This window comes from Tachypleus tridentatus, chromosome 3 (genome assembly GCF_004210375.1).
Source record: "Tachypleus tridentatus isolate NWPU-2018 chromosome 3, ASM421037v1, whole genome shotgun sequence".
Taxonomy (NCBI): domain Eukaryota; kingdom Metazoa; phylum Arthropoda; class Merostomata; order Xiphosura; family Limulidae; genus Tachypleus; species Tachypleus tridentatus.
Window position 1 is genome coordinate 105606982 of NC_134827.1, and position 72089 is coordinate 105679070.

Sequence of the window (72089 nt, forward strand, 5' to 3'; positions counted from 1 at the left end):
AAGTTAATTGAAAATATAAATTTATTATCCAACTTCTCGTTTGTTAAAGATTATAGTAATGTTTCAAGGGTGACATTAGAGTAACAGGTTAATTGAAAATATAAACTTATTTTCAAACTTCTCGTTTCTTAAACATTATATTAATGTTTGAATTTTGACACTAGTGTAATGTTTTAATAAAGACTATGAATTTATTATCAGACTTGTGATTTCTTAAACATTATAATAATGTTTGAATGGTGACATTAGTGTAATATGATAATTAAACGATAAATTTGTTATCCAACTTCTCGTTTCTTAAACATTATAGTAATGTTTGAAATGTGACATTAGTGTAATATATTAGTTATAACTATAAATTTATTATCTAACGTCTCGTTTGTTAAAATTTAAAGTAATTTTTTAGTGGTTATATTAGTGTAATATGTTAATTTCAATTTTAAATTTATAATGAAAATTGTTGCTTGTTAAACATTATAGTAATGTTTGATTGGTGACATTAGTGTAATATGATAATTAGAATTATAAAATTATTATTGAGCTTTTCTTTTGTTATACATTATAGTAATGTTTCAATGGTGATATTAGTGTAGTATGTTAATTAAAAGTATAAATTTATTATCCATCCTATGGTTTGTTGAACATTAGTGCAATATTTTAATTACAATTATAAACATTTATCCAACTTCTCTTTTGTTAAAGATTATAGTATTGTTTCAAGGGTGACATTAGAGTTATAAGTTAATTAAAAAAGAAATTTATTACTAAACTTCTCGTTTCTTAAGGATTATAGTAATGTTTCAAGGGTGACATTAGAGTAATAGGTTAATTGAAAATATATATTTATTATCAAACTTCTCGTTTCTTAGACATTATAGTAATGTTTGAATTTTGACACTAGTGTAATGTGTTAATAAAAACTATGAATTTATTATCAGACTTGTAGTTTCTTAAACATTATAATAATGTTTGAATTGTGACATTAGTGTAATATGATAATTAAACGATAAATTTGTTATCCAACTTCTCGTTTGTTAAACATTATAGTAATGTTTGAATGGTGACATTAGTGTAATATGTTAGTTATAACTATAAATTTATTATCAAACTTGTCGTTTATTAATGATTATAGTAATGTTTCAATGGTGATATTAGTGAAATATGTTAATTAAAACTATAAATTTATTATCCAACTTCTCTTTTGTTAAACATTGTAGTACTGTTTCAATGGTGACATTAGTGTAATATGTCAGTTATAACTATAAATTTATTATCAAACTTGTCGTTTCTTAAACATTATAGTAATGATTGAAATGTGACATTAGTGTAATGTGTTAATTAAAACTATAAATTTATTATCCATCATCTCGTTTGTTAAACATTATAGTAATGTTTGAATGGTGACATTAGTGTAATATGATAATTAAACGATAAATTTGTTACCCAATTTCTCGTTTTTTAAACATTAGAGTAATGTTTTAATGGTGACATTAGTGTAATATTTTAGTTATAATTATAAATTTATTATAAAACTTGTAGTTTCTTAAACATTTTACTAATGTTCAATGGTGACCTTATTGTGAAGGTTAGTTAAAACTTTAAATATATTATCCATCATCTCGTTTAATAAACATTATAGTAATGTTTTAATGGTGACATTAGTGTAATATGTTAATTAGAACTATAAATTTATTATCAAACTTCTCTTTTCTTAAATATTATAGTAATGTTTCAATGGTGACATTAGTGTAAGATGTTAATTAAAACTATAAATTTATTTTCCAACTTCTCGATTGTTAAACAATACAGTAATATTTCAATGGTGACATTAGTGTAATATGTTAATTGAAACTATATATTTATTATCAAACTTGTCGTTTCTTAAACATTATAGTAATGTTTGAATGGCGACATTAGTGTAATGTGTTAATTAAAACTAGATATTTATTATCAAACTTGTCGTTTCTTAAGCATTATAGTAATGTTTGAATGGTGACATTAGTGTAATGTGTTAATTAAAACTATAAATTTATTATCAAACATCTCGTTTGTTAAACATTATAGTAATGTTTCAATGGTAACATTAGCGTAATAAATTAATTAAAACTACAAATTTATGATCCAACTTCTCGTTTGTTAAAGATAAAAGTCATGTTTCAATGGTGACATTAGTGTAATGTGTTAATTAAAACTATAAATTTATTATCCAACATATCGTTTGTTAAACATTATAGTAATGTTTCAGTGGTGATATTAGTGTAATATGTTAATTACAATTATAACTTGCTATCCAACTTCTCGTTTGTTAAACATTATGGTAATGTTTAAATGATGACATTAGTGCAATATGTTAATTACAACTATAAACTTATTATCCAACTTTTCGTTTGTTAAAGAGTATAGTAATGTTTCTAGGGTAACATTAGAGTAATAGGTTAATTAAAACTAGAAATTTATTATGAAAGTTTTCGTTTGTTAAACATTATAGTAATGTTTTAATGGTGACATTAGTGTATTATGATAATTAAACGATAAATTTGTTATCCAACTTCTCGTTTGTTAAACATTATAGTAATATTTTAATGGTGACATTAGTGTAATAAATTAATTAAAACTACAAATTTATGATCCAACTTCTCGTTTGTAAAACATTATAGTAATATTTCAAAGATGACATTAGACCAATATGTTAATTACAACTATAAATTTATTGTTCAACTTCTCTTTTGTTAAAGATTAAAGTAATGTTTCAATGGTGACATTAGTGTAAGATGTTAATTATTACTATAAATTTATTTTCCAACTTCTCATTTGTTAAACAATACAGTAATATTTAAATGGTGACATTAGTGTAATATGTTAATTTCAACTTTAAATTTATAATCAAACTTGTTGTTTCTTAAACATTATAGTAATGTTTGATTGGTGACAGTAGTGTAGTGTGTTAATTAAAATATTAAAATTATTATTGAACTTTCTTTTATTAGACATTATAGTAAAGTTTCAATGGTGATATTAGTGTAATATGTTAATTAAAACAATAAATTTATTATCCACCTTTTCTTTTGTTAAACATTATAGTAATATTTCAATGGTGACATTAGTGTGAAGGTTAATTAATCCTTTAAATATATTATCCATTATATCGTTTGTTAAACATTATATTAATATTTTAATGGTGACATCAGTGTAATATGTTAGTTGTAACTATGACTTTATTACTAAACTTCTCGTTTCTTAAAGATTATAGTAATATTTCAGGGGTGACATTAAAGTAATAGGTTAATTGAAAATATACATTTATTATCAAACTTCTCGTTTCTTAAACATTATAGTAATGTTTGAATGGTGACATTAGTGTGATATGATAATTTAACGATATATTTGTTATCCAACTTCTCGTTTGTTAGACATTATAGTAATGTTTTAATGGTGACATTAGTGTAATATGTTAGTTATAACTATAAATTTATTATCCAATATCTCTTTTGTTAAACATTATAGTAATGTTTCAATGGTGATATTATTGTAATATGTTAATTACAATTATAATCTTACCATCCATGTTTTCGTTTGTTAAACATTATAGTAATATTTCAATGATGACATTAGTGCAATATGTTAATTACAACTATAAATTTATTGTTCAACTTCTCTTTTGTTAAAGATTATAGTAATGTTTCAAGTGTGACATTAAAGTAATAGGTTAATTTAAAATATAAATTTATTATCCAACTTTTCGTTTATTAAAGATTATAGTAATGTTTCAAGGGTGACATTAGAGTAATAGCTTTATTGAAAATATAAATTTATTATCGAACTTTTTGTTTGTTAAAGATTATAGTAATGTTTCAAGGGTGACATTAAAGTAAGAGGTTAATTGAAAATATAAATTTATTATCAAACTTCTCGTTTCTTAAACATTATAGTAATGTATGAATGGTGACATTAATATAGTGTGTTAATTAAAACTAGAAATTTATTATCAAACTTGTTATTTCTTAAACATTATAGTAATGTTTGAATGGTGCCATTAGTGTAATACGATAATTAAATGATAAATTTGTTAACCAACTTCTCGTTTGTTAAACATTATAGTTATGTTCAATGATGACCTTAGTGTGAAGGTTAATTAAAACTTTAAATATATTATACGTCATCTCGTTTGTTAATTTTATGGTAATGTTTGAATTGTGACATTAGTGTAATATGTTAGTTATAACTATAAATATATTTTCAAACTTGTCGTTTCTTAAACATTATAGTAATGTTTTAATGGTGACATTAGTGTAATACGATAATTAAACGATAAATTTGTCATCCAACGTCTTGTTTGTTAAACGTTATAGTAATGTTTCAATGGTGACATTAGTGTAATATGTTAATTACAATTATAAACTTACTATCCAACTATTCGTTTTTTAAATATTATAGTAATGTATCAATGGTGACACTAGTGTAAAAAATTAATTAAAACTACCAATTTATGATCCAACTTCACGTTTGTTAAACATTAAAGTAATGTTTCAATGGTGACATTAGTGTAATAAATTAATTAAAACTAAAAATTTATGATCCAACTTCTCGTTTGTTAAACATTATAGAAATGTTTGAATGGTGTCATTAGTGTGATATGTTAATTGAAACTATAAATTTATTATCTAACTTCTCGCTTATTAAAATTTATAGTAATTTTTTAGTGGTGACTTTGGTGTAATATGTTAATTTCAACCTTAAATTTATAATCAAACTTGTTGTTTTAAAAGATTATAGTAATGTTTGATTGGTGACATTAGTGTAATATGTTAATTACAACTATAAATTTATTGTTCAACTTCTTTTTTGTTAAAGATTATAGTAATGTTTCAAGGGTGACATTAGAGTAATAGGTTGATTGAAAATATAAATTTATTATCCAACTTTTCGTTTGTTAAACATTATATTAATATTTGAATTGTGACATGAGTGAAATATGTTAATTAAAACTATGAATATGTTAATTAAAACTATAAATATGTTATCCAATTTCTAGATTGTTAAACATTATAGTAATGTTTGAATGGTGACACTAGTGTAATATGTAAATTAAAACTCTAAATTTATTATCCATCCTTTGGTTTGTTGAACATCATAGTAATGTTTTAATGGTGACATTACTGTAATATGTTAATTAAAACTATAAATTTCTTATCCAACTTGTAATTTGTTAAACATTATAGTAATATTTCAATGGTGATCCATTAGTGTAATATGTTAATTAAAACTATAAATATCTTATCCAACTTCTAGTTTGTTAAACATTATAGTAATATTTCAATTTTGATCCATTAGTGTAATATGTTAGTTATAACTATAAATTTATTATCAATCATGTCGTTTCTTAATAATTATAGTAATGTTTCAATGGTGATATTAGTGTAATATGTTAATTAAAATTATAAATTTATTATCCAATATCTCTTTTGTTAAACATTATAGTAATGTTTCAATGGTGATATTATTGTAATATGTTAGTTATAACTATAAATTTATTATCAATCATGTCATTTCTTAATAATTATAGTAATGTTTCAATGGTGATATTAGTGTAATATGTTAATTAAAACTATAAATTTCTTATCCAACTTCTCGTTTGTTAAACATTATAGTAATATTTCAATGGTGATATTAGTGTAATATGTTAATTAAAACAATAAATTTATTATCCATCCTCTGGTTTGTTAAACATTATAGTAATGTTTCAATGGTGACATTTCAATTAATTAAAATTACAAATTTATTATCCATCTTCTCGTTTCTTAAAGATTATAGTAATGTTTCAATTGTGACATTAGTGTTATAGGTTAATTAAAAATATAAATTTATTATCCACGTTCTAGTTTGTTAAACATTATAGTAATGTTTCAATGGTGACATTAGTGTAAGATATTAATTAAAACTATAATTTTATTATTCAGGTTCTCGTTTGTTAGATGTTATATAATATTTTAAAAATTGTTTATTCATTTGATGTATGAATTTAAACTACAGATGTCGCCCCTGTTTTTTCGTTTCGTAAATAAATTTATCCATATTTAATGAGTCATTCATTGAATCTGCAGTAAACCCTCGGATTTGCATCTCTAAAATTCGGGGCTCGCTTGAGTAGTAATCTTGTGTTGTTTTATAATAAAAACGCAAATAGAAAATTAAATACAATCTATTTTAAAATTTAAGTGATAGAATCTTTGGATCGACATTCATATAGTTTTGTTTGTTTTTTAATATGGATACCTCCTTATGTTGCAAATAGACCGTTTAAATGTTCATTTAGTTAATTTAGAAAAAATAATCCTTCGCTTGTCTCAACGGTAAGTCTGGGTGTTTATACACCTAAAACACTGTGTGTAAATACTCATGGTGAGCACAGCACAAAAAACAGAAAAAAAAAAACCTGCATGAAAAGTTATTTAAGTCATGTTGAAAACCTTATCATACATAATAACAGTAGGCATGATGGGAGACTAGAGGAAGGAACCAGAATGATGTCATTCTCTTGCTTTCCCAGTAACCAGTTTTTATTATAATGTGCCGTTTTCTTTTTCTCTTTCTTTCTTTACTATTTTCATTGGGAGCAGCGACCTCTTACGACTCGTTACACAGACATTCAAAGTGAGAAGTGAAGAGTTGAATATTCTATTTGTTTGTTTGTTTTTTGGAATTTCGCACAAAGCAACTCGAGGGCTATCCGTGCTAGCCGTCCCTTAATTAGCAGTGTAAGACTAGAGGGAAGGCAGCTAGTCATCACCACCCACCGCAAACTCTTGGGCTACTCTTTTACCAAGTGTGGGATTGACCGCACATTATAACGCCCCTACGGCTGGGAGGGCGAGCATGTTTTGGCGCGACTCGGGCGCGAACCCGCGACCCTCAGCTTACGAAGCGCACGCCTTAACGCGCTAGGCCATGCCAGGCCTAATATTCTATTTAGTCCTAATTTTTTAGTCTCAAGTTCAACTTCTATCTAGGTCCCCTACTAGTGTACACTCCGTGTCTTCTATACTGTAGTTTATATCACGGTTTACGTACATGTTATTTAACTTTAATAGTCTGCCTTTATGTTTGTTTTTGTGATAAGCCCGCCATGGCCAAGTGCTTCAAGAGCGCTCGACTCGCAATCTGAGGGTCGCAGGTTTGAATCCCCGTTACACCAAACATGCTAATACTTTCATACGTGGGGGCGTTATAATGTGCGGTCAATCCCACTGTTCGTTGGTAAACGAGTAGCCCAAGAGTTGGCGGTGGGTGGTGATAACTAGCTGCCTTCCCTCTAGTCTTAGACTACTAAATTAGGGACGGCTAGCGCAGATAGTTCTCGTGTAGCTTTGCGCGAAATTCACAAAACAAACAAACAAACAATTTTTGGTGAATATTTTCTTTGTACACCTACAAAAACATGTAGGTTTATCTAATTATATCTATCTATGTTTCCATATAATAATTAAATTTAAACAAGTTCATTTAACCCTTTTAGTAGCCGCGTTTATGTAATTTTTAATTTCTTTGAAATAGAATAATTAAGCTTAAAATAGAAGCAAACTTTGCTCGTTTTAGGGTCGCAGGTGGGTCACTTGGTAGAGCTCTGGATTTCGGAGTTGGTGAACCTAATTCGAATCTGTGCGATGCCAGAAAAGATATCTACACCCTAGGCTGTAGGTGCGTCATAAAAGTAAAAGTCATTCTCTCAGCGTATTTGGGTGGGAATGGGGGTAGATAGTGCTGCTGAATGAATAATTTATTCCAGTTATTCTGCAGGGGGGGGGTGACGAGGGAGATTCATGTACTCTCACGACCTTCTGGTCTGATGGAATGGATCTCCATGCAGCCACTGGTAAGTTTTGAAAAACATAAGCATGGTGATTCGGTATGGTTTTTAGTTAAGCACAATTCTACACAATGGGCTATTTGTGCTCTGCCCACCAAGGGTATCGAAACCCGGTTTCGAGCGTTGTGAGTCCGCAGACATACCGTTGTGCCACTAATTACATAAACGCGGCTATTAATAGGGTTAAATGAACTTGTTCAATTTTAATTATTATATGGAAACATAGATAGATATAATTATATAAACCTGCATGTTTTTGTACGTGTACAAAGAAAATATTCACCAAAAATGTGTGTTTGTTTTGTGAATTTCGCGCAAAGCTACACGAGAACTATCTGCGCTAGCCGTCCCTAATTTAGTAGTCTAAGACTAGAGGGAAGGCAGCTAGTCATCACCACCCACCGTCAACTCTTGGGCTACTCTTTTTACCAACAAATAGTGGGATTGACTGTCACATTATAACGCCCCCGGCTGAAAGGGCGAGCATGTTTGGTGCCACCGGGATTTGAACCCGCGACCCTCAGATTACGAGTCGAACGCCTTAACACACCTTGCCATGGCGGGCTTATAACCAAAAAAAACAGAACAAACATAAAGGCAGACTATTAAAGTTAAATAACATGTACGTAAACCGTGATATAAACCACAGTATAGAAGACACGGAGTGTACCCTAGTAGGGGGCCTATATAGAAGTTGAACTTAAGACTAAAAAATTAGGAGTAAATAGAATATTCAACTCTTCACTTCTCACTTTGAATGTCTGTGTAACGAGTCGTAAGAGGTCGCTGCTCCCAATGAAAATAGTAAAGAAAGAAAGAGAAAAAGAAAACGGCACATTATAATAAAAACTGGTTACTGGGAAAGCAAGAGAATGACATCATTCTGGTTCCTTCCTCTAGTCTCCCATCATCTCCCTATATGGACTTAAATAAACATCCATACTATTCAATTAGACGGTCTGGGAATCCAAGAACACTGCAATATGTGAGGAACAAGATAGAAATAAAACATCGTGACAAATTTTAACAGTTTTCGATAACGTTATCATTTATGGCCTAAGTAACGTTTTACACTGTTTATTAGTAAATATGTTTCAGCATATCGTGCTGTAGTAAAACCTTTATGGAAATTTTCTAACTTGAAGGTCCGAAACGGTTTGTTTGTTTTGAATTTCGCCGAAAGCTACTCGAGGGCTATCTGCGCTAGCCATCCTTAATTTAGCAGTGTAAGATTAGAGGGAAGGCAGCTAGTCATCACCACCCACCGCCAACTCTTAAGCTACTCTTTTACCAACGAATAGTGGGATTGACCGTCACATTATAACGCTCCCACGGCTGGGAGGGCGAGCACGTTTTGGCGCGACGGGGATGCGAACCCGCGACCCTCAGATTACGAGTCACACGCCTTAACGCGCTTGGCCATGCCGGGCCTGTCCGAAACGGAAAACGACCATTTTAGCTTGTTCTTACGTGTTCTGTAAAATCTAACATAGGATTTATTATTTATTATTACTTTGTTTAAAGATGAGAGGAAATAAAACATTGGAGAAAATAATGTTTTCCACGTTTAATGGCTATTAATACTTTTGTTAATGAAACTCATTAGACCAGTAATACAGCTATTTGTTAACAAGAACCATGATCTATGTACTTCTTTCTCTAAACCACTTTTGTAGAAGAAACACAGTTATAAATTAGCACTATTGATAGATTTAGTAATAAGCTTAATTATAAATATTTTTGTTTGGTTTATTGTTAAGCACAAAGCTACACAACGTGCTCTACCAACCATGGGTACCGAAATGCGGGTCTTAGCGTTGTAAGTCTACAAACGTATCGTACCGTTGAGCCAATTAATACTTTTATACGAGCTCGCAACACACTTGAATTGTATTTGTTTCTTGGTGGACACAGAATTACACAATGCGCTATCTATTCTGTGCCTATTACGAGTGTGAAAATCCAGTTTCAAGCGGTTTGAGCCCTCAGAATTACAGGTGAGCCACTGAGGAGCAAGGGAAAAACCTGAATTTAATGGAACTTTATTCTGAGAATTATTTATAATTACGGTAATTTTGAATACATTAAAGTTTCGGAGTTATTAAGCTGATAGAAGAAAACAAAAACACTAAGTTGAGGAATGGCTCATAAAACTAATGTCACAGCCATGTCGTGCTTTGTGTTACTTTTTTATGCACATCAACTCTACTTACTGTTATCAGGAGTTGACCTACACCAATATCAACGTGACATTCAAATATTTAATATTAGTTTCTTATTTGAATTCTCTCTTTGGTATTTTACCAGCAAGGTCATAACCTCAATACTTGAGGTCACTCAGTGTCCGAGAAGGGTTAGTTGGTTGATTCGACGTTTTATGACGCAAAGCAACTAGGCTATCTGTGCCAAACATCCGGCAGAAAGTTAAAATTAAAAGTGAAATTATTAAAATTCGTAATGACCATAATAGCCAGGTGGGTTAAGGCGTTCGACTCGTAATCCGAGGGTCGCGGGTTCGAATCCCAGTCACATCAGACATGCTCGCCCTTTCAGCTGTGGGGGCGTTATAATGTGACGGCCAATCCAAACTATTTGTTGGTAAAAGAGTAGCCCAAGAGTTGGCAGTGGATGGTGATGACTAGCTGCCTTTCCTCTAGTCTTACACTGCTAAATTAGGGACGGCGAGCGCAGATAGCCCTCGTGTAGCTTTGTGAGTAATCCACAACAAACAATACTAGTGACTCAGAGTCCTACAAATAAGTATTCAGTTTCTTACAAGCACGATGTTACATCATTCCTACGTCTCTTCGATTCATTGGTTTTTTCCTCACTTCTTTCCTTCCTTCTCTCCCTTTAGACAATAAAATTACAGGAAAAAAAATATAAACCCAAGTTTCAACCCTTTATTTCAACCCAAGTTTCTCTCATGAGTAGAACGCTTTTTTTTTCAACCCTCTATCTCAGTTAACACTAGTCTTCACATCACCTTCTTTTTTTCAAACACACACCGAACCGGTTTCCGAGTTCTGGACATTGCACTTGTCTGTCTGATTGATAACATTTTATACCTCAGGGTTTTTATAATATTGTAGTTTCTAGTTCCATCGGCGAATGAACAGAAGCTGTACTTAACTTCAAGCCTTACAGTACATTTCATAACATCTGATCTTTTGTATTTAAATACAAAACTACATAATGGGGGATCTGCGTTTTGCCTTCTAACTCTAAACTGCTGCTACGAAGGGAAAAGGAATCGTTTTAACATTATATTAAGTTTAGTCAAAATAAACTAAAACCCACATATGGGTCTCTACATGTGTCGTAAACTAAAACCTACATATGGGTCTTTACATGTGTTATAAACTAAAACCTACATATGGGTCTCTACATGTGTTATAAACTAAAACCTATGTATGGGTCTCTACATGTGTTATAAATTAAAACCTACATATGGGTCTCTACATGTGTTATAAACTAAAACCTACATATGGGTCTCTACATGTGTTATAAACTAAAACCTACATATGGGTCTCTACATGTGTTATATACTAAAACCTACACCTGATTCTCTTACATGTGTTATAAACTAAAACCCACATATGGGTCTTTACATGTGTCGTAAACTAAAACCTACATATGGGTCTTTACATGTGTTATAAACTAAAACCTACATATGGGTCTCTACATGTGTTATAAACTAAAACCTATATATGGGTCTCTACATGTGTTATAAACTAAAACCTACATATGGGTCTCTACATGTGTTATAAACTAAAACCTACATATGGGTCTCTACATGTGTTATAAACTAAAACCTCTATATGGGTCTCTACATGTGTTATAAACTAAAACCTACATATGGGTCTCTACATGTGTTATAAACTAAAAGCTACATATGGGTCACTTCATGTGTTATAAACTAAAACCTACATATGGGTCTCTACATGTGTTATAAACTAAAACCTACATATGGGTCTCTACATGTGTTATAAACTAAAACCTACATATGGGTCTCTACATGTGTTATAAACTAAAACCTCTATATGGGTCTCTACATGTGTTATAAACTAAAACCTACACCTGATTCTCTTACATGTGTTATAAACTAAAACCTACATATGGGTCTCTACATGTGTTATAAACTAAAAGCTACATATGGGTCACTTCATGTGTTATAAACTAAAACCTACATATGGGTCTCTACATGTGTTATAAACTAAAACCCACATATGGGTCTTTACATGTGTCGTAAACTAAAACCTACATATGGGTCTTTACATGTGTTATAAACTAAAACCTACATATGGGTCTCTACATGTGTTATAAACTAAAACCTACATATGGGTCTTTACATGTGTTATAAACTAAAACCTACATATGGGTCTCTACATGTGTTATAAACTAAAACCTATATATGGGTCTCTACATGTGTTATAAACTAAAACCTATGTATGGGTCTTTACATGTGTTATAAACTAAAACCTATGTATGGGTCTCTACATGTGTTATAAATTAAAACCTACATATGGGTCTCTACATGTGTTATAAACTAAAACCTACATATGGGTCTCTACATGTGTTATAAACTAAAACCTACATATGGGTCTCTACATGTGTTATATACTAAAACCTACACCTGATTCTCTTACATGTGTTATAAACTAAAACCCACATATGGGTCTTTACATGTGTCGTAAACTAAAACCTACATATGGGTCTTTACATGTGTTATAAACTAAAACCTACATATGGGTCTCTACATGTGTTATAAACTAAAACCTATATATGGGTCTCTACATGTGTTATAAACTAAAACCTACATATGGGTCTCTACATGTGTTATAAACTAAAACCTACATATGGGTCTCTACATGTGTTATAAACTAAAACCTCTATATGGGTCTCTACATGTGTTATAAACTAAAACCTACATATGGGTCTCTACATGTGTTATAAACTAAAAGCTACATATGGGTCACTTCATGTGTTATAAACTAAAACCTACATATGGGTCTCTACATGTGTTATAAACTAAAACCTACATATGGGTCTCTACATGTGTTATAAACTAAAACCTACATATGGGTCTCTACATGTGTTATAAACTAAAACCTCTATATGGGTCTCTACATGTGTTATAAACTAAAACCTACACCTGATTCTCTTACATGTGTTATAAACTAAAACCTACATATGGGTCTCTACATGTGTTATAAACTAAAAGCTACATATGGGTCACTTCATGTGTTATAAACTAAAACCTACATATGGGTCTCTACATGTGTTATAAACTAAAACCCACATATGGATCTTTATATGTGTTATAAACTAAAACCTACATATGGATCTCTACATGTGTTATAAACTAAAACCTATACCTGAGTTACCACTTGGTCATAATAAGTAGTAGTAATTGAACAAGATCATTATTCCAGTGTAAATCATATTATAATTATACCTTGAAGTTAACTCTTTTAGAGAAATCTGGTGTACCTTAAAGAAACATAAGTACAGGGTGAAACAAGTGTTAATACCGAATGAAACGTAGATACACCTTTAATTAATTGAAACAAGACGGAAAATTACGATTTTTTCAATTTTTTGCGTTTTGTTTCTGAGAATCCAAAAATTACTCACAAATTAATACATGATATGATCGCCTTTATTTTTCAGAAGATTATTAATCCGCTTTGGCATTGAATCCACGAGTTGACTGTAATCTTTACTAATTTTTGTATCGCAGTACCACACCTCAATTATGGCTTCAATTCGCTTATCTTTCGTATTACAGTGTTTTACCCGAAGTCTTTCTTTACAAATCGCCCAAAGATTTTCAATAGGATTTAAGTTCGGAGAGTTTCCAGGCCAGTCCAGCACCTTTATTCACGTTGTAGTCATAAAATTCTTCACAAGTTTCGATGTGTGGCACGGAGCCAGATCTTGGTGAAAAATGCCAGATCCAACTGGAAATCTTTTTTTCAATTCTGGAACGACTCTTCTCTGCAAAACTATGGCGTCGGAGATTTACATATTGTAGAAGGCGTGATGCGAGGTCCACAGTAGCTGGAAAAGCCCCAAAATATCTTCTTTAATGGATGTTTTACAAACTGATTGATGTGAGATTCTCGAAGTTTCTCACCTGGAGATCTGCGAACATGCAGACGTCTTTGACCCTGTATGGAGAAATGAGTTTCGTCACTGAATAACACCTTCCTCCATTTTTTTTTGTGTCCAGTTCTTGTATTTCAGACCCCATTGATTCCGTTTTTTCTTCATTGAGTTGGTAAGAAGTTGTTTTTTTTACTGGTCTCCTTGCCCTTCTAACGCAATTTTGAATGACGTAATATTCCTCAACATTTCGTCATATATCCCAAAAATAGATCAACCGTACTGCAAAACACAGCTAATGACGCCGTCTGTGTGAAAAAAATGACTATTAAAGGAAATCAGCGGGTCCAGCGAGCCTACACCGGCCGCTATGTTGAAAATATTGTAAAATGACCGTTTGTTTCAATTAATTTGCACAAGGGTGTAGCTGTAACACGTATAATACTCAATGCTTTGTACACTATACAATGAGTGGCATTAGGGAGCCAACCTCAATGCTCTATACGAAATGAAAGAGTAAAAAAAAATATCAGTGCACATAATATTACACTTTATTACACTCATTCATAGAATACACTAACTTTCAGTCACTCAGGGAAAACAAAACGTTGCAAAATAAATATTAAAAACATCGAAAAATTGATGTTATACCGGTAATGATATTAGAGATGTTTGGGAACATTTAAAATAAGATAAATAATAATATTATAAAAAGCATATAATAAAGACTATCCGTACACTATAAGTTTCCATAGAAACCTAAATTCAAAGTTTGATTGTAATAACAAATTTGATAATTTTTTAATTGAAATCACCTTCTTCAACTAAAACACCCCGATAATTAATATTTAGGCTTAGAAATTTTAAGTATAGAAATAGGGCCGCCATCTGGTAGATCTCCAGTGTACTGCAGATAAAAAACAAATTATAATGGTTATTAATAAAATGAAAACACAGTTTTTATTCCTTGTCTTCTCTGTCGTTATAAACCACTCGTTACGAAAATAGACGAGTGAGACCAGAAGCAAATAATCACCATAATTACACAAAAAGACACTAAGAAAGAAGTGAACAGCGCAAAGCACGGAACCTGTCTCACACAAACATCGTACAAAATAAAATGGAAAGTGGATCAGAAGACGCCTGTTGTGTTTTTTGCTTTCTTAGCTTCGTATCTGAGGTCCGAGGGTCGTGGGTTCGGATACCGGTCGCACCAAACATGCTCGCCCTTTCAACCGTGGGGACGTTATAACGCGATGGACAATCCCACTATTCGTTGGTAAAAGAGTAGCCCAAGAGTTTGCGGTTGGCGGTGATGACTAGCTGCCTTACCTCTAGTCTTACACTGCTAAATTAGTGAACGTTTAGTGCGGATAGCTCTCGTGTAGCTTTGCGCGAAATTCCAAAACAAACAAACAAACAAGCAGTAAAGACATCTTTCACACGGAGGTTTGGTACACCACTGGTTCCTGTTAAGATCTTAAAATAATTTCAATGAACTATCTTCCAAGCTCAACTCCAAGTGACCTAAATCACTTTAACGTTCTTCAAGTAACCAGATGATCAGATGCGCGAGGTGGAATGTCCGTGACCTGCTAAGATATTCTACCTGTGATATAAAAAACAAAATCAGTTTCTCTGGGGGCAGAGACAGACGGTTAGTTTTGTGCTTATAAACCAATGATCCAGTTTACTGAAGTGGATCAAAGGAAACTGTGATACCAAAGTAGAGACAAAATTTCTTCGTCTTCTAGTAAATACAGAGGAATTCAGTAAAAATAATGCAAACAAGTTTGACTGGAATAACTTTCCCATCAGTCACCAGTTGCACACGAAGCTAGGAATTTTTGGTTTTTTATTCTTTTTTAATTTCGCGCAAAGCTACACAAGGGCTTTCTGGGATAGACGTCCCTAATTTAGCAATTTAAGACTAGTGGGAAGGCAGCTAGTCATCACTACCCACCGCCAACTCTTGGGTTACTCTTTTACCAACGAATAGTGGGATTGACCGTCACATTATAACACCCCCACGGATGAAAGGGCGAACTTGTTTGGTGTGACGGGGATTTGAACCCACGACTTTCAGATAACGAGTCGAGTACCTTATCCACCTGGCAGGCCTAACTTTATTGCAATATTAACACTAAATGTTCATGTATTGTTGGTTAGTTTTAGAGCAGAACCACAATGGGTTTGGTTCACAAGAAGAGTAGAATCCCTGATTTTTGTCTTTGTAAGTGCTTTAAATTACCGCTGTCCCATCTGAAGAGCGCAGATAGCTCTCGTGTAGCTTTGCGCGAAATTCAAGTAACAGTTTACTTGTCTACTAGGCCACGCTCATTCACAATGACCTAAATCAGTAAATCAAAAATCCACTTTTTTAAAGAACTTTATAATATTTTAATTCACTGCAGAATGCAATTTTTGAGGAATAACAATCAACACAATCTCGATAGTTACAATTTACGAAATACCAGTAGTTTTTCGACTTCTGACGAAACACTGGTTTTGCAATAACTGAATAACCATATTCCAAGGCCATGACCTTGAGCGACACGAAACTCTCGACGAATTAAATGTATCTGAGTAATTTTTTACAATATTCATCAACCAATCAACTGCAAGTCTTACACGCGAGGCGAACACAAGTTTCTCTCAGTTCAACCAACTATAAAAGATAAAACTATAACCCTTGTCATATCAAAGTGAGAGAATGGGTACCTCATACGTTCAACTAACGTATTTAGTTTTTATTTTATTTTCTAACAAGGAGTTAGCGTTAAGCACAGAAGATGACGTGACTCCAACTCAGAAATATATGCCAACATTATCATTCTCTCAGACTGAAACAAAGGAAACTTTCACTCATGTCCCAACTGATACGACTCCAAAAAATCCAATGTTTACTTTTGTACCGATATCTCGCGCGACTGAGAAAAGCGAAACATCTAGTAAATTATTGTCTTCCGTGATCGAAAACGAAGCGATTAATGTCACCGTTTCTTCGACTGAAACTGTAGAAACGTCAACTCCCGTTTCCAAAGCCTTCGAAGAGTGGTATAAAACTGATAAAGTAATTAAACAGCTTGCAGAGAATGCCGTTCGTAGAATTCTACCAATGATAATAAGATCTGGATCGAATGTGAACGTATCTGCAAACTGTCTGGGAAGTGGATTAAAACTGTTGAGAGGGATTCGTAATATAAAGGAATGGGCGATTCGAAGTAAGTTTATGTAATGTTTCATTATGACAGACAAACTTTAGGTCATTAAGAAAATGGTAGAAATGTTGTTAAGTTATTTATTTATTAAGTTATTGTATTTAGTTAAGACAATGTAATACAATAAGTATAGATAACGTGGGTTAAGGACGTTCGACTCGTAATCCGCGGGTTCGAATCCCCGTCGCTCCAAACATCCTCGTCCTTTCAGCCGTAGGGGCGTTGTAATGTTACGGTAAATCCCACTATTCGTTGGTAAAAGGAGTAGCCCAAGAGTTGGCGGTGGGTTGTGATGACTAGCTGCCTTCCCTCTAGTCTTACACTGTACAATTAGGAACTGCTAACGCATATAGCCCTCGTGTAGCTTTGCGCGAAATTCACAAAACACTAAATATATTGTTGTCTATCATTTAAGACAATATAGTACACTAAGCAAACATTTTTTTGCACATCATTTAAGACATTAGAGTTTCTAGTAGAGTGAAAATGTTTTTCAATCGTGAAAGATTATCCCTCAGGACAACAAAGAAATACAAGTGAAATAAAACGCAGGCCAGCTATTATATGACAGAATACGTAAACAGTTAAACCAATTTTGAAAAATATGACTTTGCTCCTTGCGTTATCCATATCCATAACCAACCTATAATTTTTATAGTCATTGATTCCGTTTTTATAGGCCAAACAGATTATTTCGTACAATAAGTGCTTTAAAAACACTAACGTGTTTAGCCTAATCTGCTAATTTATACATCGAAATGATTTTAGACCAGAAACTGGTTTAGAACAACTTAGATTCAGCCATGACACATTAAATAATATTTTTCATTACAATCGTTTTATTTTCCCAGTGCATAATGAACTAGATACAGTAAGTGTTATTTAACTTACGTTTTGTGATTTATTCATAAGATTTATTTGTTTTCATTAGAAACCACCGTCTAAAGCTAGCGTACGATACAAAAACAACTCGGCGCGGATGACACTGAATTTCAAAACACAAAAAGTTAGTTCGCAAATGTCTCGCGAGATTACAATAAAATAAATTTTATTTAATAATTTAGAGAAAAATTCGGGAATTTTACTTTAACTTTCATATACCTTCCCTTTTTTGTATTCTACATCTATATTATTAATTTTAAAATTCTATTAGACTTACATTTATTAGTAATTCTGTGAATAGTATTACTGTGGATATTACTTAAAATAAAAACCTTGTATTTATTAAAATAAAATAATTAACGGAAAATTTATTCATCATTGGTTTTTAATATTAAAGTAATCTCCCTGATATAGACGGTTTACAGGTATCTCATGATGATATGAATCATATCTCTCATAAAGTGCGTAAGAATTATCTATCTATTTTAGTCATTTACGTTATCGACCATGTTAACATTTTCGTTGTCCATAGAGAGAGCAGTTCATTTCAAATCTATTTCCGTTGGCCATAGATGAAATGGTTTATTTTAAGACTACTTTTATTGTCCATAAGGAAGCAGTTTGTTTTTGTTAGGTAAATGGTATATTTTAGAACTGTTTTCGTTGTATATAGAGTGTGTATGCGTGTTTTCTTACAGCAAAGCTACATCGGGCTATCTGCTGACTCCCCCGAGTGAAATCGCACCCCTAATTTGAGGGTTGTTAATCAAACAAAACAAACAAACAAAACTCTCGTTCACACTCTCGTTTCTAAATTTCAAGCAAAGCTACACGAGGGTTATTTACCCTAGCGGTCCCTAACTTAACAGTGTAAGACTAGAGGGAAGGCAACTAAGCATCACCATCCACCGCCAACTCTTTGGCTACTCTTTTACCAACGAATAGTGGGATTGATCGGGACATTATAACGCCCCCACGGCTGAAAGAGCGAACATGTTTGGTGTAACGGGGATTCGAACCCGCGATCCTCAGATAACAAGTCGAGTGCCTTAAAGGCCTGGCCATGCCGGTTTCACGGGTTAAGAACCAGTACGCTGTTTTTTCCAGATAAAGGCCACCTATAAATTGGCGGTGGGTACTGCTAATTTCCTACTCTCTAGTTCATAAGTTAAAAATTAAGGACAACTATTAGCACATAGCCCTGTGTGTAGCTTCACACGAAACATCTGAAACAAAATAAAACAAAATTAAGATTTCTTAACATTTTGTTTATTATTTTTTGAATATTTGTTGTTGTTTTTTTAGTTCTTATTTGATTATATTTTGTTTGAAAATCGTTTCTCTCCCTGAAAACAGTAGCTTTGACTTACGTCTATCGTAACAAATTTCAAATAAGAATTGTTTTTAGCGGTAATTTTTAATAATTTTGATAATTATTGAAATTAAAACGTACTCAACATTTTAAATCGTGTTTTTTTAAATCAACTCTCCCTTCTTTTTGTTGGTTTATTTGTGAAAATTTAGTTCAGTGTTATTCTATTTTCCTTTACGTCTAAATGTTTATATATTCTGTGAATATTTTCTCTCTCCCTCTCCGTTGACGAATTTTGATCAAACATTAATTTAAAAAGTTCTTTTTCAGTGTTAGACGCTACAGGAAAACCACCAGGAGGCATCTTGACTGGGACAATCACAGGCTTTGGTTCTTATGACGAATGTATGAATATTGTTGCAACTCAATCTCAGAAGGAGTTATTCAGAGGAAGTTACTGTACGGTTTCATTTCGTCCACCTTTACCTCCTAAACCCAGATTTTACTCTATAAAAGGAAATCTTAAAGGCTTTGAGGACGTACGAAAAGATAATGCGGTAAAGAACTTTTCTTTCTCACCAACTGAAAGAAAACCTAATTTTGATAATTTGAGTAAAACTTCTCTATTGTTAATTTTGTACGACAGATGGCGTTCTAACTTGACTTGAAACGTAGTCGCTTGTGCATTTCTAATTGTACGCTAATTCATTTCTATCTTTTAAAATAGCATAGAATAATTAACACATCATGTTGGATACGTATTGCCACCCAGGTACTGGTTAAATATTCTATAGAAAGTTATATAAATTAAGGTTTAGGAACAACACTGTTTATATATCACAGTCGCTCAGTCCTAGCGATAAAAGAGTTGACTTATTTATGACTCCAATAACGGAGTTTCGATTATTGCGGCAGGCAGAGCACAGTTGGCCCATTGTGTAACTTTTACGACAAGCATAATTATTGAACCACGTGATAATAGTTTTGTTACGTTAACCTACATTTCTATGAAATTCGGTTGTATACAAGTAATCCGACCCCTGTGTTCCCTGGTGGTGAAGTGACACCTGGTTTAAATACCCGTGGTGCACAGCACAGACAACCCGTTGTGTAGCTTTGTGTTTAACTTCGAAGAAACAAACCGATACCTGTAATTAAGCACGATAGAAAGACACCAAAAACTTAAGAATATGAGTTAAGATTTTTAACAACCAATTTAGCCTAACCAAAAAAACTTCATTCTAATCATATAAAGAACTGAGGAATGGGCTTATACTATTCAGATTCGGTAGTTCGGATGGAGAGAACAAGTGATCAGCAACAAAAGTTCGATAATAATAAATAATTATGGTGTTAGATAGTGATGACGATGGTTTGAATACATCATAATTACATGGTGGTGTTAGATAGTCATGGCGATGGTTTGAATACATCATAATTACATGGTGGTGTTAGATAGTCATGGCGATGGTTTGAATACATCATAATTACATGGTGGTGTTAGATAGTCATGGCGATGGTTTGAATACATCATAATTACATGGTGGTGTTAGATAGTCATGGCGATGGTTTGAATACATCATAATTACATGGTGGTGTTAGATAGTCATGGCGATGGTTTGAATACATCATAATTACATGGTGGTGTTAGATAGTCATGGCGATGGTTTGAATACATCATAATTACATGGTGGTGTTAGATAGTCATGGCGATGGTTTGAATACATCATAATTACATGGTGGTGTTAGATAGTCATGGCGATGGTTTGAATACATCATAATTACATGGTCATGTTAGATAGTCACGGCGATGGTTTGAATACATCATAATTACATGGTGGTGTTAGATAGTAATGGCGATGGTTTGAATACATCATAATTACATGGTGGTGTTAGATAGTCATGGCGATGGTTTGAATACATCATAATTACATGGTGGTGTTAGATAGTAATGGCGATGGTTTGAATACATCATAATTACATGGTGGTGTTAGAGAGTCATGGCGATGGTTTGAATACATCATAATTACATGGTCATGTTAGATAGTCATGGCGATGGTTTGAATACATCATAATTACATGGTGGTGTTAGATAGTGATGACGATGGTTTGAATACATCATAATTACATGGTGGTGTTAGATAGTAATGGCGATGGTTTGAATACATCATAATTACATGGTGGTGTTAGATAGTCATGGCGATGGTTTGAATACATCATAATTACATGGTGGTGTTAGATAGTAATGGCGATGGTTTGAATACATCATAATTACATGGTGGTGTTAGAGAGTCATGGCGATGGTTTGAATACATCATAATTACATGGTGGTGTTAGATAGTGATGACGATGGTTTGAATACATCATAATTACATGGTGGTGTTAGATAGTAATGGCGATGGTTTGAATACATCATAATTACATGGTGGTGTTAGATAGTGATGACGATGGTTTGAATACATCATAATTACATGGTGGTGTTAGATAGTCATGGCGATGGTTTGAATACATCATAATTACATGGTGGTGTTAGATAGTAATGGCGATGGTTTGAATACGTCATAATTACATGGTGGTGTTAGATAGTAATGGCGATGGTTTGAATACATCATAATTACATGGTGGTGTTAGATAGTCATGGCGATGGTTTGAATACATCATAATTACATGGTGGTGTTAGATAGTCATGGCGATGGTTTGAATACATCATAATTACATGGTCATGTTAGATAGTCATGGCGATGGTTTGAATACATCATAATTACATGGTGGTGTTAGATAGTCATGGCGATGGTTTGAATACATCATAATTACATGGTGGTGTTAAATAGTCATGGCGATGGTTTGAATACATCATAATTACATGGTGGTGTTAGATAGTCATGGCGATGGTTTGAATACATCATAATTACATGGTGGTGTTAGAGAGTCATGGCAATGGTTTGAATACATCATAATTACATGGTGGTGTTAGATAGTAATGGCGATGGTTTGAATACATAATAATTACATGGTGGTGTTAGATAGTCATGGCGATGGTTTGAATACATCATAATTACATGGTGGTGTTAGATAGTCATGGCGATGGTTTGAATACATCATAATTACATGGTGGTGTTAGAGAGTCATGGCGATGGTTTGAATACATCATAATTACATGGTGGTGTTAGATAGTAATGGCGATGGTTTGAATACATCATAATTACATGGTGGTGTTAGATAGTCATGGCGATGGTTTGAATACATCATAATTACATGGTGGTGTTAGATAGTCATGGCGATGGTTTGAATACATCATAATTACATGGTGGTGTTAGAGAGTCATGGCGATGGTTTGAATACATCATAATTACATGGTGGTGTTAGATAGTAATGGCGATGGTTTGAATACATCATAATTACATGGTGGTGTTAGATAGTTATGACGATGGTTTGAATACATCATAATTACATGGTGGTGTTAGATAGTCATGGCGATGGTTTGAATACATCATAATTACATGGTGGTGTTAGATAGTCATGGCTATGGTTTGAATACATCATAATTACATGGTGGTGTTAGAGAGTCATGGCGATGGTTTGAATACATCATAATTACATGGTGGTGTTAGATAGTAATGGCGATGGTTTGAATACATAATAATTACATGGTGGTGTTAGATAGTCATGGCGATGGTTTGAATACATCATAATTACATGGTGGTGTTAGATAGTCATGGCGATGGTTTGAATACATCATAATTACATGGTGGTGTTAGAGAGTCATGGCGATGGTTTGAATACATCATAATTACATGGTGGTGTTAGATAGTAATGGCGATGGTTTGAATACATCATAATTACATGGTGGTGTTAGATAGTTATGACGATGGTTTGAATACATCATAATTACATGGTGGTGTTAGATAGTCATGGCGATGGTTTGAATACATCATAATTACATGGTGGTGTTAGATAGTCATGGCGATGGTTTGAATACATCATAATTACATGGTGGTGTTAGAGAGTCATGGCGATGGTTTGAATACATCATAATTACATGGTGGTGTTAGATAGTTATGACGATGGTTTGAATACATCATAATTACATGGTGGTGTTAGATAGTCATGGCGATGGTTTGAATACATCATAATTACATGGTGGTGTTAGATAGTCATGGCGATGGTTTGAATACATCATAATTACATGGTGGTGTTAGATAGTTATGACGATGGTTTGAATACATCATAATTACATGGTGGTGTTAGATAGTCATGGCGATGGTTTGAATACATCATAATTACATGGTGGTGTTAGATAGTCATGGCGATGGTTTGAATACATCATAATTACATGGTGGTGTTAGATAGTCATGGCGATGGTTTGAATACATCATAATTACATGGTGGTGTTAGATAGTCATGGCGATGGTTTGAATACATCATAATTACATGGTGGTGTTAGATAGTCATGACGAGGACCTGAATACATAACAGCTTGCTTCGTAGATAAACTAAGTAATTTGAAACTTTCCAAGCTTGGGTTTTAAGTGTGAATACGACATTCCATAATTTATATTCTTGACTATACTTAAGAATATATCGAATAACTGGCAATTTTAAAATAATTCTGTAAATATTTTTAGTGTTTCTAGTTTGTCTTGTCTGCGAGCATTATTTCTAACAGGCAAATCTCTATAACAAAACAGCTAAACGCTTCCAGTTAAGCCTCGCTTGCGTAAGTTTCTAGTTTGTCTTGTCTGCGAGCATTATTTCTAACAGGCAAATCTCTATAACAAAACTGCTAAACGCTTCCAGTTAAGCCTCGCTTGCGTAAGTTTCTAGTTTGTCTTGTCTGCGAGCATTATTTCTAACAGGCAAATCTCTATAACAAAACTGCTAAACGCTTCCAGTTAAGCCTCGCTTGCGTAAGTTTCTAGTTTGTCTTGTCTGCGAGCATTATTTCTAACAGGCAAATCTCTATAACAAAACTGCTAAACGCTTCCAGTTAAGCCTCGCTTGCGTAAGTTTCTAGTTTGTCTTGTCTGCGAGCATTATTTCTAACAGGCAAATCTCTATAACAAAACTGCTAAACGCTTCCAGTTAAGCCTCGCTTGCGTAAGTTTCTAGTTTGTCTTGTCTGCGAGCATTATTTCTAACAGGCAAATCTCTATAACAAAACTGCTAAACGCTTCCAGTTAAGCCTCGCTTGCGTAAGTTTCTAGTTTGAATGCAACAGGATAATTATAGAATATCAATTATTTCTCGCGTGACTAGTTTGTCAAAATCACATTCGAAACCTGTTTACGTGGCTTATAACAAAAGGTTAGATAGTAAAAAAAAAATGGCTGTAGGCTTATAAGGATGTATATTAAGAGTAAAAGTTGAATAGGTCAATGTCTTGCCTATGGTAACAAAAATGTAGTTGTATGTTTTAAATTAAATGCATCATTACGTATAATTCTTCAAATGAGTATCTTAAATGCACCATATGAGATAAAGTGTTGTTATTGGGTAACTTTAAAGCATCATATGAGATAAAGTGTTGTTATTGGGTAACTTTAAAGCATCATGAGATCAAGTGTTGTTATTGGGTAACTTTAAAGCATCATATGAGATAAAATGTTGTTGTTGGGTAACTTTAAAGCATCATATGAGATAAAGTGTTGTTATTGGGTAACTTTAAAGCATCATTTGAAATAAAGTGTTGTTATTGGGTAACTTTAAAACATCATATGAGATAAAGTGTTGTTATTGGGTAACTTTAAAACACCAAATGAGAAAAAGTGTTGTTATTGGGTAACTTTAAAACACCAAATGAGAAAAAGTGTTTTTATTGGGTAATTGTAAGGCACCATATGAGATAAAGTGTTGATATTGGCTAACTGTAAAATCCCAAATGAGATACAATGTTGTTATTGGGTACCTGGATTTAAATTTGATGACGAAGAACTCATATTTTTTAGAAAATAAACGTTTGAAGACGGTTTGGTTGAGTAGTGAAAAAAACACTTTATAACAAATGTACGACAGTATTATACCATCCTCAAGTAGTGGACATTGTCCGTAGTGTCTGTAACATTTAGACATTTTCTGTTACAGCCATACATTAACCTGTTCAGTGCCGCAGACGAGATAACTCGTCGAAGCCGATCGGTAACACAGTGCCACGGACGAATTAATTCGTTCTTAATAATACCCACCTTCAACGCTAGATGTCAGCACCATACATGCATCTGACCTACTTACAAATTGTTTCTCTATCAATCCAAAATGGCGTCACGAAAAACGTTACAAAATGAGGAAGCATTGGAGTTGTATTGTAGCAGCTGAAATATTTGGCAGTCAACAGATTAAAGGAACAAATGAGTTTAGGTGAAACAATAATAAGAGATAGATAACATTTCAAACTAACAATGCAGTACTTACTTACTGATCTTTGTTCATCTTTTGAACAGCTTACTGATTTTTGTTCATCTATTGAACAACTTACTGATCTTTGTTCATTTATTGAACTACTTACTGATCTTTGTTCATCTATTGAACAGCTCACCAATCTTCGCCCATATATTGAACAACTTACCGACCTTTGTTCATCTATTGAACAACTTACTGATCTTCGTCCAGCTATTGAACAACTTACTGATTCCAATTCACCAACTTAACAATTGACTGATATTTGTTCACCGTTATAATCCACCCATTAGACCATAAACTGACAATACTAATCCACCCAGTAGACCACAAAGTGACAATACTAATCCACCCATTATATCAGAAAGTGACAATACTAATTCACCCATTAGACCACAAAGTGACAATTCTAATCCACCCATTAGACCACAAAGTGACAATTCTAATCCACCCATTAGATCACAAAGTGACAATTCTAATCCACCCATTAGACCACAAAGTGACAATACTAATTCACCCATTAGACCACAAAGTGACAATACTAATTCACCCATTAGACCACAAAGTGGCAGTAGTAATCCACCCATTAGACCACAAAGTGATAGTATACTAATCTACAAAGTGAGTCATAATTCCACCTGTTGCATATAATACCATAATATGAATGTCAAAAAAAAACTTTTGCAATGAAAAACATGATTGCTGCTGAGCCAACAGAGAATCAACCCCAAATTTATATTGTGTATAAAATAAATAAATTATACTTGATTTGTTCATAAGTAAATACTGATGTAAAAACGGGATAATTTCTGAAATACTACCAGTTATAACTTGTGACAAGGAAAAAAAATCGAAGATGTTCTGAAATAGAAAATAAATCAGATTTCTATAATCTATAGATATTAAATTTGATATTTTATTGTTATTAGTTTTGGAGAACAATTGGTGTTGAAAATGCCCGATTTTTCTACTTCTTGTCCTTCCGGTTTGGGGTTTGTGTTCCTTCGACTTGTGGAAGACAGGACATTGAAAACATTGCAAACGCAGGTAAGAGTCTAGCTTTCCATCTATTGAGTGGAAGTAGCCAGGGACATTTTGATGACGTAATATTACTGAAGACTAATAACACAGGCCTGCGAATTTAAATTTCGTAAAAGTTATTTGGTTTTAATTATGGATTTCCCATAATTCAGCTATGTAGATTTTATAAATAATTAAACATATTTTTTTTATATCATGTTTTTACATTTCGGAAAGAAAAAAAGAAACTCTTACTTAAATCAAATTATTGTTTCGGTTACCACAATGAACATTTTTTATTATTTTGTTTGTTATGTTTGAATTATAATACGATCGTTAAGTCTTTCACGTCGCGTTCTGTCTAGAGAATCTATATCCAGTGGTTGTCAACATTTTAAGTTTAACAAAATGTGACCCGATTTCAGTGAAAATGATTTACTTACGTAAAAGTTCAAACGACGTTTTGAGAAGAATCCGCACGTGATGGATAACATTTTCGGGTTTAACGTGCAACGTTGACAACCACTGTCCCACTGAAGTATGTTCACGTACTAACAACACTAAAATCCGCGGTTAGATTATCAGCAGCGGGACACAACAGATAGCTCAATGTGGCTCTGCTCTCAGCGGGACACAACAGATAGCCCAATTCGGCTCTGCTCTCAGCGGGACACAACAGATAGCCCAATGTGGCTCTGCTCTCGACAAATCAATCAACTTAAAAATAAATTATTAAAATAAATAAAATGGAAGCAGAAAGAAAGGTCAAGGTTTCTTTCAGTTTACCGTGTTATCGTCAGACAGCCCTTAAATATCTGATTGTAATATATACCTGAGATAAGTAACTATCCATAGAGCAGTGTACTATAGTCCAATGTTTCATTTCTTGTAGCTGCCAAGTATGTCGGTTTCGTAGCTTCAGTTCCTCGGTGTGAAGTGAAAGAAGCCACTTCGTTTTCAAATGGACAGATTGCTGTAATGTAAGGACTTTTTGAAACTAAACTTTACTTCTTGAATAAAGCGAAACTAATACTACGAAACTCGTATTTAAGAAAAAATGGTAGAACAGGTAAAAGTCAACTTTTATATCTTCAGAATTCCTAACTCAAATTTTATATCTTCAGAATTCCTACTAACTCAACTTTTATATCTTCAGAATTCCTACTAACTCAACTTTCATATCTTCAGAATTCCTACTAACTCAACTTTTATATCTTCAGAATTCCTACTAACTCAACTTTTATATCTTCAGAATTCCTACTAACTCAACTTTTATATCTTCAGAATTCCTAATAACTCAACTTTTATATCTTCAGAATTCCTACTAACTCAACTTTTATATCTTCAGAATTCCTACTAACTCAACTTTTATATCTTCAGAATTCCTACTAACTCAACTTCTATTTCTTCAGAATTCCTACTAACTCAACTTTTATATCTTCAGAATTCCTACTAACACAACTTTTATATCTTCAGAATTCCTACTAACTCAACTTTTATATCTTCAGAATTCCTACTAACTCAACTTTTATATCTTCAGAATTCCTACTAACTCAACTTTTATATCTTCAGAATTCCTACTAACTCAACTTTTATATCTTCAGAATTCCTACTAACTCAACTTTTATATCTTCAGAATTCCTACTAACTCAACTTTTATATCTTCAGAATTCCTACTAACTCAACTTTTATATCTTCAGAATTCCTACTAACTCAACTTTTATATCTTCAGAATTCCTACTAACTCAACTTTTATATCTTCAGAATTCCTACTAACTCAACTTTTATATCTTCAGAATTCTTACTAACTCAACTTTTATATCTTCAGAATTCCTACTAACTCAACTTTTATATCTTCAGAATTCCTACTAACTCAACTTTTATATCTTCAGAATTCCTAGTAACTCAACTTTTATATCTTCAGAATTCCTACTAACTCAACTTTTATATCTTCAGAATTCCTACTAACTCAACTTTTATATCTTCAGAATTCCTACTAACTCAACTTTTATACCTTCAGAATTCCTACTAACTCAACTTTTATACCTTCAGAATTCCTACTAACTCAACTTTTATATCTTCAGAATTCCTACTAACTCAACTTTTATATCTTCAGAATTCCTACTAACTCAACTTTTATATCTTCAGAATTCCTACTAACTCAACTTTTATATCTTCAGAATTCCTAGTAACTCAACTTCTATATCTTCAGAATTCCTACTAACTCAACTTTTATATCTTCAGAATTCCTACTAACTCAACTTTTATATCTTCAGAATTCCTACTAACTCAACTTTTATATCTTCAGAATTCCTACTAACTCAACTTTTATATCTTCAGAATTCCTACTAACTCAACTTTATATCTTCAGAATTCCTACTAACTCAACTTTTATATCTTCAGAATTCCTACTAACTCAGCTTTTATATCTTCAGAATTCTACTAACTCAACTTTTATATCTTCAGATTCCTACTAACTCAACTTTTATATCTTCAGAATTCCTACTAACTCAACTTTTATATCTTCAGAATTCCTACTAACTCAACTTTTATATCTTCCTACCAACTCAACTTCTATATCTTCAGAATTCCTACTAACTCAACTTTTATATCTTCAGATTCCTACTAACTCAACTTTTATATCTTCAGAATTCCTACTAACTCAACTTTTATATTTTCAGAATTCTAGTAACTCAACTTTTATATCTTCAGAATTCCTACTAACTCAACTTTTATATCTTCAGAATTCTTACTAACTCAACTTTTATATCTTCAGAATTCCTACTAACTCAACTTTTATATCTTCAGAATTCCTACTAACTCAACTTTTATATCTTCAGAATTCTTACTAACTCAACTTTTATATCTTCAGATTCCTACTAACTCAACTTTTATATTTTCAGAATTCCTACTAACTCAACTTTATATCTTCAGATTCCTAGTAACTCAACTTTTATATCTTCAGAATTCCTACTAACTCAACTTTTATATCTTCAGAATTCCTACTAACTCAACTTTTATATCTTCAGATTCTAACTCAACTTTTATATCTTCAGAATTCCTACTAACTCAACTTTTATATCTTCAGAATTCCTACTAACTCAACTTTTATATCTTCAGAATTCCTACTAACTCAACTTTTGTATCTTCAGAATTCCTACTAACTCAACTTTTATATCTTCAGAATTCCTACTAACTCAACTTTTATATCTTCAGAATTCTTACTAACTCAACTTTTATATCTTCATAATTCCTACTAACTCAACTTTTATATCTTCAGAATTCCTACTAACTCAACTTTTATATCTTCAGAATTCCTACTAACTCAACTTTTATATCTTCAGAATTCCTACTAACTCAACTTCTATATCTTCAGAATTCCTACTAACTCAACTTTTATATCTTCAGAATTCCTACTAACTCAACTTTTATATCTTCAGAATTCCTAATAACTCAACTTTTATATCTTTAGAATTCCTAATAACTCAACTTTTATATCTTCAGAATTTCTACTAACTCAACTTTTATATCTTCAGAATTCCTACTAACTCAACTTTTATATCTTCAGAATTCCTACTAACTCAACTTTTATATCTTCAGAATTCCTACTAACTCAACTTTTATATCTTCAGAATTCCTAGTAACTCAACTTTTATATCTTCAGAATTCCTACTAACTCAACTTTTATATCTTCAGAATTCCTACTAACTCAACTTTTATATCTTCAGAATTCCTACTAACTCAACTTTTATATCTTCAGAATTCCTACTAACTCAACTTTTATATCTTCAGAATTCCTACTAACTCAACTTTATATCTTCAGAATTCCTACTAACTCAGCTTTATATCTTCAGAATTCCTACTAACTCAACTTTTATATCTTCAGAATTCCTACTAACTCAACTTTTATACCTTCAGAATTCCTACTAACTCAACTTTTATATCTTCAGAATTCCTACTAACTCAACTTTTATATCTTCAGAATTCCTACTAACTCAACTTTTATATCTTCAGAATTCCTAGTAACTCAACTTTTATATCTTCAGAATTCCTAACTCAACTTTTTATATCTTCAGAATTCCTACTAACTCAACTTTATATCTTCAGAATTCCTACTAACTCAACTTTTATATCTTCAGAATTCCTACTAACTCAACTTTATATCTTCAGAATTCCTACTAACTCAGCTTTTATATCTTCAGAATTCCTACTAACTCAGCTTTTATATCTTCAGAATTCCTACTAACTCAACTTTTATACCTTCAGAATTCCTACTAACTCAGCTTTTATACCTTCAGAATTCCTACTAACTCAACTTTATACCTTCAGAATTCCTACTAACTCAACTTTTATACCTTCAGAATTCCTACTAACTCAACTTTTATACCTTCAGAATTCCTACTAACTCAACTTTTATACCTTCAGAATTCCTACTAACTCAACTTTTATATCTTCAGAATTCCTACTAACTCAACTTTTATATCTTCAGAATTCCTACTAACTCAACTTCTATTTCTTCAGAATTCCTACTAACACAACTTTTATATCTTCAGAATTCCTACTAACACAACTTTTATATCTTCAGAATTCCTACTAACTCAACTTTTATATCTTCAGAATTCCTACTAACTCAACTTTTATATCTTCAGAATTCCTACTAACTCAACTTTTATATCTTCAGAATTCCTACTAACTCAACTTTTATATCTTCAGAATTCTACTAACTCAGCTTTTATGCCTTCAGAATTCTACTAACTCAACTTTATACCTTCAGAATTCCTACTAACTCAACTTTTTTATATCTTCAGAATTCCTACTAACTCAACTTTTATATCTTCAGAATTCTACTAACTCAACTTTTATATCTTCAGAATTCCTACTAACTCAACTTCTATTTCTTCAGAATTCCTACTAACACAACTTTTATATCTTCAGAATTCCTACTAACACAACTTTTATATCTTCAGAATTCCTACTAACTCAACTTCTATTTCTTCAGAATTCCTACTAACTCAACTTTTATATCTTCAGAATTCCTAGTAACTCAACTTTTATATCTTCAGAATTCCTAGTAACTCAACTTTTATATCTTCAGAATTCCTAGTAACTCAACTTTTATATCTTCAGAATTCCTACTAACTCAACTTTTATATCTTCAGAATTCCTACTAACTCAACTTTTATATCTTCAGAATTCCTACTAACTCAACTTTTATATCTTCAGAATTCCTACTAACTCAACTTTTATATCTTCAGAATTCCTACTAACTCAACTTTTATATCTTCAGAATTCCTACTAACTCAACTTTTATATCTTCAGAATTCCTACTAACTCAACTTTTATATCTTCAGAATTCCTACTAACTCAACTTTTATATCTTCAGAATTCCTACTAACTCAACTTTTATATCTTCAGAATTCCTACTAACTCAACTTTTGTATCTTCAGAATTCCTACTAACTCAACTTTTATATCTTCAGAATTCCTACTTACTTATTATTAACAGCCACAGTAAAATCTGAGTTCCACCAATTTTTTTTTTATTATAACACTTATCCCACTAGCCTCGTGTTATACGGGTTCTGCTACACAATTCAGATATAAATAAGAGAATTCTGGTGGTTGATTTCATGTCATATTTCCCCATTCATGTAAATCTTACCGTTTCCTCACGATTATGAGAAAAATAAAGTTTCAGGCTGTACTGGGTATGTTGTGAAACGTCTTTCTTCTCTTTCAGTTAAAAATATATACGGACGTTTCGTTTTTAGTTAACTTTAACTTATTACATATCCAGAGCAGTTCTTAGCGGTTTCGTGGCCTTAATGACGACCGGCACAGTAATCGAGCTGTTCTATATCAAGTGGAAGGATCAACCAATAGAAAAACAAGGTAAGAAAGAAACGCTTTTATGTATTCAAATAACCACTGATTAAGACTAATCTAATGTAGATGATGTTTTTTAGGTAGTCAAAATTTGAGCCTTATGGTTGATTTTCATTCTACGTACCGAAACGTCGTGAAACGTTCTTTAAACTGTACTGAGTTACTTAATATAAAAGGTGTAAAACACCACAGTACAACCGTCAGTAGCTTTAATCACTTTTATCTTAACGTGCCCACTACGGGTTTCGGTAATAGCTGTCACTAATTTTTTCCCTTCGAAACTACATGTTAACAGATTAGTAGCATTACAGAATAAGAAAAAAATATTATGACTTACATTTTATGAAACCTTAAGTCTAACGGTGAACAAAGCCTTAACTTGTGAGTTACGAGAACTTAATTAATAGACAAAAATAGCTCTGATGTTACATCATAGTAAAACTATCTGTAATCTTTATCGTAGTATTCTTAACTAACCCACTTTGTGTTTAAGTAAGAACAGCTCATTATAATATAACTTAAACTGATCCAATAGTTGCCAAAGAGGAGTTTCGTTCAATGCTATAGCGCTACCTTACGTCGACAGGGTTAAAATACACCAAGTTCCAATGAAAGTGAAGTCTCAAGATACGTCACACTTATGATTTCTCAGATAACCTTCTACCAGATTAAGGGATAAAAAATGTTTTATCATGTAAAGAATAAAATAAATATATTTAGGCAGATTAAAAGATAAACTATAAGTTTTATCAGATTAAGGTATAAAACGTCATCCTATGCCAGATAATTTAATTAAATATTATGTCTCACTACATTAGACGCTAGGCTCCTTTAATGTTATCGTCTTCTGAAAAATTGGGACAAAACATTAATAAAAGAACATCCCCTTGACCTATTTAATTTCAAAAGTTATTAAATTAGCTTTTCTCGTTTTATTCTGTTTTACTGTTTTATTCTTTTCTTTACTGTTTCACTGTATTATTCGTTTCTTGTTTGTTTCACTGTATTATTCGTTTCTCTACTGTATCACTGTATTATTCGTTTCTTTACTGTATCACTGTATTATTCACTGTGTTTGAGTAAAGTTACATTTCATAGTTTAATATTGGTTTTCTACAGTGTATACCAATTGTTAACATTTCATAGTTTAATATTGGTTTTCTACAGTGTATACCAATTGTTAACATTTCATAGTTTAATATTGGTTTTCTACAGTGTATACCAATTGTTAACATTTCATAGTTTAATATTGGTTTTCTGCAGTGTATACCAATTGTTAACATTTCATAGTTTAATATTGGTTTTCTACAGTGTATACCAATTGTTAACATTTCATAGTTTAATATTGGTTTTCTACAGTGTATACCAATTGTTAACATTTCATAGTTTAATATTGGTTTCTACAGTGTATACCAATTGTTAACATTTCATAGTTTAATATTGATTTTCTACAGTGTATACCAATTGTTAACATTTCATAGTTTAATATTGGTTTTCTACAGTGTATACCAATTGTTAACATTTCATAGTTTAATATTAGTTTTCTACAGTGTATACCAATTGTTAACATTTCATAGTTTAATATTGATTTTCTACAGTGTATACCAATTGTTAACATTTCATAGTTTAATATTGGTTTTCTACAGTGTATACCAATTGTTAACATTTCATAGTTTAATATTGGTTTTCTACAGTGTATACCAATTGTTAACATTTCATAGTTTAATATTGATTTTCTACAGTGTATACCAATTGTTAACATTTCATAGTTTAATATTGGTTTTCTACAGTGTATACCAGTTGTTAACATTTCATAGTTTAATATTGGTTTTCTACAGTGTATACCAATTGTTAACATTTCATAGTTTAATATTGGTTTTCTACAGTGTATACCAATTGTTAACATTTCATAGTTTAATATTGGTTTTCTACAGTGTATACCAATTGTTAACATTTCATAGTTTAATATTGGTTTTCTACAGTGTATACCAATTGTTAACATTTCATAGTTTAATATTGGTTTTCTACAGTGTATACCAATTGTTAACATTTCATAGTTTAATATTGGTTTTCTACAGTGTATACCAATTGTTAACATTTCATAGTTTAATATTGGTTTTCTACAGTGTATACCAATTGTTAACATTTCATAGTTTAATATTGGTTTTCTACAGTGTATACCAATTGTTAACATTTCAAACACTCTTTTCGTTATTTCTATTCAGTATTTAGTTACTATGTATATTGTATAATCCCTACAATTCCAGGACTCGCTGTGCAGTTGGTGTGCTCTTTGTATATTGTATAATTCCTACAATTCCAGGACTCGCTGCGCAGTTGGTGTGCTCTTTCTCTGTTTATTCCAACCTTCAGAACCTCTTTAATACGAGTTCTGCGGTCGATAATTTACGAGCTCTACACGGTTTGAAAGTCATTTCCATAAACTGGATCGTCTTATGCCACACGTATCTCTTTGTCAACTTCCACGTATTTCGTGAGTCTTTTTTTACGTTTTATTCCGAAATACAGTATTAGTTTTGCGAGGTAATTTAAAATAACTAAATAAAGCTTGTATCTAGCAACATAACCCAGCCTGTATACCACGTGTGTGTATCTGAAACCTATAGTTTCTTTGTTTTAAAATTCGCGCAGATCTACACGAAGGCTACTTGCGCTAACCGTCTCTCATTTATCAGTGATAGAGAAGAGGGAAGGCGGTTAGTCATCACCTCCCATCGCCAGCTATTGGAATACTCTTTTATTAACAAATTATGGGGTGGACCGTTACAGCTGAAAGATGTTCTACTTTGCGACCCTCTGATTACGAGTCGAGTACCCGAACTATCTGGCAATGTTCAGTCACCAAATACATAATGTATTCTTTAGTAATACACTAATAATACGAGTATAATTAACCACCTGGTCCGGCATGGCCAGGCGTGTTAAGGCGTGCGACTCGTAATCTGAGGGTCGCGGGTTCGCATCCCGGTCGCGCTAAATATGCTCGCCCTCCCAGCCGTGGGGGCGTTACAATGTTACGGTCAATCCCACTATTCGTTGGTAAAAGAGTAGCCCAAGAGTTGGCGGTGGGTGGTGATGACTAGCTGCACTTCCCTCTAGTCTTACACTGCTAAATTAGGGACGGCTAACACAGATAGCCCTCGAGTAGCTGTGTGCGAAATTCCAAAACAAACAAACAAAGAAACAATTAACCACCATTGACACTAGTTTCTCTTCCAAACTATAAGTTTATCTGTTTTTCAGGTAACTTAAAGAGAAGCACTGTTTTCCCAACTGAATTTGGCTTTCAAGCAATATCGAATGGTTTCGTCTCGGTAGATACGTTTTTCTTTGTGAGGTAATACCAACAGCTTTTATTTACCCAATAACGTAATTAATATAGTCTTCATGATTTTGTGTGCATCCTGGAGAGAGCTGGAAATTTTGGCAACAAAGTTTGACCAAGAATATGACTTTTGTTCTCTAGTTAATAACGAAAAGACGTAAGTTTTCACATCAAACAATCTTTGTCTTTATTAAACTGCAAAGGCTAATAAACGTTGATTGAAATAAATATTTTTGTTGTTTAAAAAATAGAGGTCGCTTTCTCCTAAAAACACTTCATCTAATTAATATTCCTGCGTAGTACATTTAATTAAAAATAGTCGATATACTGGGACCTTTTGTGTTTAATAGTGCCATCAAATTATTAGTTTTTTTTTAAATGTTTTTGTCTTAACTTTCCAAAAGTGAATTCAAGCCATATTTTGGTATTTATTCATCTGTTAAATGGATCGTTTACCTACTGATCCATTTCCAAGAAAGATGACGAACAAATGACTTTTTTTTTTTCAATAACCTAACTCTTTCGACGAACTTAAATCTCTGTAGGGATCAAACCTTCAAACGTACGTTTAAAACCTATTGGTTTTTAGGCTAATTTACCTTATTTGGTGTTTATATTTATGAAACAGAACTCCAGTTCAAAGTTCAAATATTTACATGTCTTTCACTTTTTTTTTAAACCAAATGTTTCTCTGGAATAACAACTTTGTCTCAGTAATTCATAAAATTGTATGCTTATTACTTGAGATAAGCCGGTACATAATTGTTTTGTTTTTTTTCATAGTAAAGAAAAACAGAGTTATATTTTTTCCCTTTCTGTCAGTGAATCTGAAAGCTCATTAACAACGTTAAGCCATTAACTTTAACCTTTCAATTTCGCATGATAATTTACAGTGGAAATAGTAAATAAGTTTCCATATCTTGCTTGCTTTCTGTTTCTCTCATTTTTCAGTGGTTTTCTGGTTGTTTACACTACCCTTAAGAGCGTCAAGGAAGTCAACGGAAGATTCAGCATTCCCGTCTTTCTCATGCACCGTTATATCCGGTAGGTACCTGCCCTCTAGCTTCAAAGTTTTAATTAACAGATACGAGGTAATGACTTACCGAAATAGACAGAACAGCCAGTGTGAACATTTACAAGTACTCGATCGTTTTGAAAATTCAAACCAATTCATTTTTTTTAAATCTTGAAAGAAAGTTTGTTTGTTTGTTTTTGGAATTTCGCGCAAAGTTACGCGAGGGCTCTTTGCGCTAGCCGTCCCTAATTTAGCAGTGTAAGACTAGGCAGCTAGTTATCACCACCCATCGCCAACTCTTGGGATACTCTTTTACCAAAGAATAGTTAGATTGACATTAACTATATAACGCCCCCCACGGCTGAAAGGGCGAGCATGTTTGGTGTAACAAGGATTCGGACCCGCCACCCTCGAATTACGAGTCGAATGCCTTAACCCACCTGGCCATGCCGGGGCCTGAAACAAAGCTACATCAATGTTCAATCCTTACTTAAGCATAATGAAGTGAAAAATCATGTGAGTGTCTAAACTAAACTGAGGATGTACAACATAAGAATGACATTTTATAAAGTTGTGATGAAGTATGTGCTATTTCCAGAGTGCATCTTTAACAGACACTACTTAAGTAAAGGAATATATAGTGTTCAAGTATCTTATCTGGTGCCTTAACTTGGAGAAATTAAAGGATTAATTTATTGTAAGATAGTCATGAGTTAAAAACCTTTATTATAGTTGTAAAAGTTATTATTATTGTGTTAGGCCCGGCATGGCCAGGTAGTTAGGGGGCGCTCGACACGTACTCCGTGGGTCGCGGGTTCGAATCCCCGTCACACCAAACATGCTCGCCCTTTCATCCGTAAGGGCGTTATTATGTGACGGTTAATCCCACTATCCGTTGGTAAAAGAGATGTCCAAGAGTTGGCGGTGACTGGTGATAACTAGCTGCCTTCCCTCGAGTCTTGCAATGCTAAATTAAGGACGACTAGCGCAGATAACCCTCTAGTAGCTTTTCGCGAAATTAAAAAACAAACAAACGAATTATTATTGTATAAACCATTATTATAATCCTTTTTTTATGACAAATAATTTAAAAATAAATTAAAAATAATAGTAAGATACATTTAATTAACTGTATGTAAATTACTTACAAACTAAATATAGGCTTTTATTAAATTTGTTTTAGAAACAGCATATTAACATTGTTTTATTTTTTCTCACCAATGTTAATTATACCGAACCTTCCTATTAGCAGTAAATATTTATTTTACGATTTATTACTGCGTTTATAATAATTTCGTTAACCTATACTGTGTTGTTTTCGCTTCATCCAGATTGGCACCTACACTTCTGATGGTTTCGGCTATTGTAATCATTATTCCATTGCTCGGTTCTGGACCTCTCTGGAACGAAACATTGGAGTTCGAAGTGGAAGGTTGTAAAAACTGGTGGTGGTCCAATGCTATTTTCTTGAACAATTTTATAGGAAATGAAAAACAAAGAGTTAGTGTTTGTTGGTAAATTCTGAACTAATTGTTATGTGTTGAATTTACGTATGTTATTGTATTATTTAATTTAAAACGGCGTTTAGTGGTTACTCAAACATCAAATACCAAAACATCTGGATGTGTGTGTTTTTTATCTTTGTCGTACGAAACCGTTTTAGTTATTATTTCACCTAAGCCTAAAACTAAATTTCTGCTTCTGATAGGCCTAGTAGTTAATGAGTTGATGATAAAATGATAACGGACGGTGAGTCTGGTTCTCTATGAGTAACGAGTTCCCGCTGGAACAGCGGTGAGTCTAGGGATTTACAAAGTTAGAATCAGAGGTTCGATTCCTTTCGGTAGACACAGAAGATAGCCCGATATGGCTTTGCTATAAGAAAAACACATACACGCCCATGATTGATGCTAAGTTGACGTGAAAACACCCACAAAAAATCGTAACCACCATTTTGTAGCCGTGGTAATAAACCGTGCATTTTTTTTACAATATTCGCACTACTTGTAAAATATAAATAATATTTAAAAATTACAGGTGGCGTTCACGCGCTTATTAGTGTACTCCACCTTGTAGATATGTTCTGATTATTGACAGGTCATTCCATGGTTCCATCCATTTATTAAAAATACGCTGTCATATAAACCTATGCAGTGTTGACTATCTTTGATTCTTATATTTGGACTGGGCCCAGCATGGCCAGGTGGTTAAAGCACTCGAATTTTTTATCCAAGGGTCGCGGGTTCGAATCCATGTTACACCGATCATGCTAGCTCTTTCGGCCCTGAGGTCGTTATAATGTGACGTCCAATCCCACTGTTCGTTGGTAAAAGATTTGGCGGTGGGTGGTGATGACTAGCTGTCTTCTTTCTAGTCTTATACTGCTAAATTATGGATGGCTAGCACAGATATCCTTCGTGTAGCTATGCGCGAAATCCAAACAAACCAAATATTTGGGCTGGGCGTGGCCCAGCGGTTAGCGTGTCTTAACTACATCTTTGAGGTACTATGTCTTTGAGGTATAAATGCGTTATAAAAGTAACAGTTAAGTTCGATATTCGGCATATGTTAAACCGTATCTGAAACGGTGTTTGCCGTCTAGTTAAACCACATCTGATCAGCAGGCCTAAAATGGGAATAATTCCTGATTTAGCTGTTCAGCTAATGGGTCGCATGAGGGCGCTGTTTAAGTTCAAAATAATACTCCAGTTTTCTACCAGCTTGCTTGTTCTGCTGAAGAAATGCCGTAATCTTGATTTCGGTGTATAAATTTAAAGGATGATGGATTGTTTGAAGCTAAGCATGAAGTAATTCTGTGTGTGCCATGTTGCCATCCCGCTGTCTACCACTAGGGGTTTACAAAGTGGAAGGAACAAAACATTAACTAATTTATTTGTTGTTGTTTTTTAAGAGACATCCACTTAACTTACGATGAACACGAAACTGATGCTTGTTGCATAACATACTCTTCAAAAAAAGAAACGCAAAAGGCAAAATTTGAGACATATTGTTAACAAGTTTACTCCGGGTAGTTCTGTATGACATGTGTGAAACTTTGCACATTCACTGCTGAACATCCAAAGTCTGCAAAGGCGAAGTCCACGCTCACTAGTTGAAGTTTAACGTCACTCAACGTCAATAACGAGTATGCCCCCCGTGAGCATCAATAACTGCTTGGCATCTCCTGCCCATGGAAGCGATGAGATGACGAATCACATCCTTTGGAATGGTTGTCCATTCAGCTTGCAAAGCTGCTGCAAGCTGAGGTAGAGTCTGTGGTTGCGGTTGTCGCCGTCGCAGACGTCGGTCCAACTCGTCCCAAAGATGTTCGATGGGGTTTAAATCTGGTGATCTGGAGAGCCAGGGAAGAACGTTGATGTAGTGGTGTCTCAAGAAGACAGTGGTGAGTCGGGCTGTGTGAGGACGGGCGTTGTCATGTTGAAAAACGTCGTTGACGTTCACCAAGATGGGTTGCACATGGGGCCTAAGAATCTCGTCGACGGTTGCGTACGGTCTGATCGGAAATCCTACGCAGCCCTGGTATGGTTGAAGCAGTAGACGTCACAGTGGTGGTCCTACCCCGAAGGTGACGTAACCGGAAGTAGCGATCTTGTGCGGGCGTGGTCACACGAGGTCTGCTAGATCGAGGACGGTCACGAGTTGATCCATGTTGTTGGTGACGATTCCATTACCTTGTGATGGTGCTTGGGTGGACATTCACAGCTCTGGCAACATCTGATCGAGATTCGCCTGCTTCCAAGCGACCAATGGCGTTGTTGCGTTGTGCTTCAGTCAGTCTTGGCGTAACTGTATTGCGTGTCGGTGGCTTAACACTGAGCTATGGAAACCGAGAACCCGTCACTTTTATACGGATTTTGCACATGTTGCACTTGCAGAACATGCAGATTTTTCAAACAAATTTGTTGGACACGAATGCGTTTTGGCGAAAAATCCGATGTTTTCCTCCTTTTTCAAAGTTCACAACTTTTATTGTCATTTTGGTCTGACAATCAGTGCCTTAACACGTGTAACATCACATACTCTGAGCTTGTAACGTTATTACATATATTTCTCTTTAAAATAACAAAAATATCCCTTTTGCGTTTCTTGTTTTGAAGAGTATATACTGAATTTTGTATAACGTTTCGTATCTTGGTACATAATCGTGTCTTACTGTTAGAGACGAAACGTCGTTCAGACATAAGCCTAATTATCCCACATATAGCTGTAACAAGAACTACGTCGTAATAATGGAGATACGATGAGGATACAACTTGTTAAGAGCAATTGATTTGATGGAAAAAATGAATTTTTAAATATTTTTTTTGTATTTATTAAATCCCGTAATCACAAATGAAGTTACGACTGGTAAATTTTAAAACTTATAAACAACAACCAGTGATTGTTTATACGGAATTTAAGGCTATAAGTGCTTATTTTGCATGTCATTGCTGTCAAGACACTCGGCCCAGCATGGCCAAGCGTGTTAAGGCGTGCAACTCGTAATGTGAGGGTCGCGCGTTCGCATCCCCGTCGCGCCAAACATGCTCGCTCTCCCAGCCGTGTGGGCGTTATAATGGTACGGTCAATCCCACTATTCGTTGGTAAAAGAGTAGCCCAAGAGCTGGCGGTGGGTGGTGATGACTAGCTGCCTTCCCTCTAGTCTTACACTACTAAATTAGGGACGGCTAGCACAGATAGCCCTCGAGTAGCTTTGTGCGAAATTCAAAAAACAAACAAACAAAACATGTTGTTAACATGTTTTTTCCATGTTAGTCTTGAGTCGAAAGTGATACCAAGGAATGTAATGTGTTTGCTCGAGTAGCTTTGCCCGAAATTCAAAAAAACAAACAAACAAAACACTCTGACAGAATGTAAAAGAAAAAAAATATCTCAACATATTCGAAGGGGTCCACAGTTGTTTTTTCCCCTCTTTTTTATATCTATATTTTTTATACCAAACAATCGTAACCAGAGATTCTTTGCACTCAAGCGGAAAACGAGACGATAGGCTAATCTGTGCTTTGGTCACAACGTGCCTTCTGACTTACTGCTGCGCCACTGAGGGAAGAAGTTTGTTTGAAAGTTAAGCACAAAGCAACACAACAGGTTATATGTGCTCTGCTCATCACGGGTATCCAAGCTCAGATTCTAGCCTTGTAAGCTCACAGAGATGTCGCTGTGCAACTGGATGGGGGCGTAACCGAATATATCATCCCCCTTATAAAAATAGGGTGTAATAAACAAGAAATAGGGTGTAATAAAGAAGAAATAGAGAAAAAACAAGTACCAGCGAACTGATCTTATGAAATTTAAATTCTAGCTTTAAATTTTTTAAATGTTCTTCGATTTTAGTGCACATCACTTAAAATGTTGAAAACTTAATGTTATTTCATTGATAATTTAATCTGAAGAATTTCAACGGTTAATTTGTATCAGCGTACAGTCCTTTGCTTGTATTTTTGATACGACATGTTCCAATACCAATTTACAAAATGAGATAACAACTTTACCTCTGTTTAGTCAACAATGTTATTTTGTAGTGTTTGTTGAATTACTGGTACCTAGAATAAGATAACAACTTTACCTCTGTTCAGTCAACAATATTACTTTGCAGTGTTTGTTGAATTACTGGTACCTAGAATAAGATAACAACTTTACCTCTGTTCAGTCAACAATGTTACTTTGCAGTGTTTGTTTAATTACTCGTACCTAGAATAAGATAACAACTTTACCTCTGTTCAGTCAACAATGTTACTTTGCAGTGTTTGTTGAATTACTGGTATCTAGAATAAGATAACAACTTTACCTCTGTTCAGTCAACAATGTTACTTTGCAGTGTTTGTTGAATTACTGGTATCTAGAATAAGATAACAACTTTACCTCTGTTCAGTCAACAATGTTACTTTGCAGTGTTTGTTGAATTACTGGTATCTAGAATAAGATAACAACTTTACCTCTGTTCAATCAACAATGTTATTTTGCAGTGTTTGTTTCATGCGTGGTACCTCTCCTGTGAAATGCAGATGTTTATTCTGTCTCTGTGTGTGATCTTTCCTATAATCAAGTAAGTACCTCATTTTATTTATAAAAAACAGGGCTGTAGGAAGCGATAAGACCAGTCAGTGCATGGCGTGTAAAGCTATAATTTATGTATTAATATTTGCTTATGTTAGTTCAATACATTACGTTCTGTGTATGCAGTTTTATAGTTAAAATTGTTTAAGATTCAGTCATAGTAATTTAAAACATTTCTGGGGGCCTGCTCCCAGAATCCTCCTTTAGAAATGAAAATGTAGTAATGGCCTGACGATTCCAAAACTGCTTCCTACAGCAACGTGAAACGATTCGACGCTTACATTTTATACATGTGCATGACGTAAGTGCAACATTTATTGTGTAAAATGTGTTGGTGCATGTTACTGATGTGCAGTTGTACTATTCCTTAGTTTCGATATCGACAAAGTTAAATACGACATATTGGATCGTATAAAATCACGTGACATTTCATGAAAATCGCAGACAGTACAACCTTCGTGCGAGTTATATAATGAAATTCCAACTTTCTTAACATTCAACGCATTCTTTTAGTTTAACTATTTGACACGACAGAAATAAAAAAGACAAACAGTATATCAGTTTTCTAAATTACATAAAACGATTTAGACGTTAGTAAAGCTGTTAAAAATACCTAATAATATTCATTAAATAACACCAAAAATGTCATCTTGACGAAATGGATTGCAAGATTTGGACGGTCTAAGCATATTTTTGGTTAAGTATACATAGAATTAGGCCTATTGCACGAGGCCTAACGTGTAATGTATATATACATATATACACGTCATTTGAAAAACATTTATTTATTGTAAAAAGTTCACTTTATTCTCCTAAATAATTTAAACGAAGGATTAATAATACTGTTGTTGTTTTTTGTTTTAAACACTGAAGTGTCACATCATATTTTTAGCTTTAAATGAATTTAGGGTCTTTAATAGGTTCAATATTATCAAGTGTGAAATAGGCTTAACTCACTTTAATTTCCCCTAGCACTAAGTAAAATGGCGCTATCCCTCTGTTGAGCATTACCAAGACCTATATGATGGGATATAAATAACCTTATTTTTTATTAAGTGTTTTGACATGCCATCAGTAAATGATTAATACATGAGATTTACCCAATATTTTAACTTCTGGTATGGATGTATAATAGGTAGCTCCATTAAACCCGTTATTGCCATCTGTTGTTTCTATTTTGTATGAAATAAAAAGGTTCAGTATATATTTGTTTTGATTACAAAGAAATATATTCTTTTGACATAGCTATATATTAAATAAAAATTTAGGTTTGGTATTATCACTGTTCAACCAATTAGGTAAGTGTATAGAAATAAACGTCAGCTCAACCTTGAGATACAGGTTTCTCTTCTATTTGCTTAAGTGTAAAAAGATCACGTTTTTTTGGCTGGTAATTTATCATTAGGCCTATCGGTTACGTATTAAATAAAACTTAGTAGGCGAATTTTTCCTGTTGTTGTGTTTATAGATTAAATTTCTATGGTTCTTTTTCAATCACCATTCACAGAAACAAAGGGACCGTTAGCGTGTGCGTAAACATCGCCTTCGTATTAATCTCCATAGTAACTATAGCCTTGATCACATACTACAGAGATTTTCCACCGGTCCAACTGTTCGCCAATCCTGATATAAAGTAAGTTCACATAAGAAAAATATTTTTAAATGTAGCTCACGCACGTTAAGAAAATACGAACAGTCTTATCTGAATCACTGATTATAAATTCTTTATTAATGCAGGCCATGTGCAAGCGCAGAACACTAAAGGCATATTAACGAACTCAACTGGATTGAATTTTTTTTAATGTCTTTCAGGCAACAATTTGTGTTTTCTCTGGAGCTCTACACTAAACCATATACACACCTTGGTCCATATGCTGTTGGTTTACTACTTGGACACATGTACGTGAGAAAACCTCTCTTGACAATTCCAAAGGTACTTTATCTGTCGTGACACCTTAAACACTTCAACCCTTATTATACGAGAAAATACTAAGCCTTTAATAGTCTCTGACTATTTTAATAGCATCATAAAATTAAATAGAATATTGTGTAGTTAGCCCTAACTTTGGTAATCTATGGAAATAATTGTAACAAGGATAGCGGTAAAAACAAAAAGGCAGGTTGAAAGATTATAGCACTTTTGGTTCGTTTATGACGTACTACCTACTTGTTACGTCATAATAATGTCGTGTTCAATTTTTCCTGGGCGGCGTCACAAAGATAACAATAAATTATATGTTCAGTCTTGTTTCATTAAAAAAAATACCACACTACACATCAGTGGCTTTCTTTTTTTGTGTGTTGGTCGTTGGTGTTACATTATTATCTGGACCTTATCATGTCGGTGTTGAATGGTGTAACCCAATGCTGCATAAGAAACATACAAATAGACAATAATTCATAAAAGGTAAAATAACAAATACGAAGAACAGCATTTTGGTTCTTTTCATGTGGTTCTCTATTTTATGGAAATGTCATCCATTTATTTAACTGTGGTTCTCTATTTTTCAAGATATCATACATCATTTTAACTGTGGTTCTCTATTTTGCAAGATATCATACATCATTTTAACTGTGGTTCTCTATTTTTCAAGATATCATACATCATTTTAAGCGTGGTTCTTTATTTTTCAAAATGTCATTCATCATTTTAACTGTGGTTCTCTATTTTTCAAGATATCATACATCATTTTAACTGTGGTTCTTTATTTTTCAAGATATCATACATCATTTTAACTGTGGTTCTCTATTATTCAAGATATCATACATCATTTTAACTGTGGTTCTCTATTTTTCAAAATGTCATACATCATTTTAACTGTGGTTCTCTATTTTTCAAGAAATCATACATCATTTTAACTGTGGTTCTCTATTTTTCAAGATATCATACATCATTTTAACTGTGGTTCTATATTTTTCAAGATATAATACATCATTTTAACTGTGGTTCTCTATTTTTCAAGATATCATACATCATTTTAACTGTGGTTCTCTATTTTTCAAAATGTCATACATCATTTTAACTGTGGTTCTCTATTTTTCAAAATGTCATACATCATTTTAACTGTGGTTCTCTATTTTTCAAGATATCATACATCATTTTAACTGTGGTTCTCTATTTTTCAAAATGTCATACATCATTTTAACTGTGGTTCTCTATTTTTCAAAATGCCATACATCATTTTAACTGTGGTTCTCTATTTTTCAAAATGTCATACATCATTTTAACTGTGGTTCTCTATTTTTCAAGATATCATACATCATTTTAACTGTGGTTCTTTATTTTTCAAGATGTCATACATCATTTTAACTGTGGTTCTCTATTTTTCAAAATGTCATACATCATTTTAACTGTGGTTCTCTATTTTTCAAGATATCATACATTGTTTTAAGAATACACTTATTTTTAAAATTTCCAAAAATTAAATCAGTCGTAACTTGACTCTGATCTCAACTAGCAAAAGAATGTAGTTCTCTCAGTGTTCTGTCTTTATTAAATGGAACAAAATCCAATTAAGAAGGGATATTTTTGTAGCTGAGTCTTTTAAAATCCTCTATTTGAAGAACAAAACTGGAAGTAAAACAGAAATCCGTGTTTGTGCAGCATGGCACAATACTTCAATAAAATATGATCGAAGCACCTAGCAGACTGGCAGAACCACGACGTCGAATCTCATTCGTTTTCGATTTCTATTTCTTCAGGGAAAATATAATATATCTTATGTATATAACAAGCTATTAATATCTAGTTCCTAGACTGATAGTTACATGCGTGTCAGTTACACAGTATCATCTATTATCCATCATCTGCACATGTCAGAGAAAAAAATCCTATTTGTGGGTGGGTGTGTTTTTTTAATTTGCTAAAACGAAAGACATCTTCATTAATATCCACTAAAACGTTTTTTAACTAGTGTGGTATATCTCTGTGTTTCTGTTTTGTTTTTTACAGAATGTTAAAATTTTAGGGTGGCTTCTGGCAATTAGCTGCAGTCTGGCCGTTGTATACGGGGTATACCCTTGGAACAACGGAGTAGTTCCTAGTCGGTCTACAACTATTTTATACGCTGCAACACACCGCCTTGTTTGGACTTTAGGTGTTGCCTGGATAACGCTTCTCTGCATTACTGGGCAAGGAGGTGGGTAGTGTCAGAGATGAATAAAAATAATTATTTTATCTAAGTTAAAAACAAATGTGAAACAATATTTTTATGTGTCTGAACGCCATATCAATTCCTACTGATTATTTTTGGAAAAAAAAAATTTGTTGGAACATCACGGGGAATATTGATTCAGTTAGCTAAGTCCATTTCGATTTAAATGAAAAATAAAAGGTTACAAATTTTATTTTTTTATGGGTCGAGGTTTGGAAGGAAGGGTCCATGGTTCGAGACGTAAAATCGCTCAAAAACGAGCGTCTGCTGATTGGCTGCCCTCAGTCCGTTCCGTAGTTCTAAATTAAGGATGACGATGTCTTAACCCTGAATGATCTCTGGCACGTGCGTCATCAGGGTCGAAACATTTAAGTCCACTTCTTCGTTAATGATAAAGTTTATTGCAGTAAGTGTTATATATTCGTGCAACTTACAAACAGTAATTCACAATGTACAGTTATTGGATCAGTTTCTAAGATGTAAGATAATAACATGTACTGTCTCCAAAGGTGCTGTTATCTATCTAGCTTATACCTGTCACATATTCGTTTTAACCCTTTTTTAGTTGAACAGTTCAGTAAATGTTCATATATCAAAGTCTGAACTAAGTACGTTCTATTTATGATTCAGCGTTGTCTTGAGTGAAGAATGAATCTTGGAATGGTTGAATGACTTTCGAAGTTTATAAACTGACCAAAAGTAGCCATCAAATAACAATAATTTTAGTGATGTACACGAGAAAAAGAAAATAGATTTTGGAAACTAATCACCACACTATAGTAGAACTCGTCTTATATGATACTGGAAAAACCTTTTTATTGTGCAATGCGCAACCCCCAACTTTGCATAATTTTTATCCTGCGTGGACGTAGACTTGCAATAGGAATCACGATTTACCCATTTCTCTTCTGTTTTTCATCACGAAGAACTTTATTTTTTTCCATTCTCAAGATGCAAATATGACGTGATGAATACGTCACACGCGGATCGAATGCACTGGCGCTACGAGAAATTGGCAAGTAATAATTAATTTCAAGGACAACAAAATTTTTAACAAACACGCCACACAGACATGCTTGGGGCACGGGCGGAACACAGCACACCCACTCAAGTATTCAGGCTGATCTAGTTAATTTCTTTACGTCGAAAAACTTCCCTCCAAGGGTTATACACCTTTCGTTCATCCATCGTAACACCTATCCCCCTCTAAAAAAAAAAAAAACCATCCGTGGCTATGCGGCTAATACGATCACAGAATAAAAGCTCTTCGTAGATCGTTCTGAATGGGATTTATTTCAGTTCACGTTAAAAGTATCTTAGAAATTCTTAAAATAAAACTACAATCTTACAATGGTACGATATCTTTGTAAACAAATACAAATGTATTATACGATTGTTTAAGCACGTTAATGTTTTATTTGATCAGGTATTGTCAACAAGATCCTGTCCAACAAATATTTCATTCCATTCAGTAGGATTACCTTGGAAGTCTACCTTCTTCATCCATTAGTACAGCGGATTTACTTAGCTTCTGCTCACGAAAGGATCTATGCGAGTCATTACATTGCTGTAAGTACAACACTGGTCACTGATAAAGTTGTCAGCTTTTATATTCGATGTCAAATAAAAATCTGTCTTTCTTTTCTTGCTGGATAAAGGTGTGTAATCGTATCATTAGCCTGCCTTACAAGAATCCCATTATAATAATCTGTGCTAGCTGTCCCATATTTAGTAGTTTAAGACTAGAGGGAAAGCAGCTAGCCATCACCATCTATTTCCAACTCTTTAGACTACTCTTTTACCAACGAATAGTAGGATTGATGGTCACGTTTTGACGCCCTCACGGCTTAAATGGCGAGCATATTTGACGTGACAGGGATTCGAACCCACAATTCTCGGATTACGAGTCGAGCGCCTTAACCACCTGGCCATTTCGGGCCATCTGATGAGTTATCACGAGATAACGAAACCAAATCTGGTAATATTAATTATTGTATGCATTTACAAAAACAGTTGCACAACAAACAACCAGTGTGAGATACCCTAAAGTTATACATGAATATTAGCGAGTTAATCGTGAACACTGGTGTTATAAGCTTGTGCTTTGCTCCGGCGTTACACTAGTACGTTTGTTATATCCGTACAGATATATATCAGTACAGATCGGTATTGATGAGTTAGTGGATTATCTGTGAGAGCTAACACTGTTTTATTTCTCATAACCACGAGAGGGATATTTGTGAACACAGCTACTTGATAACGAATGAGCAATATTTGACCGTTACTGATGTAGCAGATATTGCGACTACGTTTCTTTGAAATGCTGACGTGTGATACTGACATCAGCTGCTTAACTGGGAGCGGTGACACTTGTCCTCATAGGACTAATTTACAAAATTAACTCAGATAGAGAGAACATTTGGAAATATCGTCCTTTCTACTTGATTGACCAAACGTGGCCAGGTGAATAGAGCACTGGACTCGTTATCTGTGGGTCGCGGGTTCGAATTCCCGTCACACATGTTTATCCTTTCAGGGTTGGGGGAGTTACGATCAATCCCACTATTCGTTGGTGAAAGAGTAGCTTTAGAGTTGGCGGTGGGTGGTGATGACCAGCTGCCTTCCCTCTAGTCTTACACTGCTAAATTAAGGACGGCTAGCGCAGATAGCCCTCGTGTAGCTATGTTTGAAATTCAGAACAAACCAGTCAACTTTAACTAGTTGCTGCTCGTTTCTCCTTTGTCTGTTTATCATTAACTCCCTGTCCACATCGTCTATAAAACAACGTGTTACCATTCTTAGTCATATAAATTGAATAGAAATATCACGGCTCAATTTCCCGAAAAAAATAAGATATAAACAACATAATAATTTTCACTGCTACACCCAGTTTTCTTCAGTATGCCGCTGTTTAAAAGACGTTGTTTTTTTAACTTTATACTGTATAACTTCTGTAATTCATATTCAATCTATTTTAGTTTCATTTGCTAATTAGTATTCGAAGTATCAACATATATTGATTAATTAATTAATTACACAAGAACTTCCCATTGCTTGATGAGATCCATGATGCGTTTGTTTCTTATTAATAAACCGACTTCAGGCTAACTCTTTGTTAATCTGAAGATGACCTAAGAAGGTCGAAACGTTGTTCTGTACTTTACTTTAATTAAAGTTTTAATACCCATACCAGGTATCTTGAGAATATATTTTGTTGTTACTGTTTCAGGCCTACACTTACATCGGCCACATGGTGATTGTGTACATTATCAGTTTCGTCTGTTGTCTGGCTTTCGATACGCCATTTTATCGTCTCCAAAAACTCCTTCTGATTCGAAAGCTCAAGAAAAGTGACGAAAGTAATTGATTTGGAGAGAGTTTACCACTGGAAATGACTGAAAACCTGCGCATACTCATTTGATTAATCATTCTTACAAATGTTCAGTAAAAACTTGTAGATGAAAATTTGTCATTAATCTACAAAAATATAAGATTATTTTGGTAAATATATTTGTTGTCCTTGTTGTTTTAGTTGAGGTTTTTCTTTGTTTTTCTAGACTAACTGTTGTAAACACAAATAATGGGTTTAGTAGTAGTTTATTACATGTTGTTGTTAAATAAGTGTTTCACCTATTTATATTTACTAATTTCAAATTATGTGTTCGCTCCATTCATCAAGTTAACCTGAAGATGACCTAAGAAGGTCGAAACGTTCTTCTGTACTTTACTTTAATTAAAGTTTTAGTACCCATACTAGCTGTCGTGAAAGTACATTTTTATTTCAAGTGGTTTTCTCGTCATCATGATTCATCCAGCGTTTACATTTTTTGTTTATCAAGTAGAAGGTGACGTCCTACAATATACATTACTTGTTCATCGTCTCAAAAAGGCTTAGCAACAAACCAGTTTAGTAGACCTCAAGAATATAATTTTCCCACAAAAGTTACACAGAGAAGATTCTAGATAAATTTAAAGCTACACAGAAAAAATTCTAGATAAATGTAATGCTTCACAGAGAAAATTCTAGATAAATTTAAAGCTACACAGAGAAAATTCTAGATAAATTTAAAGCTACACAGAGAGGATTCTAGATAAATTTAAAGCTACACGGAGAAAATTCTAGATAAATTTAAAGCTTCACAGAGAAAATTCTAGATAAATTTAAAGCTACACAGAGAGGATTCTAGATAAATTTAAAGCTACACAAAGAGGATTCTAGATAAATTTAAAGCCACAGAGAGAAAATTCTAGATAAATTTAAAGCTACACAGAGAGGATTCTAGATAAATTTAAAGCTACACAGAGAAAATTCTAGACAAATTTAAAGCTACACAGAGAGGATTCTAGATAAATTTAAAGCTACACAGAGAAAATTCTAGATAAATTTAAAGCTTCACAGAGAAAATTCTAGATAAATTTAAAGCTACACAGAGAAAATTCTAGATAAATTTAAAGCTACACAGAGAGATTCTAGATAAATTTAAAGCTACACAGAGAAGATTCTAGATAAATTTAAAGCTACACAGAGAAAATTCTAGATAAATTTAAAGCTTCACAGAGAAAATTCTAGATAAATTTAAAGCTACACAGAGAGGATTCTAGATAAATTTAAAGCTACACAGAGAGGATTCTAGATAAATTTAAAGCTACACAGAGAAAATTCTAGATAAATTTAAAGCTTCACAGAGAAAATTCTAGATAAATTTAAAGCTACACAGAGAAAATTCTAGATAAATTTAAAGCTACACAGAGAAAGTTCTAGATAAATTTAAAGCTACACAGAGAAAATTCTAGATAAATTTAAAGCTACACCGAGAAAGTTCTAGATAAATTTAAAGCTACACAGAGAAAATTCTAGATAAATTTAAAGCTACACAGAGAAAATTCTAGATAAATTTAAAGCCACACAGAGAAAATTCTAGGTAAATTTAAATCTACACAGAGAAAATTCTAGATAAATTTAAAGCTAGAGAGAAAGGATTCTAGATAAATTTAAATCTACACAGAGAAGATTATAGATAAATTTAAAACTAGACAGAGAGGATTCTAGATAAATTTAAAGCTACACAGAGAAAATTCTAGATAAATTTAAAGCCACACAGAGAAAATTCTAGATAAATTTAAAGCTACACAGAGAAGATTATAGATAAATATAAAGCTACACAGATTATAGATAAATTTAAAACTAGACGGAGAGTATTCTAGATAAATTTAAAGCTACATAGAGAAGATTCTAGATAAATTTAAAGCTAGACAGAGAAGATCCTAGACAAATTTAAAGCTAGACGGAGAGGATTCTAGATAAATTTAAAGCTACACAGAGAAGATTAAAGATAAATTTAAAACTAGACGGAGAGGATTCTAGATAAATTTAAAGCTACACAAAGAGTATTCTAGATAAATTTAAAGCTACATAGAGAAGATTCTAGATACATTTAAAGCTACACAGAGAAAATTCTAGATAAATTTAAAGCTACACAGAGAAGATTCTAGATAAATTTAAAGCTACACAGAGAAAATTCTAGATAAATTTAAAGCTTCACAGAGAAAGTTCTAGATAAATTTAAAGCTACAGAGAGAAAATTCTAGATAAATTTAAAGCTACACAGAGAAAATTCTAGATAAATTTAAAGCCACACAGAGAAAATTCTAGGTAAATTTAAATCTACACAGAGAAAATTCTAGATAAATTTAAAGCTAGAGAGAAAGGATTCTAGATAAATTTAAATCTACACAGAGAAGATTATAGATAAATTTAAAACTAGACAGAGAGGATTCTAGATAAATTTAAAGCTACACAGAGAAAATTCTAGATAAATTTAAAGCCACACAGAGAAAATTCTAGATAAATTTAAAGCTACACAGAGAAAATTCTAGATAAATTTAAAGCTGGACAGAGAGGATTCTAGATAAATTTAAAGCTACACAGAGAAGATTATAGATAAATTTAAAACTAGACGGAGAGTATTCTAGATAAATTTAAAGCTACACAGAGAAGATTATAGATAAATTTAAAGCTACACAGATTATAGATAAATTTAAAACTAGACGGAGAGTATTCTAGATAAATTTAAAGCTACATAGAGAAGATTCTAGATAAATTTAAAGCTAGACAGAGAAGATCCTAGACAAATTTAAAGCTAGACGGAGAGGATTCTAGATAAATTTAAAGCTACACAGAGAAGATTAAAGATAAATTTAAAACTAGACGGAGAGGATTCTAGATAAATTTAAAGCTACACAGAGAGTATTCTAGATAAATTTAAAGCTACAGAGAAGATTCTAGATACATTTAAAGCTACACAGAGAGGATTCTAGATAAATTTAAAGCTACACAGAGAGGATTCCGGGTACATTCAGTGATAAAACCTGACATTAAAAAGAAGGCTGGTGCTGCAGTCGAGTCCAATGTAACTACCAAAAGCTGTTACAGTTGCCACTATAACACTTGTTGAAATCAAAATAATCTGATTTGTCGCCAGGGAACGTGAATAATTAAATAACTTGTTGAGAACAGTGGACAACTATTTATGAATTCCAAACGTATATATTGTCCCCAGTGGCTCAGCGATATGTCTGCGGACTTATAACGCTAAAACCGAGTTTCGATACCCGTGGAGGGCAGAGCAGATAGCCCATTGTGTAGATTTGTGCTTAATTCAAAACAACGACCAAACGTATATATATCTGTAAATTACTTTATAAGCGGCGTTATTTTTATCGTTTCGTGTAATGAAAAACTGGATTCAGTGCACTGTCTTAAGTACTTTCCTTCCACTCGTTTATAAGGTCCCACCCTTTCCATTGATATATTGCTAGAAAGTTCCCCAGGGGAATTTCAACCTCTTATTTTTATAAACAGGGAATTGAACAGCCCTAGAAGCAAGAACCCTGGCGGTTAATGAACAACGTAATTCGTATTGACTTTTACATGTTTTTTCAGGTTGTAATAAAGCTTTTCTTATAAGGGCAGGTGCATCGCGGACTCCAGTTTTATTGTTATGGGCCCTCTGGCTTATCTTTGAAACACAGAAAATCGTTGTAATAGTGAAAAAGGCCTTGGGTGTTCGATGATTCAGGCCACATTTCAAACATTGTGATATTTATATCAGATACTACAGTTTTGGACGATGACAGAAACATAAATTGGGGTTCAATACCATTGACGATGCAGACAGACAGATATACACCAGCGTTAACGTGAAATTTTCATTACGTTTCGTTTTAAATTTTCTAACAAGGCGTTGTATTTGATTATAAATTAGGTTTTGCATAAGAAAAAAAATATTGGTAAGGGAGACGTTTTTTTATCTGTTTTCGAAATTTGCGCAAAGTTACACGAGAGCTATCTGCGCTAGCCGTCCCTAATTTAGCAGTGTAAGCCTAAAAGGAAGGCAGTTGGTCATCACCACCCACAGCCAGCTCTTGAGCTATTCTTTTACCAACGAATAGTGGGATTGACCGTCACATTATAATCTCTCCACGGCTGAAAGGACGGGCATGTTTGGTGTGACGGGGAATCGAACCCGCGACCCTCATAACCCACCTGACCAAGAACAAAAGAAAAACAGGTTTCCACAAAAATCGAGTAATTCGTTTTTAAATATTTTTCTTCGATGTTTAATATTGATTTCAGACAAAATGGTGAGCATTTGGTTATATCGAAAGACTTATTTGTTTGCGAACTTTAATTTTAAAAAATCTCTGTACACAAAAGGCTTACCTTATTATAACTCTCATTGTGTCAGCGAACAAATTATTGAAGTAAATGTAATCGATTTGCTGGTTTTAGACCAAAACCACATTAATCTATCTGCCGTATCTACTACAGGGAATCGAACCCCAAATTTAGTCTTATAAGTTCGTAAACATCTCGCTATCCCATCGGAGGTACAATGGAGGAAACTGGGTAATTCAAAGCTAGAGTACAAAGTACAACAGATAGCACAGATAGCCCTCGTCTAGCTTTGCGCGAAATTTGAAAACAAAACAAACAATAATATTTACATCTTTAAAATAATGACTTCCGTATCTTTTATATATGTCTTTTAACACTTGCCCATAACTCCAATATCTGCTTTAGGTTAGCTCAGATTAACGCCATTATTGTTGTTACAAACAATGTCCACACTCACCACCAAACCACTGATGAAAATGTTAATGAAATTGCGAAAAACTTAAATCGGTCTCATGCGTTTTTCAGTTATAATTTGGGTTTATTAACGGTTTTAGTTATCCCTGAAGAGAAAATGTCCACCTTTTGAAAACGCTTGGGTTACGAGACATTGTATCTCTGTGTTAAACTGGGTTCTTGAACTGACATGTTTTTATGACATTTGCATTATAATACCTTGATTGGTATATCAAAAATAGTGCTTCATTACAATAATACGGTGTTAAGTACGTATGAAGGAATTTTTTATTTGTTTGTTTTGAATTAAGCACAAAATTGCATGATGGGCTATCTGTGCTAGCGGGGTGAGTCCGCTGACTCAAAGAGTAATGGGATTGATTAAAAGTTAATAACTCCTTTACTACTGAAATGGTGAACATATAAGGAACCCTCAGGATTCAATTTGATCGCTTTACCTTGCCGGGCCGAACGGTCTGGTATCCCATTATATTTTTGTAGAAACTAAACAAATCCATAAATTAACATCCGAAACCCAAGTTTGGGATAATCAATTATAGAAAAATTGTCAAAATTTTTTTTTGTTTTTAGGCCCGGCATGGCCAAGTGTATTAAGGCGTTCGACTTATAATCCGAGGGTCGCGGGTTCGAATCCCGCTCGTACCAAACATGCTCGCCTTTTCAGCCGTTGGGAGCGTTATAGTCAATCTCACTATTCGTTGGTAAAAGAGTAGCCCAAGAGTTGGCGGTGGGTGGTGATGACTAGCTGCCTTCCCTCTAGTCTTCCACTGCTAAATTAGGGACGGCTAGCGCAGATAGCCCTCGAGTAGCTTTGTTTGTTTTTTGAATTTCGCACAAAGTTACACGAGGGCTGTCTGCGCTAGCCGTCCCTAATTTAACAGTGAAAGGCTAGAGGGAAGGCAATTGGTCAACATCAGCCAGCGCCAACTCTTGGGCTACTCTTTTTTTACCAAGGAACAGTGGGATCGGCAGTAACATTATAACGTTTCCATGGCTGAAATGGCGAACGTATTTGGTGGAACGGGGATTCAAACGCAAGATCCTCAACCTGCGAGTCGTTCATCCTAATTACTTAACCATTCCGGGCCGTTGTCTGGTACCAGAGCGTTAGGAGATGACGTTTGGATACGGCTTGAACAAGTAGTGAAATGAACTTTGTAACAAACATTTTGTTCTAATTAAAAGAAAAGGATCTCTCGTTAGTAAATCTTAATACCTCAGAGAATTAGGAGGAAAAAATCGTGTATTTTTCTTATAGCAAAGATACACATCGGGTTATTCTGCTCAGCCCACCGAGGGAATCGAACCGCGGATTTTAGCCTTGTAAATGCATAGACGTACCGCTATATTAATGGTAGACGAGAAAAAACGTCACAACGAACCATTTTATTATTATTGATTAGCGCGCGCATTATGCTCGAGTCAGATTTTTAGATTTTTTACTATTTGCTTCATTTTTGTTTCCCACCAAACAAGACCCACCTTTAACCACAGTTTTATTTTAGGTTTTTCTAAGTGTTGTTTTATGAATTCAAGACGCTCTAATTGTTTATAAGTTTGGGATTCAATTCGTGAAAGCGATTGTGTTTTCTTACTGCAAAGCCACATTGGGCCATCTGCTGAGCCCACTGAGGGAAATCAAACCCCTGATTTTAGCGTTGTGAATCCGTAGACTTACTGCTGTACTAGCGGGGTATACATGAAATGTATTGAAATTATATAACGAACGAGACCGCTAATGCTCGCAAAAACTTAGGTCAGCAAACTAGGGAAAATTATAAACAAACAAATGAACAAATAAATATGAAACCTGAGATGATAAAACTAGGAAAACAACTATATAAAACTACGCCAACGTTAGTTTACTTTAAAAACATCTCAAGGTCCCTAAGGTGTGTCTTTATTTATTTCACATCTAAAACTGGTTTAGGAAGTATGCGACCTTAAATTTATTAAACAGAAACAAGACGCTCAAAACCATCTAGCCCTAATCTTACCCTCAGCCTCTTTCTTTTTACCCAGAAAAGGAATAGAACGTATTATCATATAATTTGTGTTAGGGGAAAGTTATATGGTTAATTCTTAATTAATTTGTCCTTGACCTATAACCTGCATTCACCAAAATTAAGTAAAATAGTCCTTTGGGGTCACTCGAGTTTTGTAACAAATTTGATCGAAGTTTTTTAAGCACAAAGCTACACAATGAGCTATCTGAGTTCTACCCACTACGGGTATTGAAACCCGAGTTTTACAGATGCAAGTCCGCAGACAAACCGTTGTGATCACCTTGTTCACAGAGACGCGGCCCGCACGGCCAGATGGTTAAGACACTCGATTCGTAATTCGAGGATCGAGGGTTCGAATCCTCGTAGAACCAAACATGCTCGCTTTTTCAGCCATGGGGGCGTTATGACGTGATAATCAATCCCGCTATTTGTTGTTTAAAGAGTAGCCCAAGAGTTGATAGTGGGTAGTGATGATTAGCTGCCTTCCCTCTAGTCTTACACTGCTAAATTAAGAATGGCTAGCGTAGATAGCCCTCAAGTATCTCTGGGTGAAATTAAAAAAACAAACAAACAAAACATGTTGTTAACATGTTTTTTCCATGTTAGTCTTGAGTCGAAAGTGATACCAAGAAATGTGATGTATTTGCTCATGTCAATGGGAGTGTTTCCGAGTAAGAATTTTGCTTTTCTAGAGTTTTTCTTTGTCTTCTTAATTTCCTATAAAAGGTGATTGCTTGTGTTTTAGTTGGATTTAAAACCACTCTTCACTTGTTGCTCCAGTTCGAGACATTGTTAAGTGTTTTTTGAACACGAGACATGGCCATTACTGGGTTTCTGGAGGTTCTTCAGATTGCATTGTTGTCTGCGTACTGCGAATTGTGAGTGTACGTTAAACTGGGAAAAGGTATATCGCTAACAAAAATAATATACAGTCGTGTAGAAAGGACTGATCCTTGGGGCATTCCAACAGTTATTTTATCCAGATTTGGATATAGTTTTATTGACTTTTACTTGTGCTGTTCTATCTGTTAGGAAGTTTGATATCCATTTAATAATAGTGGGATTTATTTTCAGATGTGTTAATTTGTACTTGATGGCGTGGTGCCAAACATTGTCAAATGCTTTTGTAACATCTAAAGATACATCTATGGTGACCTGTTTCTTATTAACGGCTTTGTAGACTAATTCGGTGAGTCGTGTGAGGTGATATATTGTTTGTCTGTTTTCCTGGAGGCATTTTGAGATTCTGGAAGGATATTATTTATTTCACAGAAGTGAAGAAGACGACTTGAGATAATTTTCTCCATCAGTTTGCCAAGGCAACTTAACATACTGATGGGACGGAAATTATCCGGATTTGCCCTGTTTGTTTGTTTCTTTGGTATCGTGGTGATGATGGCATGTGATTTTTCCATGTGTCAGGGTAGTAACCAGTTGTTAATGAGATGCTCATGATGTTTGTGAGGTGTTGTAATAGGAGAGTAAAGTCTTTTTCTGAGAATAATGTTTGGTATTTGGTCGTGTCCGGGGGAAGTGTTTTTCAAGTTTTTTAATGTTAATTTTGAGTTCTGTGATGGTAATTTTTCTGTTGATTTAACTTGAGTAGCTTTCTAATGTCTCGCCAGATAATTGTTGTGTGAATGAAGATTGATTTATGTTTATGTAGTTGTTGACATGTTGTTGGTGTTGTGTGTTAAAGTCGACTGAATTCAGGTCGCTGAAGGAGGATTCGTAGTAGTCTACTAACAGGTCCGCTTTCTCCGAGTACGTCCTTACGATTATATTGTTGTGTGTGATATGTTGTAGCATGTGATTTACCTTTTTGTTAGAAGAAACACTCTTGAATTTCTTCCAAATTCTTTTGGATTTTTTTGGGGTTTTTTTTTCCAGGTTTTTACAAAAGTTTATTTCTTTTGCTATTATAATCTGTTGTTTAATTTTTGCATTTGTTCTGTTGATCAGTCTTTTGATAGTCGGATCGCGTGTTATGAAGTTTGTTCGTCTTAACTGCCTGCGTTTGATTATTAGTGCATGAATTTCCGGTGTTAGAGTCCATTGATTACGTGAGTGTTTTTTCTTTGTTTTAGGGATTGTTTTTGATGGCTTTATGCATGGCTTCTGTAACTTGATTAACATAGTTGTGTAATTCTGTTTTGTTGTTAGCATGTTCAATTGAGTGCGGTAGATAGGAATCTAGTGAAGCATTAAAAGTGAGCCAATCTGTTTTGGTGTACGTGTATACTGAGGGAGTCACGTACCTCGCGGCAGGAAGGAAGTGGTCTGATTTCATCATGCACACTAAGGTCAGAGATTCCGTTTACTGTGTCCTTGGGAGCTATGATGAAATCGAGTGCGTCGTATGAGCCGTTAGCGGCCAAAAGGTATGTAGGTGTTTGGTCGTTTATTAGGTATATGTTGCTTATAAAAAGAATGGCCTGGCATGGCCAATCGCGTAAGGCGTGCGACTCGTAATCCGCGGGTTCGCGCCCGCGTCGCGCTAAACATGCTCGCCCTCCCAGCCGTGGTGGCGTTATTATGTGACGGTCAATCCTACTATTCGTTGGTAAAAGAGTAGCCCAAGAGTTGGCGGTGGGTGGTGATAACTAGCTGCCTTCCCTCTAGTCTTACACTGCTAAATTAGGGACGGCTAGCACAGATAGCCCTCGAGTAGCTTTGTGCGCAATTCCAAAACAAACAAACTTATAAAAAGAAAGTTTCTTTTATAATTGACCCTCTGTGTGTGTTTTTGTTTCCTCTTAAATCTGTGTGTGGGGAATTAAAATCCCCGATGATAATTGGTTTTAGATTACGGTTAACACGTTTCTGTAAGTTAATGTTGATGTCTTTTGTAGGTGAACAATATATAGCTAGGATTGAGATTGTTAGCTGGTTGTTAAAATGGATGTTACAAAAAATAGTTTCATTTATGGTTGATTTAATGGAATCTTCTATAGAGATTAGATGTAATACTTCTATATTGAAATAAGCTATTACGCCTCTACTGTTTTCTGAGTAAGGTATACTGTATGTAATGAATCCGGGGGTTGTGGTGTTTTGTTTCTCCGTGCAAAGTGTTTCCCAGATTATGATGATGTTGGTGTTGTGTGTTTTGTAAATATCCATCTTTTTATCTTTAAGGTTTCCTTGGTGGTTGATGTATAGAATTTTAATGTGTTAGATCATTGTGTTGTGCTACTTTCCTTGCATAAATTTTAAGTGACAAGTGATGTGGTTTGAGATTGGGAAGGTTAGAGTAGTGTCTGCAGAGAGCCTTGAGAGACTCGTGTCTTGAATCAAAAGTGAGGAATTCACCTTATTCGATTAGCATTGTTAATAAGTTTGCAGTGAATTCCGTGGGGTTGAAAATTGTGTGTTGTTTTCGTGCGTGTAACTTCTGCGTATTTACGTGTTGATTGTGGTTGAGTGGTACTGTTGGTGATCTGCAAATCTGTTGGAGTTTCGAGTAATGGTTGTAATGGTTGTACTGGTTGTTTTTTGATATAAATGTTGAGAGGTTGTGTGAGGTGTTCGTGGTTTTGAAGAGGATTCTATCACGTATTGGTGTGTATTTAGGGCAGCCTTTGTAACTGGCTGCATGTGGGCCTTGACAGTTGGCGCATTTCACTTGGTTCCGCTCACTTATAACATTTATAACATTGTCAAATTGGTTTCTGGTGTGGTTTCTCAGGTTCAGTCGTGTGTTGTTTTTTTTAAATATAAAAAACAACCGTCTTTTAGTAGTTTGCTCTGGTCGTTTTTAGTGTTCACGGTTACAATGACGAGTGGAGTTTTTTGTTTTTTTTCTAAAAGAAATCATACGTTCTGTTTTTGTCATAACCTAATGTTTTGAGTTCTTCAGTGATTTCATTATCTTCGATGTCGAAATCAACACTTCTGATAAATACTGTTGATTGAGGAGTGTTGTGTTTGGGTGTGTTGATCATGGATTTAACTCCAAAGGCATTCTTGAACCAGTGGACCAAAATGTGTGCAAATTCGTCTGGTTCTGTACATTTGATCATGATTCTTCCGTTGAGAAGTCGTTTAATGTCTTTAAATTGGATGCTCGGGAAATAAACCCTTGGTTATTTATCACAATCTGAAGGATGCGTGTTGTGTTGTTTCACAATCGGAGTTATCAGTACTAGAGTTAGTAGAGTTATTAGTATAAGACTTAGCAATTATTAGTATTAGAGTTAGTTGAGTTATTAGTATTAGAGTTAGTTGAGTTATTACTATTAGAGTTAGTAGAGTTATTAGTATTAGAGTTAGTAGAGTTATTAGTATCAGACTTAGTAGAGATATTAGTATCAGAGTTACTAGAGTTATTAGAGTTAGTTGAGTTATTAGTAGTAGAGTTAGTTGAGTTATTAGAGTTAGTTGAGTTATTAGAGTTAGTTGAGTTATTAGAAGTAGAGTTAGTTGAGTTATTAGTAGTAGAGTTAGTTGAGTTATTAGTAGTAGAGTTAGTAGAGTTAGTTGAGTTATTAGTAGTAAAGTTAGTAGAGTTATTAGTATTACAGTTATTAGAGTTATTGGTATTAGAGTTAGTTGAGTTATTAGTATTAGAGTTAGTAGAGTTATAAGAGTTAGTTGAGTTATTAGTTTTAGAGGTAGTTGAGTTATTAGTTTTAGAGTTAGTTGAGTTATTACTATTAGAGTTAGTAGAGTTATTAGTATTAGAGTTAGTAGAGTTATTAGTATCAGACTTCGTAGAGATATTAGTATCAGAGTTAGTAGAGTTATTACTATTAGAGTTAGTAGAGTTATTAGTATTAGAGTTAGTAGAGTTATTAGTATCAGACTTCGTAGAGATATTAGTATCAGAGTTAGTAGAGTTATTAGAGTTAGTTGAGTTATTACTATTAGAGTTAGTTGAGTTATTACTATTAGAGTTAGTTGAGTTATTACTATTGGAGTTGTAGAGTTATTAGAGTTATTAGTATCAGACTTAGTAGAGTTATTAGTAGTAGAGTTAGTAGAGTTATTAGAGTTAGTTGAGTTATTAGTAGTAGAGTTAGTAGAGTTATTAGAGTTAGTTGAGTTATTAGTAGTAGATTTAGTAGAATTATTAGTATTAGAGTTAGAAGAGTTATAGTTATTAGAGTTAGTAGAGTTATTAGTATTAGAGTTAGTAGAGTTATTAGTATTACAGTTATTAGAGTTATTGGTATTAGAGTTAGTTGAGTTATTAGTATTAGAGTAAGTAGAGTTATAAGAGTTAGTTGAGTTATTAGTATTAGAGTTACTTGTGTTATTAATAGTAGAGTTAGTAGAGTTATTAGTATTAAAGTTAGTAGAGTTATTAATCTTAGAGTTAGTTGAGTTATTAGTATTAGAGTTAGTAAAGTTATTGATATTAGAGTTAGTTGTTATTAGTATTAGAGTTAGTTGCGTTATTAGTATTACAGTTAGTAGAGTTATTAGTATTAGAGTTAGTAGTTATTAGTATTAAAGTTAGTTGCGTTATTAGTATTAGAGTTAGTTGAGTTATTAGTATTAGAGTTAGTAGAGTTATTAGTATTAGAGTTAGTAGAGTTATTAGTATTAGAGTTAGTAGAGTTATTAGTATTAGAGTTAGTTGAGTTATTAGTGTTAGAGTTAGTAGAGTTATTAATGTTAGAGTTAGTAGAGTTATTAGTATTAGAGTTAGTAGAGTTATTAGTATTAGAGTTAGTAGGGTTATTAGTATTAGAGTTGACAGTTATTAGTATTAGTTTTTAGTATTAGAGTTAGTAGAGTTATTATTATTAGAGTTAGTAGAGTTATTATTATTAGAGTTAGTTGTTATTAGTATTAGAGTTAGTTGCGTTATTAGTATTACAGTTAGTAGAGTTATTAGTATTAGAATTAGTAGAGCTATTAGTATCAGAATTAGTAGAATTATTAGTATTACAGTTAGTAGAGTTATTAGTATTATATTTAGTAGAGTTATTAGAGTTAGTAGAATTATTAGTATTACAGTTAGTAGAGTTATTAGTATTATATTTAGTAGAGTTATTAGAGTTAGTTGAGTTATTAGTAGTAGAGTTAGTTGAGTTATTAGTAGTAGAGGTAGTAGAGTTATTAGTATTAGAGTTAGTAGAGTTATTAGTATTACAGTTAGTTGAGTTATTAGTATTAGAGTTAGTAGAGTTATTAGTATTAGAGTTAGTAGAGTTATTAGAGATAGTTGAGTTATTAGTAGTAGAGTTAGTAGAGTTATTAGTATTAAAGTTAGTAGAGTTATTAATCTTAGAGTTAGTTGAGTTATTAGTATTAGAGTTAGTAAAGTTATTGATATTAGAGTTAGTTGTTATTAGTATTAGAGTTAGTTGCGTTATTAGTATTACAGTTAGTAGAGTTATTAGTATTAGAGTTAGTAGTTATTAGTATTAAAGTTAGTTGCGTTATTAGTATTAGAGTTAGTTGAGTTATTAGTATTAGAGTTAGTAGAGTTATTAGTATTAGAGTTAGTAGAGTTATTAGTATTAGAGTTGACAGTTATTAGTATTAGTTTTTAGTATTAGAGTTAGTAGAGTTATTATTATTAGAGTTAGTTGTTATTAGTATTAGAGTTAGTTGCGTTATTAGTATTAGAGTTAGTTGCGTTATTAGTATTACAGTTAGTAGAGTTATTAGTATTAGAATTAGTAGAGCTATTAGTATTAGAATTAGTAGAATTATTAGTATTACAGTTAGTAGAGTTATTAGTATTATATTTAGTAGAGTTATTAGAGTTAGTTGAGTTATTAGTAGTAGAGTTAGTTGAGTTATTAGTAGTAGAGTTAGTAGAGTTATTAGTATTAGAGTTAGTAGAGTTATTAGTATTAGAGTTAGTTGAGTTATTAGTATTAGAGTTAGTAGAGTTATTAGTATTAGAGTTAGTAGAGTTATTAGTATTAGAGTTAGTAGAGTTATTAGAGATAGTTGAGTTATTAGTAGTAGAGTTAGTAGAGTTATTAGTATTAGAGTTAGTAGAGTTATTAGTATTAGAGTTAGTAGAGTTATTAGTATTAGAGTTAGTAGAGTTATTAGTATTAGAGTTAGTAGAGTTATTAGTATTAGAGTTGGCAGTTATTAGTATTAGAGTTAGTAGAGTTATTATTATTAGAGTTAGTAGAGTTATTAGTATTATATTTAGTAGAGTTATTAGAGTTAGTTCAGTTATTAGTAGTAGAGTTAGTTGAGTTATTAGTATTAGAGTTAGTAGAGTTATTAGTATTAGAGTTAGTAGAGTTATTAGTATCAGAGTTAGTAGAGTTATTAGTATTAGAGTTGGCAGTTATTATAATTAGTTATTAGTATTAGAGTTAGTAGAGTTATTAGTATCAGAGTTAGTAGAGTTATTAGTATTAGAGTTGGCAGTTATTAGAATTAGTTATTAGTATTAGAGTTAGTAGAGTTATTAGTATTAGTGTTAGTAGAGTTATTAGTATTAGAGTTGGCAGTTATTAGTATTAGAGTTAGTAGAGTTATTAGTGTTAGAGTTAGTAGAGTTATTAGTATTAGAGTTGGCAGTTATTAGTATTAGAGTTGGCAGTTATTAGTATTAGAGTTAGTTGCGTTATTAGTATTACAGTTAGTAGAGTTATTAGTATTAGAGTTAGTAGTTATTAGTATTAAAGTTAGTTGCGTTATTAGTATTAGAGTTAGTTGAGTTATTAGTATTAGAGTTAGTAGAGTTATTAGTATTAGAGTTAGTAGAGTTATTATTATTAGAGTTAGTGGAGTTATTAGTATTAGAGTTAGTTGAGTTATTAGTAATAGAGTTAGTAGAGTTATTGGTATTAGAGTTATTAGAGTTAGTTGAGTTATTAGTAGTAGAGTTAGTAGAGTTATTAGTGGTAGAGTTAGTTGAGTTATTAGTGTTAGGGTTAGTAGAGTTATTAGTATTAGAGTCAGTTGAGTTATTAGTATTAGAGTTATTAGAGTTATTAGTATTAGAGTTATTAGAGTCATTAGAGTTAGTTGAGTTATTAGTAGTAGAGTTAATAGTATTAGAGTTAGTTGAGTTATTGGTATTATAGTTATTAGAGTTAGTTGAGTTATTAGTAGTAGAGTTAGTAGAGTTATTAGTATTAGAGTTAGTTGAGTTATTAGTGTTAGGGTTAGTAGAGTTATTAGTATTAGAGTCAGTTGAGTTATTAGTATTAGAGTTATTAGAGTTATTAGTATTAGAGTTATTAGAGTCATTAGAGTTAGTTGAGTTATTAGTAGTAGAGCTATTAGTATCAAAATTAGTAGAATTATTAGTATTACAGTTAGTAGAGTTATTAGTATTATATTTAGTAGAGTTATTAGAGTTAGTTGAGTTATTAGTAGTAGAGTTAGTTGAGTTATTAGTAGTAGAGTTAGTAGAGTTATTAGTATTAGAGTTAGTAGAGTTATTAGTATTACAGTTAGTTGAGTTATTAGTATTAGAGTTAGTAGAGTTATTAGTATTAGAGTTAGTAGAGTTAGTAGTATTAGAGTTAGTAGAGTTATTAGAATTATAGTTGTAGAGTTATTAGTATTAGAGTTAGTAGAGTTATTAGTATTAGAGTTAGTAGAGTTATTAGTATTAGAGTTAGTAAAGTTATTAGTAGTAGAGTTAGTAGAGTTATTAGTATTAGAGTTAGTAGAGTTATTAGTATTAGAGTTGGCAGTTATTAGTATTAGAGTTAGTAGAGTTATTATTATTAGAGTTAGTGGAGTTATTAGTATTATATTTAGTAGAGTTATTAGAGTTAGTGGAGTTATTAGTATTATATTTAGTAGAGTTATTAGAGTTAGTTCAGTTATTAGTAGTAGAGTTAGTTGAGTTATTAGTATTAGAGTTAGTAGAGTTATTAGTATTAGAGTTAGTAGAGTTATTAGTATCAGAGTTAGTAGAGTTATTAGTATTAGAGTTGGCAGTTATTAGAATTAGTTATTAGTATTAGAGTTAGTAGAGTTATTAGTATCAGAGTTAGTAGAGTTATTAGTATTAGAGTTGGCAGTTATTAGAATTAGTTATTAGTATTAGAGTTAGTAGAGTTATTAGTATTAGTGTTAGTAGAGTTATTAGTATTAGAGTTGGCAGTTATTAGTATTAGAGTTAGCAGAGTTATTAGTGTTAGAGTTAGTAGAGTTATTAGTATTAGAGTTGGCAGTTATTAGTATTAGAGTTAGTTGCGTTATTAGTATTAGAGTTAGTAGAGTTATTAGTATTAGAGTTAGTAGAGTTATTATTATTAGAGTTAGTGGAGTTATTAGTATTAGAGTTAGTAGAGTTATTAGTATTAGAGTTAGTAGAGTTATTAGTATTAGAGTTGGCAGTTATTAGAATTGGAGTTAGTAGAGTTATTATTATTAGAGTTAGTGGAGTTATTAGTATTATATTTAGTAGAGTTATTAGAGTTAGTTCAGTTATTAGTAGTAGAGTTAGTAGAGTTAGTTGAGTTATTAGTATTAGAGTTAGTAGAGTTATTAGTATTAAAGTTAGTAGAGTTATTAGTATTAGAGTTAGTAGAGTTATTAGTATCAGAGTTAGTAGAGTTATTAGTATTAGAGTTGGCAGTTATTAGTATTAGAGTTAGTAGAGTTAGTAGTATTAGTGTTAGTAGAGTTATTAGTATTAGAGTTGGCAGTTATTAGTATTAGAGTTGGTAGAGTTATTAGTATTAGAGTTAGTAGAGTTATTAGTATTAGAGTTGGCAGTTATTAGTATTAGTTATTAGTATTAGAGTTAGTAGAGTTATTATTATTAGAGTTAGTAGAGTTATTAGTATTAGAGTTAGTAGAGTTATTAGTATTAGAGTTAGTAGAGTTATTAGTATTAGAGTTCGCATTATTAGTATTAGAGTTAGTAGAGTTATTAGTATTAGAGTTAGTAGAGTTATTAGTATTACAGTTAGTTGAGTTATTATTATTAGAGTTAGTATAGTTATTAGTAGTAGAGTTAGTAGAGTTATTAATGTTAGAGTTAGTAGAGTTATTAGTATTAGAGTTAGGAGAGTTATTAGTATTAGAGTTCGCAGTTATTAGTATTAGAGTTAGTAGAGTTATTAGTATTAGAGTTAGTAGAGTTATTAATATTAGAGTTGGGAGTTATTAGTATTAGAGTTAGTAGAGTTATTATTATTAGAGTTAGTGGAGTTATTAGTATTATATTTAGTAGAGTTATTAGAGTTAGTTCAGTTATTAGTAGTAGAGTTAGTAGAGTTTGTAGTATTAGAGTTAGTAGAGTTATTAGAGTTATTAGAGTTAGTTGAGTTATTAGTAGTAGAGTTAGTAGAGTTATTAGTATTAGAGTTAGTTGAGTTATTAGTGTTAGAGTTAGTAGAGTTATTAGTATTAGAGTTAGTAGAGTTATTAGTATTAGAGTTAGTAGAGTTAGTTGAGTTATAAGTAGTAGAGTTATTAGTATCAGAGCTAGTAGAGTTATTAGTATTAGAGTTGGCAGTTATTGGTATGAGTTATTAGTATTATAGTTAGTAGAGTTATTAGTATTAGTGTTAGTAGAGTAATTAGTATTAGAGTTGGCAGTTATTAGTATTAGTTATTAGTATTAGAGTTAGTAGAGTTATTATTATTAGAGTTAGTGGAGTTATTAGTATTAGAGTTAGTAGAATTATTAGAATTAGAGTTAGTAGAGTTATTAGTATTAGAGTTCGCATTATTAGTATTAGAGTTAGTAGAGTTATTAGTATTAGAGTTGGCAGTTATTAGTATTAGAGTTAGTGGAGTTATTAGTATTATATTTAGTAGAGTTATTAGAGTTAGTTCAGTTATTAGTAGTAGAGTTAGTTGAGTTATTAGTATTAGAGTTAGTAGAGTTATTAGTATTAGAGTTAGTAGAGTTATTAGTATTAGAGTTAGTAGAGTTATTAGTATCAGAGTTAGTAGAATTATTAGTATTAGAGTTAGTTGAGTTATTAGTATTAGAGTTAGTAGAGTTATTAGTATCAGAGTTAGTAGAGTTATTAATATTAGAGTTGGCAGTTATTAGTATTAGTTATTAGTATTAGTGTTAGTAGAGTTATTAGTATTAGAGTTAGTAGAGTTATTAGTATCAGAGTTAGTAGAGTTATTAGTATTAGAGTTAGTTGAGTTATTAGTATTAGAGTTAGTAGAGTTATTAGTATTAGAGTTAGTAGAGTTATTAGTATTAGAGTTGGCAGTTATTAGTATTAGTTATTAGTATTAGAGTTAGTAGAGTTATTAGTATTAGAGTTAGGAGTTATTAGTATTAGAGTTAGTAGAGTTATTAGTATTAGAGTTAGTAGAGTTATTAGTATTAGAGTTAGTAGAGTTATTAGTATTAGAGTTGGCAGTTATTAGTATTAGAGTTAGTTGAGTTATTAGTATTAGAGTTAGTTGAGTTATTAGTATTAGAGTTAGTAGAGTATTAGTATTAGAGTTAGTTGAGTTATTAGTATTAGAGTTAGTAGAGTTAGTAGAGTTATTAGTATTAGAGTTAGTAGAGTTATTAGTAGTAGAGTTAGTAGAGTTATTAGTGTTAGAGTTAGTAGAGTTATTAGTATTAGAGTCAGTTGAGTTATTAGTATTAGAGTTAGTAGAGTTATTAGAGTTAGTTGAGTTATTAGTAGTAGAGTTAATAGTATTAGAGTTAGTTGAGTTATTAGTATTAGAGTTAGTTGAGTTATTAGTATTAGAGTTAGTAAAGTTATTGATATTAGAGTTAGTTGTTATTAGTATTAGAGTTAGTTGCGTTATTAGTATTAGAGTTAGTTGAGTTATTAGTATTACAGTTAGTAGAGTTATTAGTATTAGAATTAGTAGAGCTATTAGTATCAGAATTAGTAGAATTATTAGTATTACAGTTAGTAGAGTTATTAGTATTATATTTAGTAGAGTTATTAGAGTTAGTTGCGTTATTAGTATTAGAGTTAGTTGCGTTATTAGTATTACAGTTAGTAGAGTTATTAGTATTAGAATTAGTAGAGCTATTAGTATTAGAGTTAGTAGAGTTATTAGTATTAGAGTTAGTAGAGTTATTAGAGATAGTTGAGTTATTAGTAGTAGAGTTAGTAGAGTTATTAGTATTAAAGTTAGTAGAGTTATTAGAATTAGAGTTAGTAGAGTTATTAGTATTAGAGTTCGCATTATTAGTATTAGAGTTAGTAGAGTTATTAGTATTAGAGTTGGCAGTTATTAGTATTAGAGTTAGTAGAGTTATTATTATTAGAGTTAGTGGAGTTATTAGTATTATATTTAGTAGAGTTATTAGAGTTAGTTCAGTTATTAGTAGTAGAGTTAGTAGAGTTAGTTGAGTTATTAGTATTAGAGTTAGTAGAGTTATTAGTATTAGAGTTAGTAGAGTTATTAGTATTAGAGTTAGTAGAGTTATTAGTATCAGAGTTAGTAGAGTTATTAGTATTAGAGTTAGTTGAGTTATTAGTATTAGAGTTAGTAGAGTTATTAGTATTAGAATTAGTAGAGCTATTAGTATCAGAATTAGTAGAATTATTAGTATTACAGTTAGTAGAGTTATTAGTATTATATTTAGTAGAGTTATTAGAGTTAGTTGCGTTATTAGTATTAGAGTTAGTTGCGTTATTAGTATTACAGTTAGTAGAGTTATTAGTATTAGAATTAGTAGAGCTATTAGTATTAGAGTTAGTAGAGTTATTAGAGTTAGTTGCGTTATTAGTATTAGAGTTAGTTGCGTTATTAGTTTTAGAGTTAGTAGAGTTATTAGTATTAGAATTAGTAGAGCTATTAGTATCAGAATTAGTAGAGTTATTAGTATTAGAGTTAGTAGAGTTATTAGTATTATATTTAGTAGAGTTATTAGAGTTAGTTGCGTTATTAGTATTAGAGTTAGTTGCGTTATTAGTATTACAGTTAGTAGAGTTATTAGTATTAGAATTAGTAGAGCTATTAGTATTAGAGTTATTAGAGTTATTAGTATTAGAGTTAGTTAGTTATTAGTTATTAGTATTAGAGTTAGGAGTTATTAGTAGTAGAGTTAGTTAGAGTTATTGGTTAGTAGTTATTAAGTTAGTAGAGTTATTAGTATTAGAGTTAGTAGAGTTATTAGTATTAGAGTTATTATTAGTTATTAGTATTAGAGTTAGTAGAGTTATTAGTATTAGAGTTAGGCAGTTATTAGTATTAGAGTTAGTAGAGTTATTATTATTAGAGTTAGTAGAGTTATTAGTATTATAGTTAGTGAGAGTTATTAGAGTTAGTTCAGTTATTAGTAGTAGAGTTAGTAGAGTTAGTTAGAGTTAGTAGAGTTATTAGTATTAGAGTTAGTAGAGTTATTAGTATTAGAGTTAGTAGAGTTATTAGTATTAGAGTTAGTAGAGTTATTAGTATTAGAGTTAGTAGAGTTATTAGTATTAGAGTTAGTAGAGTTATTAGTATTAGAGTTAGTAGAGTTATTAGTATTAGAGTTAGTAGAGTTATTAGTATTAGAGTTAGTAGCAGTTATTAGTATTAGAGTTAGTAGAGTTATTAGTATTAGAGTTAGTAGTTATTAGTATTAGAGTTAGTAGAGTTATTAGTATTAGAGTTAGTAGAGTTATTAGTATTAGAGTTAGTAGAGTTATTAGTATTAGAGTTAGTAGAGTTATTAGTATTAGAGTTAGTAGAGTTATGTTAGAGTTAGTAGGTTATTAGTATTAGAGTTAGTAGAGTTATTAGTATTAGAGTTATTAGAGTTATTAGTATTAGAGTTAGTAGAGTTATTAGTATTAGAGTTAGTAGAGTTATTAGTATTAGAGTTAGTAGAGTTATTAGTATTAGAGTTAGAGTTGGCGTTAGTTAGTAGTTAGAGTTAGTAGAGTTATTAGTATTAGAGTTAGTTAGAGTTATTAGTATTAGAGTTAGTAGTTATTAGAGTTAGTAGAGATTTGTTATTAGTAGTAAGTAGAGTTAGTAGAGTTATTAGTAGAGTTATTAGTATTAGAGAGTTAGTTAGAGTTATTAGTATTAGAGTTAGTAGAGTTATTAGTATTAGAGTTAGTTGAGTTATTAGTATTAGAGTTAGTAGAGTTAGTGTTAGAGTTATTATTAGAGTTATTAGTATTATAGTTATTAGTATTAGAGTTATTAGTTTTAGATTGGAGTTATTAGTATTAGAGTTAGTAGAGTTATTAGTATTAGAGTTAGTTAGTTATTAGTATTAGAGTTAGTAGAGTTATTTATTAGTTAGTTGAGTTATTAGTATTGAGTTATTAGTTATTAGTATTAGAGTTAGTAGAGTTATTATTATTAGAGTTATTAGTTAGTTGAGTTATTAGTATTAGAGTTAGTAGAGTTATTAGTATTAGAGTTAGATAGAGTTATTAGTATTAGAGTTAGTAGATTATTAGTATTAGAGTTAGTAGAGTTAGTTATTATTAGAGTTAGTAGAGTTATTAGTATTAGAGTTAGTAGTTATTAGTAGTTAGATTAGAGTTAGTATTGAGTTATTATTATTAGAGTTAGTAGAGTTGGATATTATTATTAGAGTTAGTAGAGTTATTAGAGTATTAGAGTTATTGCGTTGTTAGGATTAGTAGAGTTATTAGTATTAGAGTTAGTAGAGTTATTAGTATTAGAGATTGTGTTAGTAGAGTTATTAGTAGTAGAGTTAGTAGAGTTATTAGTATTAGAGTTATTATTGAGTTATGTAGTATTTAGGTTAGTAGAGTTATTAGTATTAGAGTTAGTTGAGTTATTAGTATTAGAGTTAGTAGAG

General features: G+C 32.6%; 1 protein-coding gene across 2 annotated transcripts; it reads left to right on the forward strand.

The window, feature by feature from the left end:
- Positions 1-16647: 16647 nt before the first annotated feature.
- LOC143247671 (nose resistant to fluoxetine protein 6-like) lies at positions 16648-51029 on the forward strand. Of its 2 annotated transcripts, XM_076496054.1 has the most exons (15): positions 16650-17196; positions 19718-19944; positions 26710-26827; positions 27693-27780; positions 32597-32691; positions 35009-35179; positions 35950-36043; positions 36983-37075; positions 38378-38546; positions 43034-43113; positions 44632-44757; positions 44937-45057; positions 47077-47263; positions 48705-48847; positions 50508-51029. In XM_076496054.1, exons 1-15 carry the CDS (start codon positions 16686-16688, stop codon positions 50643-50645), a joined length of 2361 nt encoding a protein of 786 aa, XP_076352169.1. In that variant the 5' UTR covers positions 16650-16685; the 3' UTR covers positions 50646-51029. The 2 variants fall into 2 exon arrangements, 1 of the variants encoding a protein (XP_076352169.1); XR_013026657.1 differs by lacking the exon at positions 50508-51029 and having other exon boundaries at positions 16648-17196; positions 47093-47263; positions 48705-48843.
- Positions 51030-72089: the final 21060 nt, after the last annotated feature.

Excerpts from the sequence above, each read along its gene's own strand:
- LOC143247671 (XM_076496054.1), top strand. The coding sequence starts at position 16,686 with ATGGGTACCTCATACGTTCAACTAACGTATTTAGTTTTTATTTTATTT. Across the intron at positions 35,180-35,949 it reads TGTCAACTTCCACGTATTTC|GTAACTTAAAGAGAAGCACT; the intron begins GTGAGTCTTTTT and ends TCTGTTTTTCAG. Across the intron at positions 48,848-50,507 it reads ATGCGAGTCATTACATTGCT|GCCTACACTTACATCGGCCA; the intron begins GTAAGTACAACA and ends TTACTGTTTCAG.